Source organism: Nuphar pumila, chromosome 11 (assembly GCF_984573655.1).
Source record: "Nuphar pumila chromosome 11, dmNupPumi1.hap1.1, whole genome shotgun sequence".
Lineage (NCBI taxonomy): Eukaryota > Viridiplantae > Streptophyta > Magnoliopsida > Nymphaeales > Nymphaeaceae > Nuphar > Nuphar pumila.
In genome coordinates this window covers 4,298,820-4,370,688 of record NC_143259.1, presented here as the reverse complement: position 1 = coordinate 4,370,688, position 71,869 = coordinate 4,298,820, and the positions used below count along the sequence as shown (strand labels likewise).

Here is a 71,869-nt window from a genome sequence, read left to right as displayed (position 1 = left end):
AGGTATAAGAAACAACCAACCCCTAAGCAAAAGCAATCAAGCCCTTCACATGTAAATTGCATTACGTGCAGCTTATCAATATCTAACTTGTGTAATTTTCAATATTCAACAATACCCTACATATATGCACTATAACGTTAGAACCTTCAATCCTCCCGACTAGTTTGAGTGGAACGATAGCATCAGTTTTACAAGTCTTTTGGTATGTAATCAATATTGGAAGAATGTTTGCATTTCTTGTGAAACTTAATGTAGTGTCTTATATTATTTTGTTTCATGACAGGCTCAGTTCAATTCGAAAGTGAGCTATGAAATACAAAAATCCCATGTAAATTTTGTTTAATAATGTATCCATCATATGTGGTGAAGTATATCAAAGTTTACGCATAATATAATAATGACAAATATGATGCAGTCGTGCGGTTCAATCTTCTCTACCTGAAGAAATATATCGATGAAGTTGCCTTGATTTGTATCGTTGATGTTACGTCGATGAAGTTACCTCAATTTGTATCATTGATGTTAACTCGATTTGTAGTTGACTAAGTCTAAACATCATGTCGATTTATTTATTGTTTTTCTTTTCCACCTTTTATGAATCAATCATTATGCAAATCGCGATAGGACATATCGTTCATACAGACAAAGCCCATAACAGCAAATTGTGATAAGACAAATATTGTTGTTCTATGAAACTTAAAGAATTGTGATTGTAAGTTGATTTGTATTTATCAAGTTACCTAGATTTATAATTTACCAATAAATATTATGTCGATTTATTTTTTCTTTCTCATTTTTACCAGATGGTGTCCAATAGAAATTTATATAATAACGTCTATGTCACGTGACAACAATTTCCGTTTGCTACAAATAATAGTCTAACCTATTGACGTGTTTGGTCAAATTGGGGTAATTGTTGAATTTTTATTTCAACCTAGAGAGATTTACATAATTTGTATACACAGTCTTACAAAATTTATATACAGTCTTACAAAATTTATATACACAAACTACAAAATCTGTTACAAATCTCTGTACATCATATTACTCCTGGGGGTCGCGTCATTCGTTGCTTTCTAGGTATTCTTTCTGTTTAAGATTTTTTCTTTTTCGCAATTAGAAACTCCGCCAATTTTTTGCATAGTTTTGTGTGGAATCCTGGTATATCATCCTGCAACAAAAAGGTAATGTGAGACCAATATATAAATTGAGTCCCCAATAATATAGGATAATAAAACATGTTTAAGTGTAGAGCATATATCGTCAAAATCCGATTGTTGTCTATTGTATATTGCTTTAATATACTTCATTATAAATACGTCATAATCGACGTCATTATTTTATAAAGGAGCATCGTGTGCTTAGTGAAACCTCCAATCGCTAATGTCGACACCCAAGACTTCTTTGATGAATCCCTCCTATGGTTAATGCAAAAGCAAGTAAATTTCGGGCCACTGTATAAGATACAATACACTTATAGATAGAAACTTACCACATGAATAATGTCGTGTTGTATACTAATGTGAAAATCCAATGAGTTATAGCACCATATTTGTTTTTTTTGTAAATCCATCACGTATAAGACCCAATGCTCATAAGAATGCCACAATGTAAGAATCAATATCTGCAAATCGATAATAAAATATCTTACAAATCAATATAAAAATTTATATTGATAGCTTAGAATTAGCATACAAATCGATATTAAGATTCAAAACAATGTCTTAAATCGATATAATATCTTGGACAACCGGTTTCTTCACTTACCTTTTTACTAGACCAAAAGTCTCTGCAATGATCATTGTTACCCCAACATTGTAGTTCATCTTGAAATCTAATGTCGTATGGCAGTCGGTGGACAAAACTTTGTTAAACAAAACAGTGATAATAGTAAGGTTAAAACACGAAGCAACAAGAGTAAATCAAAAAAGAAAATAAATTGTTATGAGAACCGATATACCATGAAATAAGGGGTGATGACGCATCTAGTATTGGTTGTTGCGTTGCTTTGAATATACATGACAAAATCGTATATAGTCTGTTTGCAACAAATATGCACGTATTAACATACATACTCATGGCATAAGTAAATATATAACTGATAGTGGTTTCATACGTACAAAATTATTTAGAGTGTTTCCTTCTGCAAATTCATCTTGCAGTCGGTTGATGTTATCTTGGAGCCCTTTGTTGAGTTTTTGAACACCTTTTTTTTATGTTTCACTGACATTAGCAGAATATTCAATAAATGATATTGTAATTATTTTCCACTATACACAACACAAATCGAATATACGCCATAAAAGATATAAATTTTGAAGAAACTCGTCACAAGGTTTAGAAAATATACGCCGGATTCGTCATCGTTGGCCGTGTAGTTGTTGTCGTCTCCTTGCTCGCCATCACTAGCCATGTAGTTGCCATCGTCATCGCTACCTCCTTTGCGATGAAGCAGGTTATATGTTCGACCCACGAACACGTCGTTTATGAAGGAAATGTTGGTTTGTATGTTCCTTACTTACGAAGCAAAGCGAAGTGACACCCTCTTAAACTTGTGTGACATGTCATTCATTTATAAAAGAAATATTGTTTCGCATACCGCTCATTTTCAAAAATCACCCGCAAATAAATTGTATTGCGCATTAATTAAATTAAAAAACATTGTTTCATCTGCTTTTTACAAAAAGAAACTATAGCTGGTTGCAAGCCACTAGGTATCAATTTGTGTAAATCGCGATAGGACATATCGTTTACATAGACAAAGCTCGTCCCAAAACAACAACAACTACTACTACTACGCGATAGGAGCATACCTGCATTTAACAGGTCATGGGTTCCATTTTCACTATACAACAACAACAACTACTACTACTACGCCTTCATCCCAAAACAATTGGGGTCGGTGATATGAACTAAAAAAGAAAATCATTCTGGGTCTTCCATATGAATCCTTCTCCTCTAATCATTTCTATCCAATGACATGTCCTCGATGAGGTTCAAAGCATTCATATCCTTTCCTATCATCGTCATCCAAGTCTTGTTAGGCCTACCCCGACCTCTTTTAACTAATATATTTTCCCATTTCTTCATCCTTCTAACTGGAGCATCATTTGGCCTTCGCCGAATATGTCCAAACCATCGTAAATGACTCTCTCTCATCTTATTTTCAATGGATGCAATGCCTACCTTCTTACGTATCTCCTTGTTTTGAATTTTATCTTTTATTATACTTTCACACATCCATCTAAGCATACGCATCTCAGCTACACTCATTTTTTGAATATGATGTCTCTTGGCAGCCCAACATTCCGTACCATATAGTAAAGCGGGCCTAATTATCGTCCTATAAAACTTTTCCTTCAACCGCAATGGCATTCTACGATCGCAGAACACTTCGGTTGCACTTTTCCATTTCATTCACCCAACCTTTATCCTATGATTTACATCTCCATCAATTTCTCCATACTTTTGAATGATAGATCACAAATATTTGAAACAGTCATCCACCGGTATTTCTTGCTCACCAAGCTTCACTACACTCCCATCACTACTTCGTTGCTTACTAAACCGACATTCCATATATTATGTCTTACTTTTACTAAACTTAAAACCTCTTGCTTCTAATGTTTGTCTTCATAATTCTAACTTAGCATTAACCTCAGCTCTAGACTCATCAATCAAAACAATATCATCAGCAAACAACATACACCACATCACATTTTCTTGAATTGATCTCGTAAGCTCATCCATCACTATAGCAAATAGGAAAGGGCTTAATGCAAATCCTTGATGTAACCCAACCGTTATAGAAAAATTGGTTGTCACCCCTCCACAAGTGCGGACATTGGTTATTACTCCTTCGTACATATCTTTAATTTTACTAATGTACTTGAGAGAAACACCTTTCTTCATCATTGTCCACCAGAGAACATCCCTAGGTACTCTATCGTATGCCTTCTCCAAATCAATAAAAACCATATGCAAATCTAATTTATCATGCATTCATGGTGGATGTAATGAGTTGATATATATATATCACACACATACATACACATATATATATATGATGTCATTCAATCACAAGAACTATGATGCATGCAATGATAACTTAATATTTTTATATGCAAAACTATTCATTTGAAACATGTTTGAAGCATTGATAACTTATCATTCATTTTCATGTGCAAACTCATTCATAATACAATACATTCATTTGAAGCATATTTTCATGATACAATTTCACATAGAAGGCATAATCAAATTGAAAATCACTTCATATAAGCATGAATACAGTCATATCAAATATTGCAATACATTCAAATCATTCATATCAAAACAATGTCAAATATGTACATGCAGCAAACACACTACAATATCTCGCTAACTACTACCATGACTAGCATGAAATCCGATCTCTAAAAATAAGAGCATTTCTATTTTCATATATTTAAATCATGTTCAGCATGATCTCCGAACTCCATCAAAACAGTCCTAGATATTCACAACTAAGTGAGTGTGTGAACAGAAAAGTGTTGCATCCAAAAAATTAAATAACTTGTGATGTGCTTGGATCACTTACTCACCACGTGTATTTACCCGATTTACATACAAAATACATAAAATTAATTGGTGGAAATGGAACGATCTCCGTGGTTTTGTGTTGTGTACAAAAAATCTTTAAAAGTGATTAAGAGAAAACCAGCTTTGTTAAATGAAATTGATTATCTAAATTCACAATTCATACTTTATTACCATGTTAAAAGTGATTAAAGAAAACCAGCTATAAAGTAAATCATTGAGGCGTAGTAATTTTTTATGTAAAAAATAAAAAAACATACTCCATGTGAAACGGAAAATTAAAGCGAATTTCACCACGTGAAAACGAAACATACAAAAAAGATAATGCAGTCCATTTCGTGCTGCCACGTGTTCACAAGGTGCAAGTCTTCAAGATTCCATTGCATCTCATTTTGCAAACTACAAAAACGATTCTCGTGCCACTACGTAGAAATCCAAAAAAAATACAGCATAATTACGAATTTGTGCGAGACATCAAGTCATTGAATCACGTTTCGCCACGTTGCAACCAGGAGCAGGTGCTGTGCTTCCATTGGAAGCTGTAATTTGAAGACGAATCCAGTTTTCACGAGTACAGTTCGTAGCACTCGAGATATGAAAACGATCTTACGAAGCCGTTAAGTGACGCCAGCAAACTTCTTGGTTGGTTTATTTAAACCCTATACCCCCAACGACTCTCTCTCTCACTCGTCTTGCATGCATGCAACAAGAAGTGCAAGAAGAAGAGCAAGAAGAAAGAAGACATTGCCAAGCCAAGCTTGAACCCGTAATCGAAACCAATCCTTCAATGACAACCGGAATCCGGCGTTTCTTCAGTGTCCCATACTGCCTCAGACTCCCCAAGATAGTCACCATCTTCATCGTTGCTTTGGGCAGTTCTATCTCTATCATCTGCATCAGCGCCACCATAAACCACCAGCAAAACCATTTCTACCTCTCTGCAGGCTCCGTAGAGGTCCTTCCCTCGAGCTCTACCGTTGATGCTTCTTTCTGGATCGGCCGTGCCCACCCTTTCATCCTCCGGCTCGTCATCATACTGGGGGTTGCCGGCGTCCCCCTGGCCGTCACGCTCCTCTGTCGCTGCATCCCAAGGAAACGTGATCTGCCGCAGCTCGACGTTAGCCGAGACCAAGATTCACCGTCCGGACACTCTCTTTTCGTCTCCGATTTGGACGGGTGGAACAGCAGCGACGTATCGTCATCGTCTGGATCTAGCGACAATCCGAACCAGCAGATACATGAAGAGCTGGAGATCCGAGAAGAAGAACCATCCGGAGTAGGGCTTGAACCGAGACGAGACGTTCAGAGCATGCGGATCGAGGAGGACCCGGTAGACAGAGAGAACCGGATCCGACGGCAGCGCAGCCTCCCGTTGGTGATACGTGAATCGGTGGAGGCAGAGAAAGGGCCGTGGCCCGAACCCATTTGGGTGAGTGGACCACCAGGACCAGGACCAGGTCCCGGTCCAGAGGGTTTCAAGCGTCGCCGGTACGATCCTCGGTTCGAGGGTGTGAGCAATCCTAGCCCTTTCGTTCACCAGGGCGGCAGTAGTGGAACCAAGGAGCAGACCCGAAATCCAGATCCACAACCACAGGGTCCCGTACATCCCAAGGACAAGGGCAGGGAAGTTGTAGGTGGCTCGGCTCCAGCAGGACCGATTGGCACTCTGGACCAGACTGGTGTCATGGATCCAACTCCACAGACGTCAGCTACCCTGGACCGCAATGACAACGGTGAGCTATCCTTCCGTTACTTACTTTCAGTGGAACCAACCAGTGATGACGAGACCCGACCCGAACCATGTTATGCTGTTGAGGTAGGACCTTTAGACCCGACTGATGCTCCAGCTTCTTCTGCGGATGACCCGGTTCCCGCACATATGATTGTTAATCCGGACCAGATCCCTCCCTCGGATCCATCTACATCCAGTCCTATCAGCAGTGAGGAGACGGGCAAGGAATCCATCAGTGGTCCGGTTCCACTCGGATCGGAACCTTTGACTGACCAGCAGGGCACCATGGAGGGGATCCTAGCTCCGACTCCACCAACATCAAGTCCCATGGGCCCCAAGGATAACGAAGAGGAGCCATTGGATGACCCGGTTACGGAGGATCCGGTTACCAGTCTAGACCAGACCCCTCCCTGTGCTCCACCCACAGAGGACAACCCGGTTGCTGGGGAACCTTCTACCACTTATATCGATGGATCCAGTGCATGTTTTCCGGATGATACTTGGACTGATATTGCTTTATGATGATTTTGATTTTGTTATATGCTATAGAAAATCGAGAAGGGGTTGGAAGTCGAACAAACATGAAAAATATAGAACATGAACAAGAAATTGAAAGGAATAAAGGGAAAGTGTTTTCATTAGTTTTATCCAAGAACATGGACATGAACATGAAAGCCACATTTTCCTAGGAAAGGGGTATTCTTTAGTTTTATGTATGAAAAGCCTTCATTTATCGTGAAATTTGTGGTTCAATGGCCAGATCTAAGTTCTCAACCATGGAATAGATTTTCAGTTCTGAGACAAACGGGCTCTTAATTCGTTCCATTTGCGTCCTATGTTTTAAGTATTTAATGATACAGGCTTCTCATATATATACCCATACAGGGAAATGAAAACCTATCCAATGGAAAAACCCTCCCAAACCTCTTCAATTGACGTTTTGTTGGAGTTTTGATGTTTTTTTCCAAAATTTTGACGGTCAAGATGTAATCTATATGATTGTTTTTATAGGAATCAGTTCTTGGAGCATTTTATTCCTATACATGTTAGGTTTTTATAAGTTTCAAAATCAATGGTCTACAATTTTCATAAATTTTAAAGGCTTCAAATACCATTGTTTCTATCCAAAATTTATTATCCAAGTATCTTTTATAGTAAATCAATCATCCTAAACACATCAGTATGGTCAGAGTTTTGAAAAACAAAAATACCAAAAAAATTCTATTGAGAGGGTTTCCATTGGAGAGGTTTTCATTTCCCATATATATATATATATAAATCATGGTTCCCTTTTCACATGAACTTTAAAAGATCTCACTTTTGGTTTCCATTTTCCTATTTCACATGTTTCTGGGTTATGTTTTCCTTCCTTTCCCTTCCTGTCAACCTAGGTTGGCACTCTATTCCAGTCTATGCCAAGTCCTTCTCTTTTGCTTCTCTTCTTCTCTGTAATGCTCTTGCCTCTCTTCTAATTGCAGCTTTTTGGCCAAGCTCTTTGATTACTTCTTCCCCTTCTCTCGATCCTTTAGTTTATGCTTCTTCAAAGTGATTTGTGACTTATTTCCTCTATTTTCAAAAGCAAACGAAGCAATGAACCTGTAACGCCCCAAAATCTTGGACTTGAAACCTTTTATGAAAAAGGTTGAAAGCTTTAAAATCAATTATTTATCAGAGTTTGAAATAAGAGTTTAGCGAAAAAATCATGTTTGAAATAGCAAGTCCCTAGACCTTGGATGCATTACAACGCAAACTTTTCTTTACAAACTGATTTGCAACTCAAATCTATTTATTGAAATAAATATAAGAAATGGAGTTTTGGTAATACAGTTTTAATAATTCAGAGTTTTAATCAAAAGAGAGGCTTTCAAAGAAACTCTATATCATATTTACCAAAGTATCCTTAGGAGTGAAACGTCAAGGAAAGGGTCTCACCTTGAACGCATCTCGTCCTTGTGGCATAGCAAGTTGTCTCAACCTGTCCACCACTTGCACATAAAATAGGTCAGTTTCGCGAAAACTAGTAGAGGTGCAAAATACAAGGAGGAACAAAAACTCCAATAAGCAAGATAATTTCTCAACTAAACAGGAGAAGCAAAACTAGTAGAGCTATCTATACACGTTGTCGAGTATGGCAAGCAAAACTCCAGTAAAGCAAAGTAGTAACGGACAAAGCGCTAAATATGCAAAGTAAGCAACTGTAGCAGTCTTACTAACTCTATAGGTAGGGAGTAACTAACTCCACCAAGCAGTCAAGCATTGAAAGCCGAATAATAGAATAAGATAGGCAATCATAGTCAAGTTTATGATGCATACAATAACCGTTGAATTCTTTAGTTCACCGACAAGTAACTACATTAATCATAAAGTGAAACCTATTGCACCACAAACAGTTTATAAGCTACATGTGATAAGCAATCACACGGCAACAATTGTATATAAACCACAAGGTGTAGGCAGCTTGTAAGACAAGCAGCTACATTGGTCCGAGATGTAGACAGTTCATAGATTACGAGTTGTGAGCAATTACATTCATCATATAAACAATTCATAGATTATGAGTTGTAAGTCGTCATATTCGTCATAGGAGATGCAAGCCAACAAGTGCTATATTACAACAAGCACAAACAATTCAACCAAGTAGCAAGTCACATGCTAATATATTGCAACTAGCATAATGCTATTATCATAACTATTTAACTAGTACGAGCAGCTAGTTATTACTGGCAAGGAACTGCGTAAGCAATTCAACCAACAAGAACAACGCCACAACAGGCGTGCATAGTTCCACGAGTGGTATACGTTGAACTACAGAGTAACCAAGCAAGTAAGTCATGTCACAACACACACATCTCATAAAAAGGTGAGCATGTTATATTTTGTTCTCATTATTAGCGAGCTATTGTGAGTACGCACAGGCAAAACATAGAAACAGTCGAGAACAATCCGAGGGTGTATTATGTCATATGTTTTATGATACCCCGAATGACTGACTGAGTCCGCGCCTAAGGGGATGGTCAGTGACTAAGAGAGTAAATCCTCAAAGGCATTCGTAGCCCATGGATGCATCCAAACTTTTGCAGAAGTGGCCTGAAGGCTATCTTTATAGCATTTTTCCTAACTCTGATGACTAGGAAAGTTGAGTCATTTGCCCAAAATAGTCATTAATGGCTTGTCCATCAGAGTTTTATACCATCCATCATCTCTCTTGATGAACCATTTTGAATGAGCATGACGGGGGTTTCTTAATCGTCATCGCATTCTATATGCTCTGGTCTTTTGACCCATTCGTGCATCTTGCCTGTGAAGGTGCATAGTCACTATTTAGTGAATTATAGCTGTCAATGCACATTTGAGGCAACCACGCACCTCTCATCCTACTCATCACAGTATGTAATATACATATTCAAAATACAACTAGGATGAGAGGGGTCAACTCATAGTAAGGGTGAAGATGTCATCATTTTGATAATCTCAAAACACGTGTCATTGCACGTTTGAGGTAGACATAGACCTCTCATCCTACTCATCGTAGTATGCAACATACATGTTCAAAACTACAACTACGGTGATAGGGGCATGGATTTCTCAAAAGAAAATCTCCACAAAAATGCTTTGCTGATAAGATATGGTGTAACCATTCAAGTTCAAACTTGTCATGCTCAGGTCCCTTTAGACCATCACGAGCCTCTTGCCTGTTAGGCTAACATTGATATTACATTATTATTATAAAGTACCAAAAGATGCCTCAAGGTTACTACAGACCTCTCATCCTGCTCCCCATAGACTAAAGATATCGTACATGACTAAGGGAACAACTATGAGGAGAAGGGCATGGATTTCTCATAAGAAATCCATCATCAATAATCTCGTGAAGGAAGGAAAAGCATCAACTATCTTAGTTTGGCCAGAAAATCCAATAGTTAGTTCTCGCATCAAGGGTGATGCAGTATTGGTCTAGCGATGGCGCAGGTTCTTTAGTAGAACCTTCGCCCATCCCGTGCCCTTAAACAGGGTTATTCGAGTTATATCGGATACGTGAACTGAAGTTGTAAACACTTCCCCCAACTATATTGATTTGAAAGATCCAGCCGCTATCTCACAAAAGGCTTTTGAAATATGCTTTACAAAACTATACGTTTCGAAAATAGGTTGGTGCTTAAAAGTCACATTTTTTCGAGAACCAAGTGCATAAGTGTGCATCGTGACTTTTAAAATAAATGAACAAGTTGAAATACGCTTGAAGTTGTGCTTAGTGAGTGCAAGCTAAACAAGAGCAAGCCCGTGCACGATACAGTGCGATGGTAAAGTATGATCGATCCACAAAGTGCAAAACGGTGTGTTGAGTACCAAAACCTCATAAACAGTGTATAAAGTACGAAATTGTACCTCAACTAATCGACTAGGCAAGTGCGTGAATACTCAAAGCAATGCACAAGATACGAAACTATTTCTCAGCCTAATAACCACACAAGCAAGTGAAGGCACAAAGCAGCGCACGAGGTACAAAACAGTACCTTGGCTAACCAGACACGCAAGAAAGTGAAGACACAAAGCAATGCACAAGGTATGAAACCGTACCTCGATGAGAAAGGTATGCAAGCAAGTAACATGCAAAGAGCATACAAAAAGGAAAGCCTTGGCGCATAAAACGCGATGCAACAGAAATAAAAGTGCAGAAAGTAAATATGAAATAGAAGCCTGGGCACATAAAGCGCAATGGCAAAGTAAAGACAAGTAAAAAGCCATGACGCATAAAGCGCAGGGCAGCAAGAAAGTAAAGTGCAGAAAAGTAAAGAGGGCAAGGATCGTGAAACTGCATCTTTAAATTAAAAGACATAAAATGTAAAGACAGGAATTTAAAAGCCTGGGCACATATAGCGTGACAGCAACAGAAAATGAAAGTGTAAGGAAAGTAAAGAGGACAAGGATCACGAAACCGCGTCATTGAGTTAAAAGACATACGTATATATTTTATACGTATACATATATCATCATCCTCTTTCATTTTTAATTGTTTTTTCTTATTTTAGCATTTATCCATTCATTGTCCTTTTATGCAAGAATCTCCTACCTTGAGGGGTTGCAATTCAACATACGCTTACGAGTGTAGGTAAGTACAGACTTGAGCCATGAAAAGGGAAAATCGGATTCGTCGTTCAACCTGCGAACGTAAAAGCGTTAGCATGCCAAAATTCAATGAAAAGTGGGTCTGGTAAGACCTGCAACAGTACCAGACCCCGATCAAAAAGCTCAGCTCCCTGCAGAAGGACAACAAAGGCAGCAAAGCAGGGTGTCCTGAGTTCCCTGCTTGCTTGAACAACAAAGGCCCCTTGATAGGGTCGTGCTGACCGCCAACAGCAAGCAGCGGCAGAGGCAGGGAGCCTTGCTCCCTGCATGCTCGAACAACAAAGAGGGCTAGGGGGCTCAGAGGTGTAGAGGCAGGGACTTTCTCTGCATGCCAACCCTATGGAAGGGCACATAGGTAAGGGTTTTGCCCCCTGCTTGCTGGAAGGGAGCAGAGACAGGGGTCAGGCCCCTGTCTGCCAGACAAAAGCAGGGAGAGGGAAAAGGGGAACAAGGAGGGATCGACCACTCCCCGCCAACCAGAATGCAAGGAGACGGCAGGGGCTGGCCCGTGCCGACCCATCCAAACATAGGGAGGTGGCAGGGGCTCGACCCTTGCCCACCTAACAAAAAAAAAGAGAGGGAGACAGCGACAGGGCTCGGCCCCTGCCGTCGTTCCCGAACTCAGGGAGGTGACAAGGGCTCGACCCTTGCCAACCTACTGAGAACTAGAAGAAAGGAGGTGGCAGGGGTTCAGTTCCTGCCACCCTGCCGACCAAGGCACAAGGGCCACCCGAAAGCCCTCCTTCGGGAGCCCTCTGCCAGAGAGGAGGTGACGCACCTGTCGAAAAGGGAAAAGGGGGAGACGACCGAGGGGAGGTTCTCAGCACCTCCCTCCCTGGTAGACCCAGAGCCATCACGATGGTGGCTCTGGTCCACCAACCCTTGAACGGGAGGGTTGGGGGAGACAAAGAAGAGAGAAGGCAGCGAAGAGGGGTGCACGGCACCACCCTCCTAGTAGACCCAGAGCCACCCACGATGGTGGCTCTGGTCCACCGACAACAAACAGAGAAAAAGGGGAGAAAAGGAGAGGCAGGAGGTCAGCGACCTCCTGCCAGCGTCTCCAATGAAAAAAACAACGAGAGAGAGAGTTACCTCAGAAGACGGCAACAATGGGAGAGTCCAAGGAAGACTCAGGAAATGGCGGCAGCAGCGAGACCTCATTCGATCGGAGAAAAGGGACAAAGGAAGGAGAAGCCGCACTCGGGGTTACCAGTGTCAGGCTCCGACGAGCAGAGGGAGCTGCGACATCGGGGGCTCCTCTACGAAACCGAAGAGGCACGAGGGAGAGGGTAACGGGGTCATCGGGACTCGCAGGGAGAAAGGCTGCGATGGAGTAGGGCGAGCACGCAGAGAGGGGAGCAAACGACGAAGAAGATACTCTCGGGTTCGTCGGCGTCAGGTGGCCGAAGAAGAGAGGAGTTGGGGGTCGCTCGCATGGGGTTGTCAGACTGGGGTGGTTGCTGACGATGGTGATCATCGAGCATGGGCGGCGATGACAGGGATGCATCGCAGAGAGGGAGGAGAGCAGTGGTGGTGGCATCAACCGGACACATGGAGGAAGACGACGCCGAGGACAAGGGGGGTTGTCGATGCTTGGAGGTCGGCGGCAACGAGGATGCCAACGAACGTGGTCGGAGAGAGATGGTGTCAGGGAAGGGTGGTTCACCATAGCTAGGAGGTCATCGGCAACTCCGATCGCCGGCATCCGCAAGGAAGGGGTCGGAGACGGGAGGCAGAGCAGAGGAGAGAGAAGGGGCGAGGGTTTTGCCCCTCATCTGTCGAGCCTACGTCTTTTAAAGATGCAGGCTCTCAAACATTCGAGAGCCCAGGTCCGGGTCAGGCTCGGGTCCTAGTCAGACTCGGATCCGGGCCCGACACGGCGGACCAACCTCGACACGTGTCTGACACATGTTAGACACGGATTTTTTTTTATAGACTTTACGGAACCAGCCCCAAAGGGGTTTGGCATAGTGGGACGAGGCCTAGGCTGCTAGGCAGGCGGTCTAGGTTCAAATCCCATAGGCATCAGGTAGGGCGACTCCCTGAAGCAAGTGTAAGCTCACTAAATTTTAAGCTGCCAGGACAGTGATCATAACTACGGCAGGTAGAGCCAACACTGCTAGGTCTATAATTTTGGGGTCGGTTTCTCCATGTAAATATCAAAAAAAGAAGCAATGCTCCTTGCAGGAGCCTTTGTTTGCCGCGGAATAAGCGTCCTCCCACACTAACAAAATTGGACCACCCCCACCTTTACGCTGAAAGCCGTGATTTGCTTGCTATGCTTCAACTATTTAATTTGGATATGGAAACATGCCGTTGGTGGGTCAAGTAAAGAATCTTTGCCAGTTAGCTTATTGAGTTGAGTTCGGTTTATATAAAATTTAAAAAGTAGAACAGTATGAGAGATTTAAACGGTTTTAATTTATCCTCAAGTAACAACTTTATCATGAATTTATTGTAGCAATTTCGCTATAGATCAAAAAATAAGGGTTCCATTTGCAATCAGTGTTGTTAAAAGCGCACCTCGAGACACAAAAGGCACCAGCCCAAGGCATGATATCATTATTTTTTTATTATTATATGATTAATAATAATAATAATAGAAAGAAGAAGCATTTTTTATTTATTTATAATTTTAGATATTTTTTATAGTTTTCAAAAAAAAAATGAGCCTTACTCTTTACGTCTCCACTCAATTTTTGGTGGAACGCCTCGCTTTGTCTCAACGCTCTTCACAACATTGTTTGCAATCAACAACACATGCATTCAATGCATTATCGTGATAAACAAAATTCATTTTTCTGCTTCTCATATTTGTTTATTTTCATAATTTTCACCTTGTTTCTATTTGTTGTTCTCTTTGTCCTCCTCAATGCTTCAAAGAAACATATTTCCCAAGCTCCATAGTTCACATTGGTTGACAGAAGCTCTAGGTCGAGGCAGCAAGTTAGCTTCTATTCATAGGAATCATGATATACCTCGGCGTTCAGGTCCACTCACCCCCCTATGCCATCCCCCATCTTCATATATATATATATATATATATATATATATATATATCTTATGATGCACTATAGATGGATTAAGCATGGACGATTTTAATAAGAATCAAACCTTGGATCATATTTTTTGATGAAAATATGATTTTTAAATATTTTTGTGTTTTGTCGATCCTTGATTTTTTAATCAACAAAAAGATCCTGTCAGATTCAGAGAATTTAAATATCAATTTTGACTAATGAATGATGTAGATCACATCTACTGAGTCTGATTTGATCAAAACAACTTGCGTAGGGATGACATATGGTAAGAAGAAGCCTATTAGCATATGGCATGAGATCGGCTACAAATTGGGTCCACTCATCCGCTAATACCCCTCTTTGAGATTTCATTGATGAAGGTTGTTTGATCAAATTAGACTCCAAAGAATGTAATCTACATCATTCATTTAGTAAAGATCGACATTTAACTCATTAAAATCTGACTTGTGTGTAAGATTTTTTGGTGATTCAAAAATCAACCGTTAACAAAACATAATATTTTATAATTTAAATTGTATGTTTTTTTCATTGTAAAAATACTATTCCAAGGGTTGATTCCTACTGAGTGGATAATGTTGAATCCATCTATAGAGCCATATTTGATCGATGAGTGAAACCAAACACGATCAGCTATGTGTTCTCGCCGGTGATCCAGCGCATGAAGCCATCTCTGACGCCAAAAGATCAGGAGCAATATGATTGCGCAAGTATTTGTTCATTAAGCATCTAATCACCCTACATCTTGGGGACAGGGCTTGTCAGTTGTGGGGCTCAAAGCCTGATTGAGGGCGATCAGTTGCTTAATGCACAAATTTTGTGGCAGGTGATTGCACCCGATCCAGGCTCATCTCTGAGTGGGAACCATGGCCTTGGCTAGAGCACATAGCCAATTATATTGATTTCATCCTAGAGATTGCAGCCAACAATTTAAGCCGGCCAGTATCAAATCTTGTTCAACTGCAAACCGTTAAAATTAGGGGTGGCAATCGTGTCAGGTTGGCGGGTCAGCATACCTCAACCTGAACCTAAACAGGTCGGCTGTGGCAAACACGAACTCGACCCGTTTAATAAATGGGTAACTCGACACGACCCGCCAACCCATTTAATAAATGGGTCGGGTTGGCGGGTTGACGGGTCGGGTTGGCGGGTCGACCCACCAGCACGCCTAACCCGTTTATTAAACGGGTCAGCCGGGTTGGCATACCCCCAACCCGAACCCGACCTGTTTAATAAACGGGTTACGCGGGTCGACCCGTTTATTAAACGGGTTGGCTTAAGCCCAACCCGAACCGGCCTAAGAGGCGGGTTGGCGGGTCGTGTCAGGTTTTTCCACCCCTAGTTAAAATCATAGGAGGATTTCTTGAACAAAAGAAGATGATATAAAACAATGTTATCAGTATCGGTGCGTATCGTCCTGTATCGGCCCATATGCATCATATCGGTAGAAATTTGATACGCTTCACCCCTGAATAGGGTATTTTTTACTAAATGTAAAAAACTAAAAAATAATGCTTTATTATTATTTTCATGGTTTTAACAAGTGTCACATTATGATTTCCATGTAGTAATTTTTTTATTTTTTAGCCCATACCGAACGATTCACTTGAGTACCCGTATATGCCCGATACAGCTCAAACGGTAACCAAACGATTCAGTGCCGATACCGATACTAAGAACATTGATATAAATACCAAAGTTATAAACCAAAACCGTATAAAGTTCGAGCAGCAAATCAAGCTCCAAGCCACGTGTTCACAATGTGAAGGTGGCAAGATTTGACTGAAGCTCATTTAGCGAACGACTACGAATCTCTACGAAAAATCAAGTCATTGAATCACATTTCGCCACATTTCCACAAGGAGCAGGTGCTGAGCTTCCATTGGAGAGTTTGATTTGAAGATGAAACAAGCTTTCACGCCAACAGTATGTAGCACTCGAGATATGAACACTATTTTATGAACGAAGCCGTTAAGTGACGTCATCCAAAGTTTTTGGTTGGTTTAAACCCCTACGGGCGATCTTCTTCTTCTTCTTCTTCTTCTTCTTCTTCTTCTTCTTCTTCTTCTTCTTTCTTTCATGCAACAAGAAAAAGCAAGATAGCCACCATCCGTCAATGGCGACCGGAATCCGGCGTCTCTTCACAGTTCCTCGCTGCCTCTGCCACCCCAAGATAGCCACCATCTTCATCGTTTCTTTGGTCATCTCTCTCTCTATCATCTGCATCAGCGCCACCAAGAACCACCACCAAACCCATTTCTACGTCTCCGGATTTCACACCGTGGCCCCTTCCCCGAACTCCAGTACCACCGATCGTTCTACCTCGACGAGTCGTGTGCCACCTTTCACCCTCACAGTCTTCATCATACTCGGGCTCGCAAGCATCACCCTGGCCATCCCATTAGTCATCCTGCTCGTCCGTCTCTGCATCGCAAGGAAACGTAAACCGTCTCAGCTCGATGTTAGCCGAGACCAAGAATCGCCTCCTTTCTTCTTCGGTTTGGGCTCGTCGACCACCAGCAGCGTATCGTCATCCTCCGGATTGGGCGCCGGTCCGAGCCAGCAGATACATGAAGACCCGGAGATCCAAGAAGAAGAACCAGCCAGACCCGAGGCTGTACCGAGACGAGACGAAGAGCTAGGCCAATACCGGGCGCGAGATGTTCAGGGTGCGCAGATCGAAGAGGACCCGCTAGAAAGAGAGAACCGGATCCGACGGCAGGTCGGCCTCCCGCCGCTAAGACGTGAAGCAGTGGAGGCGGCGAGAAGGTCGCAGCCCAGACCCTTTTGGCGGACTGGAACACGAAGATCCGGATCCGGTCCGGAGATGTTCAAGCTTCTCGGGTTGGACGGAGCGAGCAGTGGAACCAGGGAGCAGACCTGCAATCCAGATCCACAAACTGATCCAGGTCGACAACCACAGGGTCCGGTACATCCCCAGGACAAGGGCAAGGCTGCTGTAGGTGGCTCGGCTCCAGCCAACCCGATTGGCCGTCTGGACCTGATTGTTGTCACGCTTCCACCCATTGGTACCGATGCAGTTGCCGGGGAACCGGGGAGCAGTCGCGGCACCGGATCCGACCCGGGTACTATGGGCAATACCGGAGAAGACCCTGTTGTTGACAACGGTCATGGCAGTGACACCGAGGTCCCGAACCCACCTCCAACTCCACGGACAACAGGTAGCTCGGACCCGGAGGACATCGGTGAGGTACCCATTGGTTACTGGGTTTCAGGTGGACCAACCAGAGAAGAGGAGATCAGACCCGAACCTTGTCATGCTGGTACAGTAAGACCTTTAGCTAACCGTGATGCTGGGATTGGCACCGAGGACCCGATTAATACTCCAGTTTCTGTTGTTGATGACCCGGTTCCTGCACATATGATTGTTAATCTGGACCAGATCCCTCCCTTAGCTCCAACTGCATCCAGTCCTATTGCCACCGAAGAGACAGGCAAGGGACCCATCACTGAACCGGTTCCACGTGGACCGAGTAGCGAAATGGGCAGTGGTTCCGAACCTTTGGCTGGCCATCAGGGCACCATGGAGCAGACCCTAGCTCCGACTCCACCAACATCAAGTCCCATGGGCCCCAAGGATGAGGAAAAAGAGCCATTGGATGACTCGGTTACAGAGGATCCAATTACCAGTCTGGACCAGACCCCTCCCAGTGCTCCACCCACAGAGGATGACCCGGTTGCTGAGGGACCAACTAGAACTTGCAGCGATGGATCCAGTGCATGCACTACGGATGATACCCAAGATGACCCATCCCCTGTCCAGGATGGGAGCCGTGGCACCGAGGACCAGACCCGAGATCCATCTCTGCTCACATCGGATAGGATGGGTTCACATGGGTCAGGAAGTCCGTGAAAAATGCTCTCTCTCTCTCTCTCTCTCTCTCTCTCTCTCTCTCTCTCTCTCTCTCTCTCATATGGTGTTTTTGGATTATGGAATACCCTTCTCTTTTCCTTCTTATATGGCTTTTTGATATTTTTTATTTTGTTAAATCGAGAATGGATTATTAGAAGTGGAACAAACATGAAAACATAAAACATGAACAAGAAATTGAAGGAATAAGGGAAAGTTTATTCTTTAGTTTTACCAATGAACACGAAGATGAAAACCGGATTTTCCAATTCTGTTTTACCTAAGAAAACCCTTCATTTATCGTGGAATCTGTAGTTCATTGGCCAAATCTAAGTTCTCAGCCATGGAAAAGATTTTCATTTTGTTTTTCATAAGAGGAAAACATGAACGGGGCAAATACCCAAGCACGGTCGAATCACTAATGGCTAACCTATATATATATATATATTTGAAGTATTTTATGATACATTTGAACCGTTAGATGTGTTTAGCATGCTCGATTTAGGGAGAATCAACTCTTTGATTATGTTTTTTCCATGAAAATTTGTATTTTTATGAGACAAAAAAATTTGATGCTTTCATAGTCATTGATTTTGGATTATTGAAAAAATCTGTATACTGGTCAGATTTCGGTGATCCAAAAGCCGATTCTCACTAAACAAAAACCTATAAAACACATCTATGATGTTAGATGTGAGAAAAAATACCAAAAAACTGCAATTTTTTAAGGGGCCTAATAGGGCAGAACGAGCAAATTACTATATATATATACATAAACATTACATAAGTTGTTACATAGAGAATATAGGATATATGAATGAGCAAACGATCATCAAAGCAGAAACAATATACCGCAGTTGGCACTTAATTCTTTTTTGACGCACTTAGCACACGCCGTTGATTGTGTGAGCGATCAATGAAGTATGCCTTGTTCGATTAACGTCGGATGTTTTAAGTGTCCGAAATTACCCCCATCTATATATATATATATATATATATATATATATATATATATATACAGAGAGAGAGAGAAACCTACAAAATGGGAGGGGTGCTAAATGAAAAATGTTATTGGATTTTCGGTATTATTTTTTTTTTAATTTTAACACTATAGATGAGTTTAGGGATGGCAATGGACCGGGGGGGAGGGGCGGGGAACAAGGTCTCCACCCCCGCCCCATCTCAAAATTCAAACCTCCACCCCCGCACGGGGATGAATTTCAACCTCCATCCCCGTTTCATGTCCTCCATCCCTGGTCCAAACGGGGATGAGGCGGGGCGGGGGAAACCGTAAGTCCATCCCCGCCTCCATCCCCGCACGGGGATGAATTTTAACCTTCATCCCCGCCTTCATCCCCGGTCCAAACGGGGCGAGGTGGGGCTGAGCCCTGCTTTCCCCCGGTCCACTGCCATCCCTAGAGGCGTTCATCATAAGTGATTTATTATAAGTTGACACTTGGATCATGCATTTTGGATGAAAAAATAGTATTTGGAGTATCAACATTTTATGAAAATTGTAGGTCCTTGAATTTTGAAACCTTATAAAAACCTATCCATGTACTCTAAGAAGTGATTCAAATAAAAACAAGCATATATATCACATATGTATGGACAGAATTTTGAGAAAAACACTGAAAATCTAATAGCATCTTTCATTTAGCACCGGACCCATTTTGTAAGTTCTCTCTCTCTCTCTCTCTCTCTCTCTCTCTCTCTCTCTATATATATATATATATATATATATATATATATATATATATATATATATATATATATATATATATAGGTAGGGGAGGTTGTTCCTTCCCTAACAGTATTCTTTCTTTATCAATCGAAGTCTAAATATAGATCATTTATCATTTATCTAGTAAGCAACATATTTTTTATTTTGAATTATCGATATTTAGATATGTTTTTTAAGCAGCAAAAATTGATGGCCCACAATACTTTGCATTGTAAAATTTTAAATGCACTAAGCCATTTTTTTATGTTTTTTAAAACATGCATAAATGTTATAAAATCTTCATATAAAGAATATTTTTGTATTAAATAAATTATAAAAAACAAATATATAAAGTCTCACCAATGAAACACTCAAACATTGGCCAAGGATAGCTGTTCAATCATTATTAGTTGTAGAATTTGCACCTTCTTTTGGTCGGATGGTCCCCTTCCATATGTGTGTTATATATATTTTTATATGTGCTAATAATTTTTCAAAAAAATGTTTTTCTCCTTATAGTGTGAGCTTTTCCCCTGCTGATCTTTTATCATAAATGTGTTTTGTGAATTTCTCTCGCGAAAAGTCCCTTGCTGACCGCCTCTTATCGGATCAGATCTAATCTTACCGGATCCGGTCGGCTCTGTAGCATTAAATAAAATTGGTCACAACTTGTCACATGCAATATAAATCCGAGAGACCTAGGCACGAATGATGAGCCAACGGAGCAGTCCCACATCAAGACACAAGTGGATGCCTAACTGATCGGGTCCAAGTCGGGGACGACCCGATCCAAGTGAATGCCTAATTAAGATATCTCGAACGGTTAGAGAATCAGAAGGTGAAGATTGCCACGTTGACAGATACACCTGATAAAAAAAAGTTAGATTGTTATGCACATCTTTTAGTAACGGAACTCTCTCTCCTTCTTCTTCTTCTAGGTTGTGACTGTGAGTAAAAGGAAGGAAGAAGGAAGCTGTGAGAATATCACGAGAGAGCGACCAACCTTTCGATGGAGAGCAGAATCGGGCGTTTCTTGGCCATTACTCGGCAGCCGGAGAGCCTCATTGTAGCGAAGATGACCACCCTAGCCACCGTCTCGTTGGGCATCGCCACCGCCATCGTATGGATCATGCCCACTAGGGAATTCGACTCCCCTCACCATCACTTCTTCCTCTCCGCCAGGTACTGCGCTTCTTCTTCCCTCGCCCACCTCCCCACGATGCTCTGCCTCCTAGCCGTCTTCTACGCCGACCGTCTCCTCAAGAAACCCGGCGCCGTCCGTGACTGCGCCGCGGAACCCTCTGCACCGACCATCCATAGCCGACTCGGATGCGAGGTGGGCAACGTACTTCCGAGAGGAGTTGACTCGGGGGAGGTTGCTCCCCCAGGAGACGATACGCCCACCGGACACAAACAGACCGCTAGCTTTCATCCACTGGATGGAAGCATGCATCCCGAGACTTACTCGAGCAGTTGCTATCCGAGACGAGACGAGACGACTCGGAAGGAGGATAGCCCAACAACCTCCACCAGGGCGCAGCAGACAAGCGAATCTCCTGGACGAGAGAAACCAGGAGACTCACTCGAGGTGAGGCCACCGCGCAGCCAGCACTATCCGCCGTCTGGTCCGAGGCCCGGCTCTGCAACGAAGCTGAACGGGCCGGCGACCATTCAGGCCAGATGGCCGAGTCGCAACCCTACAGATTCGCCGCTGGCCTCGCCCCAATTCAGGCGCAGAAGGTACGACCCCCGATTCGTGGGCATCGACCAGGTGGGTCCCGCTAACAGGCGCCAACCGGACCAAAGTCAAACAGGTAGCGAACCGACCCCAGTGAGCCCAAAGGCTCACACTGAGAGGGGCAACGCGCCGGAGGATGGCCCACCTTCGGGGATCATCCAGGCTAGCGAGGACAATAGCGGTGGGACCCAGCATGAAAGTGAGATCATTGCTAGCAAGGAGGCAGGCACGCGAGCAGCTGGTGGTGCGCACGACCTAGAGGCCCAGAGAGGGGCTTGCCATCATGGAAAAAGTGGGTCCCAACGACCACCGCATGGGTGTCACCGGTGGTCCACGCCGTCCCTTGAAACCTAACGGCGAGGATGGTGCCGAGCTCAATGGACGGCCTAGATGAAACACCGCAATCGGCGCCATGACACGCACGTGCCTGTGTGGTCTCTCTCTCTCTCTCTCTCTCTCTCTCTCTCTCTCTCTCTCTCTCTCTCTCTCTCTCTCTCTCTCTCTCTCTCTCTCTATATATATATATATATATATATATATATATATATATATATATATATATATATATATATATATATATATATATATATATATATATATATAAAAGATCGGGAGGATCCATATTTACTTCGTTAAGTGAACTGAATATTTGTGTATATGACTTCACTTCATTCAGTTTTTGACTCGCTAATTCCTCACCATTGTTTACAACATCGACAATTCTACTCCATTGTTTGTATCCTTGGGGTTAAAAAACCCTTTTGATAGACCCAAAGGGTTTGGTGAAGTGGGAGGGGGGGCCTATGCCGTTTGACGGGCAGCCTAGGTTCAAATCTCATTTCTCTGGGGTCGAGCGGCGTTTTATGCTGACAGAACAGCAACCATAAGTACGGCAGACTGAGCCAGAGCAGCTAGGTCTCTGCACCTGGGGTGGTTCCTCCAAATAAAAAAACCGAACTCATAAGAGGAGGTTGTTTTGCCAAATCTGACTCCATGGATGCGTTCAGCATTGTCAACATAGTAAGAATTGCCCTTTGAATTTTTTTTATCAACATAAAAATATTATTTTTTGATGGTTCCAAATTGGGTATACTGTACGCCATTGATTTTTCAAATCCAAAAAACTCCGAAATACGCACCACGAAAACAGGATCCATCAATTGGTTTCTATTAAACCAAATATATCATATCTGAGGGATCAGATGCTCAAGAAAAGACTATAAAAATCACAGTTTTCACTAGGGAGTTCCCCATGCAGGTTGCAAACATCACCCCTAAAAAAGGGTCTTTAGAATATCAATAATTGTCAGATTATTAGTTGCATTTCTCACTTGCAGGTAGAGGTTATTGCCTGATGGAATCAGATTTCATCTCACCCAATTTTTTTTTATTTTTACTCATAAAAACTGCCCAGGGCACAGACCTAACCACGCTGGCTCAGCCTTCCATACTTACAGTCACTGTCCATGTTGGCATAAAACTCTGAGGGCTTAACCGTCGACTCCAGGGAGTCACCAAGCTTCGGCTTACTCAGGGGGTGACGCCCATGGATTTGAACCTATACTGCTCATCAAACGGTCTAAGCCCCATCCCAGTACGCCAAACGCCTAGAGTTCATCTCACTCAATTTTAAACAGTAACAATTAGACCTAAAATCGAATCACGTTCGATATGGCTTCAGGTTTGGTTCATGGCAAATAGTCTATTTCAGGTGTTCATTAGTTTGGTCCGGCCTGGTTAGGATTGAGTCACAAACAGGAGAATCAATCAATCGTTTTCCTTCCTAACATGGCTGAAGGGTATTGAAACACATCTCATTACGGGCACGTTGATACATGTGGACACTTGAAATAGCAACATTATATATACCAACTACATACCACTATTTTTTAACGAATAATTAACGTTTTTTATAATACAAACCAATACAAAATTTTTTAAAAATAAATTTCATGAATTAATTTATTACCCACTGTGGACATTATTCCAGTCTCTGCCGGGTCCTTCTCTTTTGCTTCTCTTCTTCTCTGTAACGCTCTCGCCGCTCCTCACGCTTCCGCTTTTTGGCCAAGTTATCTGCTTTAGCCTTCTCCGCTTCATACTTCTTCCTCTTCTCCGCATCCTTGAGCTTCTGCTTCTTCATCTGCAAAAGAACAAGATGATTTGTTACTTATTTCCTCTATTTTTCAAAGGCAAAGGAAACAGTGAACCTTAGATCTGTCCAAATGAGAGAATTCTCGAAACATGCTTTAGCAACCTCCAGAAAATGAGGATTGAAGATTCACACTAGAAGTGTGGGGAACAAGGAAGCAGGCATACCTTCTCATTTCTGATTAAACGAAGGTGTTGGATGAGTGCATGAGCTTTCCTCTCATGCGGTTCCATGACAACAGCCCGTCTGCGCTCAAGAGATGGACGATTTTGTTTATGCTGAAGCTTTGGCTTAGAAGCGAAAGGAAGGGCTTCTTGTAGTCCCTTGGAGATCCTCAAGGGATTAAACTTCTTTGTCTTGCGTTCGACAGGCTGACAAATAAAACCAAGAAAAGATTAAGATGATCAAACAGCTATAACGGCATGACCACTTTATGGATTTCTAGATTAAATGATTAAGCAGCAGATACAAAGAGAAATTGTAGATTTGTGAAAAATAATAGAATCAAGAATAGTAAAGATGGAATAATAATTGGTCGCCACCATTGAAAGGGAAAAGCCATCAGCTACAACAGTACCAACGCAAGCCATCAGCCATGACATGTCAGGCCCACATAAAGAACCTCTAGCCACCAAAACATCTTGTCCCAAAGAAATTTACCAGTGCAAAAGAGAAAATACCTTGTAGACAGAATCCTTATTCAATGGAACCGGGAGATTGTGCTCTCTCCGAAGCTCCGCCACAGTTTTCATGCCTTTCCAAGTCTCATCACGTGGCTGCAGAGCTGTTGTCACCGGATTGAAAAAGCATGGGACATCCACTTGAGTCCATGCACGCAAGAAAACAATGTCGCTCATAAGGATTTTGTCCTCAAATGTGCACCTTGCACACCCTTCAGGTGCTGGTATTGTTTGCTTTTTGTTGCTCCCTTGTTTGGGTACTAATTTTACAGCCTGAATAGAGCAGAAAAACGAAAACTGACGTTAAAAATTGAATAGAACTGCTGGACCTTGAGGCACTACAATGTTTATATCAATTAAGGAAGAGACTAAGATACAACTTCAGCTATTGTACGTGAAGTGTGTCCAAGAAACTTTGAAAAGGATCCAAAGATACAGAATGTGAGGAACAATCTACAACCAAGTCATAATTTCACTTGCAAGTGTAAAGATATGTATATATATATTCTCAAGTCAACTATTGGTTGACTTGGGGACTAGCTGTTGGTCCAACGACTAGAAAACTAGTCGTTGGACTAGGTCTAACAGCTAGACAAACTAACCATTGGACCTAGTCCAACGGCTAGATTGGTTCCCTTTTTTTTTCTCTTCTTGAATCTCTCTCTTTTCCCTCTTGTTCTCTATATAATGGGTGGGTGTGTGCTTTTGTAAGTGAGAGTGATGGGTACTTTTTAGGTTTTTGAATGTTTGAGTGTTTGTAGTGAGGTTGTTTGTAGTTTTGCATTTCTTTTTGTATTATTTAAATCTCATAATTAAATTATTCATTTTATAATTCTTGTGTTCCATTGTTTCTTTTATGGTGAGTATGTATTCAACTACATTGTATTTTTTGTTTTTGGTATTCATTCCAGAGCGAGGCATTGTGGTTTTGGTAAAGATTTGTATGGTATAGATTCATTCCGACATGTATCTTTAGGCCTTTTGGTTTCATATGTATGTTAGGTATTTTTAAAAGATTATATTAAAATGTCCTTTTTGAAATTAGGATTTGTTGTCTTTTGATATATAAAGTATATGTTTTTAGATTATAGATATGTACGTTGAAAAATTATATTTTATAAAAGTATGTGCTTTCTTATATTCTTATGTGTCAAAATACTAAATTTTTATGTTGTATTTGTCCCTTGAATATCTCTTAACGCATGTGTATGCTTATTCTTATGCTCATATGTGTATATATGGCTTATCTTTGAGATTTTAGTGTATCATGATGTTTTCTTAATAATTTTAATTATGTAACCAAGCATGAATTTTTTTTATGAACTTAAAGATTATGAGTCTTAAAAACTTTTCGCATAGTATTGTCTTTAGTGATAACATGGATATTTTTCATGTGTTTATAAGGTCCTTCTATCATTATGTGAATGTATTATTCCATGTATGTTTAAGTAATATTGCCTTTTTTTTGAAAAATGTCTTATTGATTAAAAATTATTCTCAAGTTGATGGCATGTGTATAATTCTTGCATTATATTCTTAGGTATATGCCACAAGCAGTCATATGATTACTATTGGATGGAATAATTATGATTTGTCATCATGCATGCATAAAATAATTTTGAACATATTATGCATTTTTGGGTGCATTTGTTAGTGAATAAAGATTATATGTTTTTCATGTTGTGAGTGTTCTTCTAAACCCCTAAGTGAATAATGTGCTTATGCCCTGTTTATGGGTTTGTTTTCGCCTCTTGTTTGACGTGTGAGAGTGCTTATGCACTTTTGCAACTCTTAGAAGATTCTTGTGCATTATGGTATTTTATCACATGATCCTTAGAAATCTTATATTTGTTGCATTGTGATAAAATTTCTTGTGTGACATGCGTGGGTTCATGATTGGTGTTAGTTATGAATGCTATTGAATCTCTAAATATATGGTGATTTATTTATTCTTTGAGAATCTCTATATATATTTTTGCCCTCTTTAATGTTGTATGTTTTTGTTGACACATAAGTAGACTTGGTTGTATTGACCATGCATATAATTGCATCAATTGATATCTTATTGTGCATATGATTGCACTATATTCATTTTAAGATTTCATTTACCTTTATTGTATTTGATTTGAAATTTTTTTTTTCAAATCGATTCCTATATATGAACTCACTTTTTGGAAAATGATTTTCGTATGTATTGCCTTTTTATGGCATATGAATTGTCCATCAGTGAATTTTATATAATGCATCATTTGCTTTTTACCTTATTGTTATTACGTCAGAGTTAGTCGTTGAGGTGTGTTATGTGTGCACCTCAAGTCATCTTATCAATTTAGATTCTCAAGTTTTTGAGTGACGGGTTGTCATTTACTTTGGGATTGATAGATGGTTGATTGGCCTCCGAACTCATTGTTAGAAATCTGAGTTTGTTGGTCGGGTGAGTTGTATGTGCACCTCATGTCATCTTGTCAGTATAGGTATGTGATTAACTGACAGGTGATTGACCTCGGTTTCTATGAGTGTCTTTTACTATTCATTTGTTTTTGTGGCCATTGTTACAGTATTGGATGCTTGATATCTTGTTTTTCTTGTGATGGTTGTTATGTTTTTTAAACCATATAGTTTCAAAGATTGATATTCTTAATCTTCTTCATGTCATTTGTTTGGTTTCATTACAAGCTCTTTTACCTATTTTGTTCCCTCCTGTTATGTATCTAAGTGTCATTATATATAGACAAGAGATGTTTGTTTACACTTTTGTATGTTTGTTTAGCCCATAAGTGGCATTGAGATAATAATTTTGTTCTAGTAACTGATACACTTATTTTAAGTGTCATTATCTATAGATAAGAGAGGTTTATTCACACTTTTGTATGTTTGTTTTGCCCATAAGTGGCATTGCGATTATACTCTTGTTGTAATAACTGATACACTTATTTAAGTATCATTATATGTAAACAAGAGATGTTTATTCACACTTTTGTATGTCTGTGTTGCCCATAAGTGGCATTGAGATTATATTGTTGTTCTACTAGCTTATACACTTATTTTGAGTGTCATTATATGTAGACAAGAGATGTTTATTCACATTTTTGTGTATTTGTTTTGCCCACAAGTGGCATTCAGATTATACTCTTGTTCTAATCGCTGATACACTTGTTTCAAGTGTTATTTTATATAGACAAGAGATGTTTTCAAATGTGATGAGTTATGTGCACCCATTGGTTATGTTTTTGTTCTAGTCGCTGATACACTTGTTTTAAGTGTCATTTTATGCAAACAAAAGATCTTAGTTATTCACACTTTTTGTGTGTTTTTTAGCGCTTTAGTGGCATTGTGGTTATGCACTTGTTCTAGTAGATGATACACTTGATTTTTTTGAGGTTCAGAGGCCTAGTGAGGTAATTGCTTGTGATGGATAAACTGTTGTTGTGTTATATGGGATTTTTAAATCTCTTCGTAACTTTTCTAAACTCGTTTGCTCTTATATGAGAAATGGTTATTGAAATATTTTCATGCATTTTGCATTGAACATGCTTTAGTTGCATGATCAAGGATATTTTAAATTTTTTTCATGATTGATTGTCTTGCATGTTTTACATAAGTTTAATTAAAGCTTTTTAAGCATTTGTTAACGAAGGATATATTAGTTTTACCTTGTGAGTTGTTTCTGTGTTTTCCCGTGGTCCACAAGTGACCACTATCGTATTGATATCTCATTGTTATCTTTGTGGTATTTCTTTGAGATATTTTTGGTTTCATTAGTTAGTTTTTTAAGCATGTGTTCTTGAAAGATTTTCATTATTATCTCTTAAAATTGGTCTATAAGTGACCCTTTTTAGTTGTATGGCTAATGTTCTAAAATGAAATTGATCTCTGTGTGTTTGATTTTCTTAAATCTTTATTGAGTTGTAAAAATGATTTGTTATTTATACTTCTTTGTGAGTTATTTATTGATAATGCTGAAAATCCATGTATGTTATGCATTAATTCGCCTTTTGTGATAGATATATGTGTGCATGATTTTCTTGAATGAATAAAGTGATTAATGACTATAGTATTTAAAATTGATGATTTTTCAAAATTAATTCTTACTTTAAAGATATTGAAAATTATTAAATTGACTTATTTAAACATTTTTCTATATATTGTATTTTTGTGTGTTTAGCCATCCTCTCTCAATATATATATATAGAGAGAGAGAGAGAGATAGTTATTTCTAGTTAGATTGCTTTTGTTTTGCGCTCTTTACAGATTCTGAAAATAATGGCGTTATTGATGATTCTAGAGACATTTTGAGCATTTCAAGGAAGATCTAGAAGCTCCTTCAAGAATTTGTATCATGAAGAACATATTGATATCTTGTGTAATGGGATTCTTTTTGTAATTGCAAACTTACGGTAAGTCACCATAAGTTTGAGGGGGTGTTAAGATATATATTGTATAAGTATGTATGTATCAAGGTTGCTAGACTAGGAAGCAAAAGCAGAAAACGATACGGGAAGCGGAAGCGGAAGCGAGAAGCGATGCATTTTAAAATGTATAGGAAAAAGAAAGCAAGAAAAAAAAACAATATAAAAATTGAATGGGAATCAAAATGGAATGCAAATAAAAACTAAAATAAGAATGGTCATTCTTAAATTTCAGAATTAAATTATTAACAAAATCTAAAAATGATGATTGCCAATTTAGAAAGCACATGGAAGTGAGGGAGAAGCGTGAAAGGAAACACATAAAAACATGAAAAGTAGAGTGAGAAAATATATAATAAGAATAGATGAAACGTATGGAAAGCATAGGAGAAGCGTGGAAGAATCGAGATTTTCATCAAGTTTCGGAAGCGAGGAATATCGCGCTTCCAAAGCGAGTTTCCGATAAGCGGGCTTCCCACCTATCTAAGAAGTTTTCCATAACTTTGGTATGTATTATATAGATGTATAAATAAATAAATATATATATATATATATATATTCTCAAGTCAACTATTGGTCGACTTGGGGGCTAGCTATTGGACTAGCTAGATTGGTTCCCTTTTTTCTCTTTAATCTCTTTCTTCTCCCTCTTGTATTCTATATCATGGTTTGTCAGTTGAGGAAGCGGGAGCAGGAAGCGAAACGGGAAACAGGAGCGAAAAGCGAGGCACTTTCAAAATTTTAGGAAGTATGGGACCACTTATGAGCGAATTAGGAATCTTCTCGAAAGCGACCCAAAAGCGACCTAGGAAGTGAACCGAAAGCGACCTAGGAAGCGAGGGGGAAGCGAAAAAAATAAAAAAAAATGGGAGAAGCGAGGGGGAAGTGCGGGTAAGCGTGCTTCCCATAAAAGGGAAGTGTGCTTCCCCGCACGTTTCGGAAGGGCGATGTTTCGTGCTTCCGAAGCACGCTTCCTTGAAGCGTGCTTCCGAAGCACGCTTCCTTGAAGCGTGCTTCCCCACTTACCTAGGTGCTTCCAGTAACTCTGCTCTATATAATGGGTGGGTGTGTACCTTTGTAAGTGAGAAAGTGATGGGTAGTTTTTAGGCTTTTGAGTGTTTGAGTGTTTGTAGGGAGATTGTTTGTAACTTTGCATTTTTGTTTGTATTATATAAATTTCATACTTAATAAAATTATTCATTTTATAATTATTGTGTTCTATTGTTTTTTCTATAAGTATGTATTCAAATACATTGTATTTTTTGTTCTTGGTATCCATTTCAGAGTGCATCGAGATTCATGCCATTTTCATGACAGCAGCAAGCAAAATTGGTTAAGAAGACCGACATAGATGGGATAAAGCTTGAATTAAAGAAAGACCAAAACTGTCCATTTTTGAAAAAACAAATTACTTGCTCCCCAAGTTAAAGGGAGAAAACCATATGAAAGCATAACCATGTCAAGGTCAAATCTTCATCATAGGCTTCCGACAGTAACAAACAGGAAACAGAAACAAGGCTTTTTTGACTGAATTCCAAAAGGATACGTAAGGATACTTCAAACAATAAATGACTAAAAGGAAAAACAAGGGCACTTAAAATCGAGCAAATATATACATCACCTAACCAACAACTTATAGGACAAATTCTTAATTTACCTTTTTAACCTGTCCCCGGATGCCACTCACAGTTCGGATGGCTGCACCTTCAAACCTGGCCACCTCAAGTGCAGATGTGAACATATCTTTGATTAATGCTGTCTTCTTAAAAATTTTGAAAGGATAACCAACCAGCTTGATTTTCTTCATTATGTGCACTGCATGATTGAACTCCAACACCACTGCTGTTGCTGTAATGCGAAATGATGCCTGCTTATGACAAAAAGATCAGACCCATATAAGCATAATCTGCATAACAATCATGTGACTAAATAGTGAGAACGGAAGACATCTACATTCTCAAATGATTTGTTTACCGATTACCATACTTATAACTACCTAATTTGGAAATGGAAACAGGACATTGGTGGGTCAGGCACGAGACCTTTCCCATTACTGTTACACCAGATATTGACAGTGTAAATGAAGGTCATTTAGCTTATTAAAGTGAGCTTGATCAAGTGCAATGGTGGCAAGATCCAGGTCCAATTCTTGATTGGCTTACTTTATCTGCAATTTACTTTGCTTTCACTAAAAAGAGTTGAATTCGAAATTTATTAGTTACCACTTGGGTCTTGCATGTTTCTAATTGGACCTGGACCAGACCCAACAAAGAGTCCAACAAAACAAGGAAAAGGACATCAACGTCTTACTTCAAATTGGTTTTCGGCCAGAACCATACCTCACATACAACTAAATGGTGTATTTCATCTGGACACTAAACGGTTTAACCAAGCTATAGCATTATGCACGGAAGCAGCAATTATTTTCATGAGGTTATGCCTATACACCATGGTTCATTGCTGCAAGGCATAATTTAAGACAAGAAAATGTTTATCGTGCAAGAGAACACCACTCACACTATTAAGGTTAAGAAGAAGGTTCAGCCAGAGTTAAATTCAGAACAAAGTTGGACCTAAAAAAATAGCACTCAAGGTTCTTTACCTCAAGGAAAGACTTAAAGAACACGGGGAGACTTTCAATATTTTTAAAGGAATTATAGAAGTCTTTTCTTGGGATGACCTGATCAAACTACGACAGATGATCAGCATAAACTTCAATTAGAGTGGAAGCAAATGTATACATATTGGGATGTTCTTCAGATGTAAGTAGATAGGAACTAGTAACAACAAGTCTTGAAAGAGTGCTCAAAGCATAGCGCAGGAACGAAACAAGTGAATCTAGTAAACATCACTAACAAGGTTCAACGAAACTTTTGCAAATCAAGTTGACTTCCCAAACCATAGAACCACCAACCCACTCAGTATCAGTACTGGCAGCACAGTGCAGACCAGATTCTCCATGTCAGCTATACGCCATGACCAAGCATCCAATAGGACCAATACAATTCACTCGGTGGTGATCATGAACTATAGATCACCACTTTATTGAAGATGTACCTTAAAATTTTCTACGGGATTCATTACTAAAAAATAAGATAAAGAAACTGGAAGGATCATCATATACCATCGGACCTGATTGTTTGATACATTCTGGACAGCCAGTACTCCAGTATTTGGTGGAGCCAGAGGTCCCCAAAACATGGCCAGGCAGTGCATATGTTCTGGAGTGTATTTTAGCATACGATGCCGACCATTTTGGTCTTCAATGGCATACACAGGCATTGTCTGAAAACGTCTCCAACCGATCGAAACAATGATTGGGTCTCTCGTTTTCAACACTTTCCTGTGCCACCTATGACGTTTTAGTCGGACCTGGAAGAAGGAAAAACTAACCAAGTCAGCCAATGAACTATCATAAGAAATTTATTTCAAATTAATTGATCGACTAGTCCATAAAAGAACAGATAATAATTCATTAAAATTGCTTCAACATTAAACAGGCAGAACTGAATAAGTAAACTATGACAAATTTGCAATGTGAATTTGCTACATATTCCAAATAGACCCTTTTGCTGTTCTGCTCTGACCAAAACGCATTCCAAATTTCAGTTAAAGATTAATCAAGTTATAGGAGGACCATGGAAAAACTGAGGGAGAACATATACTACTACCAGTTTAGAATAATAGGCACGATTATTTCAATGGAATGCCTTAGTAGTTCATCATGTATCTTCCTGTTTTTTTTTTGTTCATCATATAGTACCCAACCATTTTCAAAAGCAAAGACTAATACATCAGCTATTGAAAGCTAGCACTTTATGCTTGTGTTGCCACAGCATCTTGGAGATTAGAAACAACTGGAACTCTTCAAAGAGGATTAAGAAAAAGGAAGAATGAAAAACGAAAATCTTTGGCAATCTCCCAAAATGCCAGGTAGGACTACAGAAGAGGGTCTTTCAACTGCTCAAGAGTAGCTGTGAACAACATCCTGGCTTTTTAGTTCACAAAAAAAACATTTCCATGCCAAAAAGTCCTGTCCATGTTTATTTTTCGATGAGAAAATCACTCAAATGTATGTTCAGGGATTTTCAAAAACTTACATGTATTTATATACTATATGTTAGGTGAGCTTACCATTACCATTTTTTGTAGTGACATCTTCAACGTATTCCTACTAAGAAAAGGAATGTGCCCATTTTTTGAGGTCTCAAAAACAAAAGGGGAATGAAATATATAAGAACTCTTGAATAGAAATATGAAAAGAGATATAGCTCCAGTTTCTTTGGAAATGGTAAGATCAGGCACAAAAAGAATCATTTGTTCATACCATCTTGACTTGGTTTTGCTGCCTCCCTTCTTTTTCTATTTTCTTTTTTCCCTTTTTTTCTTTTAGTTCTAGAACATCAGATATGGAAATTCACAAACAATTAAGTTAATAGGATCCTCTAATTCAAAAAGGAAAGCAGTAGCACAAGGCCATTTGAAGCTACTTATTGATAGAAAGTTAGAAACAAATAAAATTTTCTATCATGACAGCGACATTCTTAAGATATATTGGTCAATTATGGATAACATCTGGGAGCAAGTATTCTGTCAAGGATTCGTTGTCAAAATAAAAGATAAACCCAAAATAAGGTAAAATGAGACAATCAAGGAGGAGAAAAACTACAAAATGATAGTAAAGATGAAAGCAAGATCATTAAGAATAGAACCAACCTGCATGTATCCAACACTTTCTTCGCCAAGACCAAGCCCTCCAACCAGTATCGGGTGCCGTGGATCAAAATGTTCAACCATCTCAAACGGAACATCATGGATCTCCAACCTCATGTATGATCCTGTCCTGAAACCCTCAATCTCAACACGAGTCAACTCATCCAGATCTTTGAGCTCCGCCAGATTCATGTGTTTCCGAAGTTCTATCTCCTCTTTCAACTGCCAAATCACAGCCTCAAAAGTTATGGATCACTTAAACGACAAATAGTAACAGTCTCAATTTTGGATAGGAAAAAAGTCACCTTGTCAAAGTATCCACCATCATGGACTTGACTCTGATAGTATTTTGACTTCGTTTTATCATTTTCATCCTCCGATATCTCAGAATCATCACATGTGAGCAGAAGTTAAGGTCCCAAATGAGAAATAAATTCTACAACCCAAAAGAATGAAAAAAAAAACTGCAGTTTCAAAGTCAAACAGAAAGAACATACAAGTTGAAGGATTTATTATCAGATAACTGATATATGTATATATATAAAGATATAGATATATATATAGGGTATTTCTATGGTGGTACTGTACCAGCATAGCTTATGGTGGTACATACTTGATTTACATAGATTTAGGCTCTAAAAGCAAAATCTAACCGTTGGATCATGTTTAACATATTCTATGTATTATTTTCATATGTTACAGTTGACTTAAATATGATGCTTTATACCATTTTTAAACCACCTTTATTTTCATGAATTGTGAGCTGTCGATTTTCAACATCTCAAAAATGGAATCCAATGGTGTTTTAAACATGATAAAACCTTTTAATATGGTAAATGAATCATGCTAAACACATATGTATAGTTAGATTTACCATTTGGTGGCTACATCTATGCAGACAAGAGTGTGTACGCTATATGTGTGTGTGTGTATTTATGTATGTACGTATGTATATCATGAACATCAAAAATAGCAAAAGAAGAAGCGTTGATGAGCTTCCTAAACGTAGATATTTTTTGAATTACCATTTAGATGAGAACATGAAGAGAGGCATATAGTCTTCAAAACCAGCATGAATTATCCAAATTCTCTGCTGGTCAAATAGTCCACAAAGGAATTCTAGTTGTTCGTTTCATACCAATAGTCCAACAACTAGTAAAGTATCACCACCTTAAAAGTTAAAACAAGAACCACACTTTCTGACCAATATGCTTCCAACTTTGAAACACTAGATCTTTTACAAATAACAAGTGGGGATGCAATATTCCATTCTGGCCATCACCAAAAGGCCTGGGATATCTAATACAAAAGTTACACCTACTATGGAAATGTGTGAATTATAACACAACATGAAATCACCGTCAAATACAAGCACAGCAGAAATGAAAAACAGCTCATCTGTTGTTTTCCACACAGTGTTGGTGTGCTGTCCTTCCAACAAAAATGTGCTGTCAGAGGAGAAAACACAATAAACTCTACTACAAGTCTACAAGGATATTTGGCATCAAATTGTGCACGAAGTGCAAGCTTTTTAAGACGACGCTCCTCTGCCAGAGGGTCTACTTGGTTTGAACCATCTAGATCTTTATCATCATTGTGGGGTTCTTCGCCTTTATACTGCTCTCCAGTTTCTAAATCCTCAAAGTCTCCATAAACAGAGTCCTCACTGCCTTCATCATTCTCCAACTCCTGACCTCTGCGAGAAGACTTTGACCAGTCACCCGTAACAAAACGATCACGAATGCTTTTAATAGCCTCTTCATTTGACCAATCCTTCAATTGCATATGAACTGCGCCCAATTTGGAGCAATCTTCACCATTAATATTATCAATATTCAACTGCTCACTCATTTTCTGTAAATCAAAAAAGGTAACATCTAATTCTCAACTGTTTCATAAATAATGTTGCCAAAAAAAAAAATCAGTCGCACATTCAGCTTTTCCAGGAAATAAAAAGATGTGGAGTCCAACTAGAAAGAATAACATGAAATCTATTTTACCTTCATCTTTTCATCTTTCGGCTTGAAGAAATCTTCATCATCTTCACTTCCTTCACTTTCGCTACTGCCAAGTGATTCCTTGATAGACGACCTCGATTTTGAGAGGGATTGTCCATAGACAAGTTGCATTAGACTAGCATTTTTGTTTAAGATAGATTTTGACATAAATAAGTCTTGATGGCTGGAGTTGTTCTCTTCATCTGCTAAATATAACAAGGAAAGGCTCAAGAGCCTTGTCAAGCAAAAAACGAGCAAAAGGAGAACAGTGTATCAGAAGTGGAAAATTTTTACATTGTGACTGGAAATCAGCATTGTGAATCACAAACAGAAAAACATTGAAACATGCTTTGACTCCAGTGTAATCAGATTCACAAAACACACCTCAACTTTCATAACCTATTGTAGCATCATCCAAATCTAACCCCGTAAAAGAATTGTGCTAATCAGGTATGTTGTTCATAGTATTGAAAAACTGGTTGGCCCTGTTAAAATACATTTGTATAGCGTTGCGGGTAATCTGCACTCTAGGACAGTATTCTTTTATAGGCTATGTGTACACTAGGTTAGTGTTGTGTCATAGACAATGTGCACTCCAAGTTAGAGTTGTATCATAGACAATGTGTTTATGCCATGCACAATGTCCATATTTTACTTTCTTTGAATTTCCTTTTGACTGGCCGTTAGTTGAAAAGAGAGTTCTAACTAACGTGTTTATGCCATGCACAATGTCCATATTTTACTTTCTTTGAATTTCCTTTTGACTGGCCGTTAGTTGAAAAGAGAGTTCTAACTAACGCAAGCTTTAACTAGCCGTCTGTTAGAACTCTCTCACGGCTAGTCATTTGATATGTATATATATATATATGTGTGTGTGTGTGTGTGTGTGTGTGTGTGTGTGTGTGTTGTAAATATGCGCTTTTTGTGCATTTTACCAATTAAGAAATTAATTGTTTTTTAGGTGTGTGAGCCTTCTCTTTGCACTGGGTGGCTTATGGGAGTGTACCCTTAGTGGCTTATGAGTGTTGTCTCATTTGAGGACCATTGTTTGTACACCTTGTGCATTTGGACTATCATACTGATACATGGTACAAATTAATCTTAGAATGAATGATGCACCTTCTGAATTTACGTCTTCATTGCTTTCTCCAGAAACATCAGCGTCCGTTGATGACAGATCATCCATGCTTTCTTCCTCAGAATCCTGTCACCAAGAAAATGCATGAAGCTTGTTTCAAGGATATAATTAATGAAAGATAAAGTTTGATAAACATATAGCAAAGGAAAAAGAGAAAGCCTAGACCACGGGAAGGATTATGTACATTCAAGAAAGGATATGTGACCTGGAGAATCCTACCCACCACCTATCTATGCCCAACACATGGCTATACCAAACAGACACCCCCTGGATGATTATAGACATACTGTTTATTCAGTTCAAGAAATATTCAACACTTTTAGACACTTCATGCAGGTTTCCAACATTTGCAGGCACCTAAAAAAGCCTACATGTATTTTAGCTTTAAGCTGTCTTTATCTTTAGAATTTGGAATGAAGTGCTTTTTAAGGTTACTAATGTTAATTATTTAATTTTCACATCATATCTTCATTCTTTTCCATAAAAATCAAACAGAAGAGACCATTGGGAGGGGCAATGAGATGGGTGACAAAATCAGTGAATTTTGTAACAACATCCTCCAGTGGATGTTGTTGAAATCCACCCACTTTATAATGCATCGCCCCTCCCAACTACACTCTGATTACCATCGACCCTCCCAAAACAGACAAACCAAGTGATGGAGACAGATGGGGAGTCAGTGAATCCCCATCTCTGCTCACATAACAGGCTCCCAAACAGAGCCTTAGTGAATTTGAGTTTCCCATACATCATTTTACCGGTTTGATAGCTTATATGATTATATCTTACATGGTTCAAATAGACGAACATATAATCAATTACTCATATCACCCAAGTTAAACCTTTTCATTTATAAGTTAGGCCTGTTCAACTGGCTAAAAATACCAAAACAGTGTGAATTAGTGGAATGTTTCAACATTTATTGTTACATTTTAGAGGCAAAAAGTCACTTTTGTAAACTAAAATTACTAACCCTTAGTTACGTTCAAAATCTTGGATTTGTATTTTTTCCTCAAAGAAAAAGGCCTAACCTACCATTAAAAGTGATACCATAAACGTCACCAATGACACCACCTTAAGGATACTTTGATCAATTATGTGTATCCATTTTATAAAGCCTTGGTATAACCAACACTTGGAAAGCCATGTCCGACTCTGATGTTCATGCAAGATGATGTTACATAGTGCCTGTGCATGTGTTTTGTATACTCTAGTCTTCAAACCTCCTGTGCGACACCATACCTGTGTCCGACACTAACACCCGTATCCATCTCTACCATAAGATGTTTAGTACAAGCACTACATATCAAAAGATATTCATGCATCCTTAACTTTCTGGTAAAAGATAAAAAAATATAGCCTCTAGGTGTATGCTTGATTTTCAGACCGCAATATCTCATGTTTGATTTTCTGATACACTCAAACCTTTCAACGATTTTCTAGTATCTTCATGTACCTTCCCTTTTTCTTTTATTTATTTGCTGAGCTTCTCTTATATCTTCACATCCCACTTTATGATCTTGATTATATAATGACAATTTGTTCACAATTTCACTGTGTTTAGGAGTTTTAACATAAAACAGGATTCCCTGAGACATTAAGATGATGAGAAACACAATAGGAACTTTAGAACCCCTCATTACCTTAGCATCATTTGCAAATACCACTCTTCTTCTTAATCTTCCATCTTGGAACTCAGCTTCCTCTTGCAAATCAGACAATGGAGGCACATGGATCCCGTTTTCTTCTCCTTCAGATGCACCTTCACTCTCCTCATCAGAATCATAAAGGGTTCCTTCAGTATGACTTTCCATTTCAATAGCCTTTCCCTGATCAAAGGTTTTTGAGGCATCCACCTTACTTTCCCCTTCATGGTCAGCAAAAGTTTTTGAATCACTTGACAAATTTGTACTTTCTTTTGATGCCTTCTCAGCATCAGCATTGGAACCAAAATTTGGTTTAGACGCTGAAGGCCTTCTTCTGCTGAAAAGATTAATGAAGCTCTGCTCCAACTTCTCATTAACCGAGTATTTTGTATTTTGAAGTGTCCTCACCATCAACTTACCAACATCGCGATCCCTTGCTGGACATGGAGGCCAAGAAGAAAACAGTAGGAAAGCTACATTAAAAAAGCCAAGTAAACAAATGCCAGGTCACTATAGACACTAAGACACGTAGAAAAGTTATGCATATATTTACCAAGGTCACAACTTAGGAATCATAAAACCTAGGAGAAGTGAATGGCAGCTTACAGGATATCAGCTCCTTGAACACACACACACACACACACGAGAGAGAGAGAGAGAGAGAGAAGTGGGGTGACTTTCAATATTTATCAAGTACAACAGTAATACAAAGGGCTCATCTAATGCTTTTTTCAAAGAAATTTTCTGCTACCTTTTTTCACTGCTGAGCTATTCTGTTCATCTACTTTAGAAAACTGAACCATGTGATCATTGATGTTTATGTAAACAGCATCCTTGTCATAAAGAAGATCTCCAAGATCAGACATAGGTGCATAAAAGAGTTTTTCCTTGTCCCGTAATCCCTTCTTTTTGGCAGCAGAAGGTAAAGGACAGGGATCAGCCAAGCATGTCACACTGGCCAAATGGTAATCACCTACACCAGCAACGTGGACCTGTATTAAACTACCAATCAGCTCATCATATCATAAATAATGATGCAAAGAACAATTATAATAAGGTATCTTAGAGAACCAATATACATCAAAGACAAAGTCACTCAACTAAAAAAGAAAGCAGGAAACAAAACCCAGATACACCTAAAAATGAAACTACACTACCATCTAGAGGAACATTGTTCTCAGCAAGATCCAAGAAACAGAATGCCCTATGGGAAAAACATGAGTGAACTTGGAAACTTTACTAACATGCACAGTGTGGGAGACACGACATGATGAAAGTCTCACTAGCCTACAATTGAAAGGAACGACATTCTCAAGAAGAACCAGCATGCAGAATGCCATATCCGGAAGTTTCACTAACATGTACAGTCTCAGAAATAAAACATGATGGAAGTATCATACATAACATGAGTTAAATGTTCACTTTTACCTCCCTATACTTTACCTACTTTTCAATCCTCCCTCATTTTTTTCCCTCAGGTACTTAGAAGTGATACAAGGAGACATGAACAAACAAATTCCACCACACTTAAACTTAGGCATGTATGAAGAAAAGGTGAAGATATTTTACCTTCGTGACTTTCTTCATGTTGCAACCACGCAAGTATCCATATAATGTGACATTCCTATCACATTTTATATTTGATTGTACTTTTTCTGGGGGAGTCACATCTTCAAAACGATCCGCTAATATGTAAGGATGTGAAGCTCTCCAAGACAAAGGAGGAAACTTCATCACAGAAATGAATCTTGCAAGGTTGTGAATTTCCCGTTTCGAGTACCTGATGGCACCATTGAAGAATAGAACTATTATCTCATGCAAACGGTCAGGTTGTAGGGTTGTAGGACATTGCAATCATAAATATACAGAAAAATGAAATTTTAAAATTCCAGTGACACATGAACTCTAACCCAAAAATATATATATAACCCAAGAAAAATGCAAGAAAGTAAAAGTAACATACTGTCCGTGAATGAGCCCAGATAAATAGAATAGCTTTGCTCCATCATATATTTCAGTCCAAAAACGATGTTTTAACCGTTGCTTAGTTCTCCTTAGTTTCTTTACATCTTTGAATTTATCAAGGTGAGTAAGCACTCCCATAACTCTTGGAAAACCATGAACTTGCAATATGTTAAGAAACTCAAAAGTTTCCTGCAAAAGATGGTTGTCAGAACAATGTAAGATCAATCATTTTGACTTCTTCCCAAATAATAACTAAATATTATTTCAAAATAGAAGGGCATAAAGAACTTGTTGGAAACAAGCAAGATTTTTCTGATATTTGAAAATGTAGAAACTTAACCCCTTTCTTCCACATTTTTTGGGCGGGTTGGTTGGAGTGTGTTTTGTTGAAGCAGCAGAAGTAGATGAAGAAGAAAAGGCAACAAAATGGTGATGTTCTTATTCCATCTATGCATCCATGTTTTTGAAGTTCATTGAATATGGAAAAAAGATCCATATCTAATGCTGACCTGTAGGACCCTTCAATAGAAAAGGTTAAAATGGGCCAACCCTAGCTAGGTCGATACCCAGCAGAATCTGGTTTGATGATCTCATAAAAAACAAACAACACTAGAATGGGCGCAGGTTGGCTGTATTCACCAGTAAACTATTTTTGTGGCCTGTAGAGGGGGAAAATGTTGCATCAACAAGGAATCACTAAACATAAAACAGAGCTACTATTTTCCCATCATAAGTAGAAAGAAGATGGAGAAATTGATGGAGATGTAAATCATAGGACAAAGGTTGGGTGGATGACTTGGAAAAGTGCAACTGGAGTGTTGTGCGATCGTAGAATGCCATTGCGGTTGAAGGGAAAGTTTTATAGGACGACTATTAGGCCCGCTTTACTATATGGTACGGAATGTTGGGCTGCCAAGAGACATCATATTCAAAAAATGAGTGTAGCTGAGATGCGTATGCTTAGATGGATGTGTGGAAATACAATAAAAGATAAGATTTGGAACAAGGAGATACGTAAGAAGGTAGGCGTTGCACCCATTGAAAATAAGATGAGAGAGAATCGTTTACGGTGGTTTGGACATATTCGGCGAAGGCCTAATGATGCTCCAGTTAGAAGGATGGAGAAATGGGAAAATATATTAGTTAAAAGAGGTTGGGGTAGGCCTAGGAAGACTTGGAGGGAAATGATAGGAAAGGATATGAATGCTTTGAACCTCACCGAGGACATGGCGTTGGATAGAAATGATTGGAGGAGAAGGATTCATGTGGAAGACCCAAAATGATTTTCTTTGTTGGTTCATATCGCCGACCCCAATTGTTCTGGGATGAAGGCGTAGTTGTTGTTGTTGTTGTTGTTGTAAGTAGAAAGAAGATGTCATGTCCATATGAGCACCAGGGCCTGAAAAAATCATATAAAGAAAATGGTTGTTCACGTCATTCTGCCAGTGCAAGCATCGAAGTGATAAAGCACTTGGCTGCCTACATATCTAAGGTAGCTAGAGTTCCTGTAATAGCAAAAACAGGTACCCTCAATCCACCATCTTTACACCATTTACAGGGTTCTAAGATCCATCCCTTAATTAGCATAGCAAAATCTCTAACTTCCCAAGCAAGCAATAGAGAATAGGAACTTAAAGCGGGAGAAAGATTGGATATGAATATGGAGGGATCCTAAGCAACAAACCCAGAATTATTTGAACAACTGGATGACATGGCATAATGGGGAAAATATCTAAACAAACAAAAGCATGTGCTAGAACAATCTAGTTTGAGGTAAAAGCTTCAAAATCATTTGCAACTAGATAGACAGGTTTTCATGAAAAAACAAAGTAAAAATCCCAACTGGAAGCTACAGCAAAATCATTCACATCATTTACAAGGTCAATCTCTTTTCCTTTATGAATGATGCAAAAGAACTCTACATTTATCATCCTAATCAACATTCAATATATCTATCTTGATACAAGATTTTTTTTTAATAAAAAAAAAGCTAAAGCTTCCATTGGGTTATCAAAGTTCATTGGTGATCAAATGTGTACCATCTGATGGTTTCGATCATCAACTCCATTAATCAAAAGTTTTAAGAATAAAATCTCATCAAGGATATCTCCATGATGCTTGATAGAGCCTCTGGTGTGTGGAAAAGATGGAGGAGAAGATGGAGTATACAACTGCTAGCAATATCAAGTATAGTAGCCTGTGCTGTTCCTTTCACATTTCTTTGGCATGTGAAATCTTATGATCCTATAATACCTAAAAATGAACAGGAAAAATGCCCCCAGCATGTAACTATAAAGAATCTAAAATATGTATCAATCATATAAGTTCATTTTCATATGGCATGTGAAATCTTATGATCCTATAATACCTAAAAATGAACAGGAAAAATGCCCCCAGCATGTAACTATAAAGAATCTAAAATATGTATCAATCATATAAGTTCATTTTCATATGGCTAATTAAATATATAAGTCACCTAAGATCATTTACATACAGCTAATTGGTCTCACCATTTCAAATCCATAACTTCCATCAATCAGAAGCAATGCAACATCAGCAAACTTTGCAGCATCAATCATGCCATTAATGTCATTTGGGCACTCCACAAACTGCAACCGCCTTTGTTTACCTAAGAGGTGAAAAAGTTAATTAAGCGTAATGGCTACTGTAATAGAACTGTAGAACATCACAACATATGAGAATCAATAGATATTAGCAAGAACCAGTTCCCAACTTCATAAAAATGCTATTAGAGATGATCAACAACAATAAAAGAATGTGAGTCCTCAAAAAGAAAGATTTAAAGAATGGGAAGCTAAAGCACCTGAGACAATAGTGATTGGACCACGAACATCAGATAAGTTATGCTTTGTGTAATGCTTTACAAGTGATTTTATCAACAATGACTTCCCCACCTGCAATCAAGCATGTGCAATGTGTTTAGAAGTCCAAATTGTTTAAAGATATATGGAGGCAAAAGAACAACTAATTGGTACAAATTCATGCCTACTCAAGGTTAAAATATACCTTTGGAGGACCATGCACTACAACAACAAATGGAGCTGGTTCGCCTGTTGAACGGTCGATTATGGGAACATGGAGCCTGCGTTGTTCCTTTTCAGATGCACGAGACTGCAAACGTCTAGCTTTCACTGATGACCTAAATGCAAATGCCTTTTGAAACAAAAGGACAAACAGAAATCTTAGTAACATTTCCAGTATCAAGCACTTACTCCATAAACCAATTCAAAGAAAAAAGCCTCGTAAGAATCTACACTCTACAGTGAAGCACCATTTCTACAAGATATGATAGACATAATATAATAAATATGTCTTCCACTCTATCTTGACATGGGAAAGCAGTGTTTGGAGCAGTAAACAAAAACTTCAACCTAACCCGATATTTTTCTTTAACTGCTAACTCAATTCATGACTCGCCTCAAAATTTTGTTTTATATTCACATCCGGTTTTCCAGTCAATTAAAATATTGTGCATAAGAGTGCATCCAATATTCAATGCTTGATTGTATGGGATTTCTAGCTTTTCAATTATGTAGTTTATACTTGTTAACATTGTATGTTTATCCAAATTAAATTTTAATGAGGATAGTTTTAAATAACAAATTGTCAACCTTGTTGTTCTTGGGGAATTTGAAGTTTTTGAATTTATCATCAGATTAGATATATTAAATAAACAAAAGTAAACCTAAAACTACATTTTCAAAATCAAGCCAAAAGTTTTGCAATAAATAGCCTTTAGAAAATGTAAATATCATGCCCTATAAATATTTTTTTTATTGGCCTCTATAATATATTTGTTTAAGCAGTAAAAGCGTGATATATTGGTAAACATCTAACATGTCTGCCAAAATGGTTTTTCCACTATATTCTGAAAATATCACTGATATTTGTCATATAAGTTACAATCTTATGCTTACTTGCATAGCTTTAAAATGGTTAGATTTAGTGACATGCTGGGTTTTTTAGGTTTTTCAGGCCTTTTATATTTTTAAGTTTTGACTGTAGTCACGGTACAGGTATGATCTACGTGCTTGATTTTATTGGGATCAGCTCTTGGAACGTTTGGTTCCAACTTCCAACACATAGGCAGGTATTCATAAGGTTTGAAAAACCAACAGCCCAAAATCTAGTATATTTTCAAGTCTCCAGACATCATTTTTTTCATCAAAAAAACATGATCCAAGTGCACACTCCTAGTAAACTGACCATGCCAAACATATCCGTGGGGTCATAATGCAAAAAAAAAAGCACCGGAACACACGATAAAACCCATTTAGTATATTTTCATCAATATATATAATTCACAGTCACAAATATCGGCAATATTTTGAAAATATCACGATATTATCACTGTATTTTCAGCAAACGATATTATAGATAAAATATCATGATATTTTGAAAATATTTCCAATTTGATAATATCACAATATTATCACGAGAATATCATGAAATTCTCCTGATAATATCACAATATTATCAATTATTGTTATTGTTTTTATTTATTTTCTACATCTTAAATGTGTTTTTCTTCTTTATTTTGCATTTTGTACTTATTTCTTTTATTATATATGTATTTTATTATCTAAACATGTTATTTTCTTGTTTTTGTTATTTATATACCTAGTTGTCATAGGTGCTAGGCAGAGCCTAGGCGGTGATCCCCTAAAAAGGCTTAGGTGGTACCCAAAATAAAATAAAAAATTTAAAAAACATAACAAGAAACATGTATACAACATAAAATCAATCAATAATAAGCAATAGACAAATAATATGTCATTGAACACTGTAAAACAATTATATTACATAACCTTAACCTTCTCAAACAAATTAAGAATAAATTAACAATTGAATAAACAAATCATACAACTAACAATGTGAATGAACAATACACAAAAAATAAAATCATGTATACAAAAAAAATAACAATAACAATAGACATACTACAAACAATAGACAAATAATATGTCTTCTTCTTATTCTTCTCAACAATAGACATAATACAAGTAATAAACAAATAACATGTTTTCTCCTTCTTCTTCTTCTCCTCCTCGAAGAAGAAAACAAATGATATGTCTTCGAAAAAAAACTCCAAAAAAAAAAGCCTAGGCGGCAAAATAGGGCCCCACCGCCGAAACCTGATCGCCCGGGCGGTGGGGGTGCGCCTAAGTCACCTAGGCGCCACCTTTGACAACTAAGTTTATATATATATATATATATATATATATATATATATATATTTATTTATTTTTTTTAAATTTTTTTAAGCCCCGAGATTTTTTTGAGATTTATCACCAAACCTATAATATTGCGAGAAATAACCTCGCCGAGATATAGCCAATACGATATTTGTGACTATGATATATATATGCTACAGTCTTTTGTACATACAATAGTAGAAAACATTTTTTCTACTCTTTTGCAATTTTTTTGTGGATCTAACTGTATGGATGTGATCTACATAGTTTGTTTGGTAGAAAATAGGTTCTAGAACATGTATTTCCAACCTGCAAGCAGGTTTTACAAGGGCTTCAAAAATCAATGGTCCACAATGTCCCAAATTTTCCAGAATCAAAATATCAAATTTTTCATGTCGAGAAAAATATGATCCAAGATGTGTTTCCTAACAAAAAAAATATGTCAAACATATTTGTGAGGTCAGGTTGAGTGGACACAACTTACATCTATGATTCCCAACTACATCGTACATACTGTAGACAGTAGCAAATGTTTATCCACACACACACACACACACCTGTTACAAGACCCAACCCTCTTACTTTGCCAATATGTGTTTAATATGTGTTTCAAGCAGTATAATTAGATGCATTCCTTTTAGTAAGAAAACAACCCAAAATCTTTTGTTAGCATTTTCATCTTGAAATTGTAACAAAAGAATGCTCGGTTTGCAGGATATCAACCCTCCAGGAAGACCCAGTTATCTAATCCAAACAAAAAGAAAATGATCTCAAATGAAACTAACAGTGGAATAAACCCAAACATCATGAATACAACGTGCAGTGTTGGAAATCAACAAGTGACCAACTAATATCTATATATTCCCATGGTCATACAAAAATAAACAAATTCTTGCACACATTGGGGTTGTAATCACCAACACTCCATACTTCTAACAAAAAAATGAAATGCAAGAAAAACTCAAACTAAAACCAAAAAAGATTCGCAATAAAACTCAAATTCAATAAGCATCCCAAGCAAGCCTGCAGCAGTCTTCTTTAACACATGGCATAAGCCAAGCAATCATGATCGGCCACACCAACTCCTATCAGAAAACAAAAAAGTAACACCAACACAATAAGAAATGCAATAGAATGCACAAACCTTAGGGTTTTGCTTCTCATTGGAAATGCCACGCTTAATTTTGTCTGTTTTCTCCTTCTTCTTGGCAGATGGACCTGATTGCCTGGTCCTGTGAGCCCTATGAGTCTGATCAGCATTCACCGCCATGACCCTGCAGAAAACCATATCCATCACCACCATCTAACCCATTAAACCAACAATGTGGATAGGCATAAATCCTTAAAACAATCATGAATACTTTTATGCACAAACATAACATGCAACTGAAGAAGCATACATATCTAACATCACATTTAAACATGACCTCCACCTACACAAATGCACAAAAACACCCACTGGTTTTGTTTCTAACCTAGTGAGTGGATTCAGAATGGCAGGTGTTCTTGTTCTCCGGCAATTGATAGCAGGATTTTCAGCTACATTTTTGCTCGTGACAAATATCAGACACTTAATTTTCCACTTTAGTATTTTTGTAGGGTTTTTAAACCTCAGTTTTCTTTTCTTAGTTTTTGGATGTCTATAATCGCCCATTCAACAGTGCAGTGCAACCATATTGCACCACTTAAAACCACAATTAATATAATAATAGCAGAACTCTAAGATTGAATCAGATACTAGCATAGCAAATGTGCTAGACATTTTTTTCATTTGATGTATGCAAATGACTTAAACGTGCTGGACCTCCACCTACACAAATGCCCCAAAGAAATAACTAACAAAACAAGCACGCAAAACAAAATTGTGCTAATCCATGAGATGCCATCACTTTCAAGAATTTCATCAAACAGTTCACATGAACCTTCACATTTTTCAAAAGCCCCATCAAGAAGAATCACATCATTCATCAAATGATACATCCCCCATATTCCCAACTTCAATCCATCCACCATCAATAGCAATAGGACATACAACTTTTGTTGTGATCATTTTAACAAACACATCATTCAAACAAACTGTTTCTTTTCAAATAATAACTTCTAGTATCACTCAAATTACCCACTTTTGTTCAAGTTTTTATGACAAAAGACCATGACACTAATAAAAACCGAGGAGAAAAAAGATGGAGATAGAGAATCTGGTAGTTGTGGGCCAAAATGGATACGGGATGAAGCAAAAAAAAAGGTAAGGAATCAAAGATAGAGTTACAGAAGCAAACCACATCGTTTGACAGGCTGACTGAAAGCCTCAAGATAGGAAACCGAAGATCGATGACCAAGGCCGAAGAGGGCACACCGTCAGTTGAGAATAAGAGTGTTTTTCAAGGCAGCTTCGAGGTTTGGGTTGCTGGTTTTTTGGGAGAAGGGGAAGAGAGGTGGCAGCTGCTGAAGCAAAGGAGCATGAAGAGGTTGAGCTAGATCGGCGGAAACAACCCATCCAAAACCTTCACTCCAAGAAGGAAAGTAGAAAAACCTTATAAGCCCTGTTTGGATGACAGGCTCAGAAAACCTAGTTTACTTAAAACTTGGTTTAACACCTGGCTTCTGAAACACCCTGAAAACCTGGTTTTGTTGTTTGGATGACAACTCCTAACCTAGTTTTAAACCTCGTTTTAAATATGGTTATCTCAAAGGTGTTTTTTGGATGACAGTGAACCTGTTTTCACTAGAAAACCGTATAATAAGTAATTTTTTAGTAAAAATCGATATTTTCGTGAGTAAGAAAGGACCCTTTACTCAAGAAAACCCAATTCATCATGTCATTCACATAAGCAATTAATGTTTCCTCTATCGAGCATTAAAACAACCATGGTTTATGAGTGTTTAAACACTCAATCTATCATGATATCCAACTACATAAGACATTCATAACAATGCAAAGATAGCAAACTTTCTACTACTTTCTATCTAATCCATGTGAATGGTCTTCCCATGTTAGATTAGCAAAAGAATCCCGAAAGGGCTTAGCAGCTTCGCATTGTGATCGCTAGAAAAGTGCTTCTCTTAGACGTCCTTTCCCAGCTTGTTGGCCATTGGATCTTTCAGGCGGAATCCAATCTTCTCCAATAGTTTCTCAATTCATCAACATTGTTCATGTGAATATAACTGTGAAACATGCAAGCTACAATTACTATGTCCCTTTGTGTTTCAACTGCGTACGACACTTGGTAATATTTGTGTTTCAACCGCGTACTGGACTTGGTAATATCTATCAAGTTATCGTTGTAGGGCAGCATCACTACATAAAGGAATTTCCCTTTGGGGAACGATAAAGTGTCCCTTGTCCAAAGTCCCTCTCTTTCCCCCTCTTTCCATATGCAACATTAAGATCGTATTGTGTCTATTTGCAAGAAAGGAATTCGTGTAGAGAGAGAGAGAAGAACGACTGCCAGAGAAGGGCCAGCCAGAGGCCCTTCTCCGGCTAGGCATAGCCGGCTGAAAAGGGTCATTCTGAGGCCCTTTTCCTGCCAGAGAGAGAGGGGAACGACGGCCAGAGAAGGGCCAAGCACAGGCCCTTCTACCTCGGAACTAGAGAGAATCGTACCTGCGCTTATGCCGGAAAACCACGTCGGCGATGGGGGGGATATGCCGAAGGAGGACACTGGTGATCGGAGGAAAGCCCAAAAGGAAGGAGGAGGGAGGAGAACGAAGGCGGGGGTTGGCGCGTGGAGGAGCGGGGTAGCAAAAAAACTGGGCTAGGGTGGAATTGCATAGTGACAAAAGTTTAAAACGGCAATTTCTCGGCCATTAATTTCTCGTGAGATTTTCAGAATGTTTTATTTTTTTCAAGTTTTTATCGGTAAAATCTCGAGAAAATATAAAAAATCAAATAATTTCTCAAAAAAAAAAACTCTAAAAAAATAATAAAAAGAAACAAATTATACAACTAAATTTTACATGAAAATTATATAAAATCTACTTTAAAAATGGTCACTTCCTTTCGTACAATAATCATGCAACACATTTGAACTCGTAAAATGCTTATGAAAACTTAGACATGCTTAATGGCTTAATCACCCACCTAAATACCACATGTCTTACAATCCGCTTGTTTGGTAGTAGCTGTTAGTGTAAGTCACCATGTGTTGGGACGTTGCAAGTTCAAAACCCAATGGTATGTTATGTAACTGGTGGGGTCTGCCTAACCCCAACTTGCCTTTCAAAAAAAAAACACAATTTCTTAGCATAACGCAAAAAAACAACTTCACAATGAAAAGAGAACATAATTTAAACAAGGCTCATCAATGACTCGTTGTCATGCCCCCTTCACCGTCAATCCAACCTCCAATGGGGTCAGGCTGAGAGAGGCAAGTAGTAGGCTATGAAATGGAAAAGGGCAACAGGGGAGATAGATTTTTGGGGCTTTGGGTGCCTTTTGTTAAAAAAAAAAATAAGGAAAAGGCAACAAATATCTCACGATTTTTTGCGAGATCTTAGCGATATTTTGTCACAAACAACACTTTTGCAAGAAATTTAATTTCTCACAAAATTAAGAAATGTTTTTATTATTTAGTGAATTTATCACAAAATTTTCACGAGAAATTCATATTACGTTAAGAATGTCTCAGCAACGTAAAAAACTTGTCCCTAAAAAGTCGTCACGCTTCAACTTGGGCAGAGGGTGAAACTCATGGTATTTGAAATATTACGTTAAGAAAATGATTTGACATCTTCACCGTTCATTGATTCATCTTACAGGGACCTCATGATCTTTGTGCATATTGTAGACCCATTGATGAGTGATGACCCTACCATTTAAGGGTGTCAATGGGTCGGGTTTTACCTAGATCTCACCTGTACCAAACCCTATAGTGTTAGGGTTTGGTGATAAAAAAGGATGTCCGATTTAAAACTCAGTGGGACCCTTTTGGTCCGATTAGTATATGGAGCCTGGTATGGCTTGTGAATTTTCACGTTGTCATGGGTATCCGAGTTCCGATTAAAACCCATGAATTTTAATATAAAAAAAGATAAAAATATTATCTTATCAGGTATGAACTGGTCTGGTTCATGTAATTCTTATAGGACCTGGGTATGACGTCTCTTATAGCAGACCCGTAGCAGCCCTCAATAACAGATTGAGGTTTGAACTCACTTGGGTCTGAACCAGATCCGACCCTTTGACACCCCTGCTATCATTCCCCTACTAACCAAGACGGCATGCAACACTGCCAGTCTGCCACCATTTGCAACCACGTGGAATCTTACCCTGCATCATTCATGATACTCATGGTCATGGATAAAACATTATGGATATGAATGGGGAGAAATCAAGACCCGACCCATATCCAACCCATATGTATGTGTACTAATACAACATGAATGTTTGGCTAGAGAAGGATATAGGTGTCGTAGTCCGTCCGATTCACAGTATGAGTTTCTCGAATATGGTGTCATTTGGTCTTTATATATAATTTCTTTTTGTAGTTTTACTTATTATATTTTCAAGAGAAAACTACTTTTATATATATATTATTTCTATTGAATACACTTTTCCTTTTATTTCATATACTTTTCCTTTTTCACGTTATCATGGTCCTTTCATACTTATACACTTTAGTTTTTAGTTTCGTTGATCATATTTTCAAAAGAAATGGTGCCTAATTTTTTTGTACATTTGTTTTTCCATTGTTTCACTTATCCATGTGATGTTGATGGCCTTTTGCCCTCATAATATGAATTTTTTTAGTAGTGTTATTTGTCCTTTATACTTTTTTCTAAACTTGTTTTTCATATATTTAAGAAAAATGCTTATTATCATATTATATAATTGGGTTTCCTTGCATTTTTTCTTTTTTCTCTTATTCCAATTATTACGTTCTTAAGTTTTATGCCATTTGGTCTTTAGATACATTTTTTTTGACAATTTTGTTTACCATATTTTTGAGGGAATACCTTTTTTTTACCATATTTTTAAGTGAAAACTTCTTTTCCTAGTTGGCGAACAAAATCTATTATATATATATATATGGTTTTTCTTCTATTTTTTCATTTTCTTCATATACTTCTCGCATTTTGGCACTAGCTAAAATATTACCCGGACCAAACCCTATAGGGTCTAGGTATGGTGACAAATAAGAAGACCAAATTAAGACCAGGGTTCAGACCTGAAAGTCCTATTAATACTTGGACCTGGGTATAGTTTGTGAAATTTTATACTAGACTCGGGCCTGACCCAAGTTCCGATTAAGACCCACAAATTTTCAATGTAAAAATGATAAAAAATTATTATACCGGTCCGGTTCATGTAGTTTTTATTGGTTCCGGATATGGTTTCTCTTGTAGTATACCCAATCAGACCCGGGTCTAAACCTGATACCATACCCAAAAAATTGGTCCAAGTATGGTTCCACTTGGGTCTGAGCCAAATCCGACCCGTTGACACCCCTACCTTTTTTTCCCTTTGTGACTCATAAACCCTTCTTGCACACCGCTTTTAACTGTTTGGAGGGATACTAAAACCTCAACTCTTGTCAAGGTACATGATTGTTGGATAGATGTTTCATATTTGTACATCCAAAATCTGTTGGCGATACTTGTTTATCATGTGATGATGCAAGTTGCTTTGATCATATCTGACCCTGTAGATGAATTCAGCATTGTCAATTTAATAGGAATCAACCCTTAGACCGTATTTTTTCTATGAAAACTATGATTTTTTCAATCATAAAATTGTGTTTTGTCAACCGTTGATTCTTGAATCACCAAAAATCCTACACTTGTCGGATTTCCGGGATTTACATGTTGATTTTCACTAAACTAATGACATATGGAGTCCGATTTGGTGGAAAACAATTGTTTTTTAGGTAATCAATGAAATCTCAAGTAGGGGTGGCAATCGGGTCGGGTTGGCGGGTTGGCGTGTCAGCATACCTCAACCCGAACCCGACCCGTTTATTAAACGGGTCGGTTGTGGCAAACACGAACCTGACCCGTTTAATAAACGGGTAACCCGACACGACCCGCCAACCCATTTAATAAATGGGTTGGGTCGGGTAAACGGGTTTTCAGGTTCGCTGGTCAGGTTGGCAGGTCGGGTTGACGGATTGGGTAGGCAGGTTGGCGGGTCGGGTTGACGGGTTGACGGGTCGGGTTGGCGGGTTGACCCACCCGCCTAACCCGTTTATTAAACGGGTCAGCCGGGTTGGCGGGTTGGCATACCCCCAACCCGAACCCGACCTGTTTAATAAACGGGTTACGCGGGTCGACCCGTTTATTAAACGGTTTGGCTTAAGCCCAACCCGAACCCGCCTAAGAGGCGGGTTGGTGGGTCGTGTCAGAAATTGCCACCCCTAATCTCAAGGAAAGGTATGATGATAGAGATGGTTTTGGGGATGAGCAAAACGGAATTGGGTCCTACGGAGTTGTGTAGACATACAGGATGTGTACGGGGGGATCTAGATGCAAATGTAAATGTCACCTGACAATGGACCCAGGTGCATTACATGTCCATTTTTAGGACCCTTAAAAAAGACACAGAGACGAGCTTGAGGTATTCAAGCATGGCTCGTTCTTGTGACGAGCCAAGCTGACGAAGCTCAAGCCGGTTCCTTTTTCCCTAAAAATTTTTACATTTCAAAGCTGAAAGTAATAGTTGAACTCGGATCAGCTCAATTACCTAATAAAGTAAAATTGGCAATGAATATACAAAATAAACTTTAAAAAAAAAGTACCTGTCCAAGTGACTTTACTGATAAACATAACCGTCGGTAATCTTACCAAAAAAAACTTGATTGAGGGACGCCGATAAAATCATTGCCGATGAGTTTACCAAAATATTTTTGTAGAAGATTCATCGGAAGAATCGCCAAAGGGAGCTAGAATTTGAGGCTTTTTTACCACCGGTGAATAGCGGGCGATGAGAGATTTTTTCAAAGTCACTGCCCACCGAAATATTTACCATAATGTTATCAAAAGATCTCCAAAAAGATTGAGAACCACTAGTTAAGGATTACAAGAATCTTAGTGCAAAAATAGAAAATCTGGATGCAAAAAAAGAGATTGAGAAATGAAGCAACATTTATATGGGACACAATTTCGTAAGAAAAAAGAATTTTACCTGTGCGATACGAGTAAGAAATTTTGCAATATCAACTTTTTTCAAATTTTTCATAATTTTGTGATACATCGTGCAATACTCGTTTCAAAATTTTGCAAATTACGAACTTCCACAATACTTAAAGGTGTTTTTGCAACCCAAGATGTCATACTCATCGCAATTTCGCAATATCTGACTTTTGCAAAAAAATCAAAATTTTGCAATACTTCATGCGATACTCAATCAAAATTTCGCAAAGTACGGACTTCTGCAATACTTAAATGAATTTTTGCAACGTGTCTTGCGATACTCATATGCAATTTCGCGATTATCAAACTTTTGTAAATTATATGATTTTTGCACGTGATCGCGTGAAACTCGTCATGAATTTTGCAATTATTTTTGAAAATTTACAATATTTTTTTAATATCGCAACCACTAATGCAACTTTGTCGACGAGTTTCGTGGGTGTATTATTTTAGCATTATGATGTATGTCGCATTTGCGAGATATAAAATCATCTAAAAAAAATTGAGAACTTACATTATTGTCCATTCCATAAATTTGGTAAATTGTAAGGCATTTTTGAAAATACATCATTTTTTCATAATGTCATTTTTGGATGAAAAAACAACATAACAGAAGAAGTTGCAAAATAATCAGCAATGAGTATTATGGGTTTAATTGGTTTTAATTTCATAGAATGTGGTTAAAAAGATGAACATATATATTTATCTTTGAACATTAAAGTTAAGGTATGCAGGTCAAGAAGCTTCACCCTTCCTGGTTAGGGGCGACCATGGTTTGTCATCTGACATGCGATGACCACGGTTCGAAAACTATGGATGTGTGCTTGCCACATGGTCAAAACTGAGTTACTTTTAATTGGAGGGGGGAACTCCAAGGCATTTTATCAATTAGAAGTCTCCCAATATGCAGTTAAAGATTTTTGGGAAGATAATGGAGGGGTTGGGTTCTCTTGGCTAAGAGAAAAAAGTTATAAGAATAAGAACTATGTGATTTAAGACTGAACATGATATGAACCTGACTTCCAATAAAAAATGGTCCATACTTGAGCTTTTTTGAAAAATATTCAAAGTATAGTTTTTCATGTTTTAAATGCTTATATAAAAAAACATTGTTTTTTTTTCAATCTTTTGGAAAACAGGAGTTCTATTTATTTTTGGTTTTGAAAGCTTTATTTAGAAAGACTTGTTATAAACTGAGTTTTTCAAACTATGGTCCTGATGCTACATAGTCGAGAACCTGCCATCTGACTCAAGGGGCAAAATGTCTAGCCGGCTTTGTTTTTCATGTTGAAAGAAGAACACTTTTTTAAACCGGCCCACGAACTACCCCAAACCTGACCTCTTTGCACCATGATCATTTTTTCTTACTGGACCATGGTCATACACAGTGTGTTTATTTCACTACAACATTGTTTGTGTTTCGTACAGCATGTTTTTATCATTTTGTTGTGACTACCCGAAGCTACGTCGCGGGGGCCTTCGCTTCTAAGCCGGTGACAGTTTGATTGATTTTAAGAAACTTTATTTTTTCAAGAAGATGATCAAATAACCACCTAAGTTATTTTTACATCACTTAATGCTAGTTAACTCTTTAAAACAGGGATTTTCAACCTTCTCGTTGTTAAAGTATTTAATGTCATTTTTGTGGGCTTTATTTTTGAAGCTACAATTAAGGGCAAATAAATAATTTCATATTTTAAACAATAACACAGGTAGCTATCTGAGAAATTATTTTAAAATGTACCAACAAATGGTACTCACTTTTGGTACCATTCCTCATTTTGGCCAACACTAGAGAAATATATTAAACATGGCCAATTCACTACTCAAATATGTCGACCTGGTTTTTTGTTGATGGTTTTACCTTTTTGTCGCCTAAAAAATTAGACACTCTTGTTCTAACCACTTGTCTAAGTTGCCGCCTGAAAAAATCATTCACCATGTAAGTGGAGCCTAAAAAAACCAGGCACCATGTAAGTAAGTTGTTGCCTGAAAATATCAGGTGCCATATATATAAGTTGTTGCCTGAAAATATCAGGTGCCATATATATAAGTTGTCTCCTGAAAAATCAGATGCCTAAATTTTCAGGCGACAAAGGACAAAAGTATCAAGTAAATAGTAAATTGGCTATGTTTGTTACATTTTCTCGCTTAGTAATGGTATTTACAATGAAAGCCACAACAATCTATGTAATTGACTGAAAAAAATGTAAGAATTTATCTTAAATATTTGAAAAAATGAGGCAGTTAAACTAAATCCATGATAAGTTAAAAGGCTTGTAAATTATCCAGTCATAGAACTTGTGAAGATCACAGATATGGCTAGTCTAGAAGAGTTAATGAATCTGATCACCACAATGACATTATTGGTGGTAACTTTCACTTAACATGATGATCATCATCATCTTGTTGGTCAATTTGACATCTACATTAATAGCTTGAATAATAGTACTTTTTATGAACAGGTCCAAGAACGCAGTCTAAGAGCTCAGCTCATTCAAGTGTTCAAGGAGAACCAATTCATCTAATACAACGTGCAACCGACTCGCCAATTTTCTCGAGCTATTTGAGTTTTGTAACTAAAGAATGTCAGTAGTCTGATGAGTCAACTTGATAATATTCTAAATGGCAATGCCTTCTAGGGGAAGATGGAACTGAAAATTTGCCAAAAGCAAGTTGCAGATGGAAAACTCAGGGTGGCATTCCCTCTTAAAGTAGGGTACGATTGCTTGCATTTCATGTGATTTGGAATCACATGAGACTTAGGAAGTGAATCTCATTTGAATAGTGCCTCAAAAGCCATAAGCATAAAAAAAAAAAAATTTGAAACAAAACTCAAAAAGCAAACCTCATACAAAATTGAGTTGGCATAAAACCCCAAAAGTAAGATTTAAAAAATAAAATATCTTTTGAACAGTATTTTTACTTTTCATAATCACAATCAAACCTACCTTAGATTATAGATTACAAACAATATATTGTTGGGTTTTGGATTTGATCAAATCCAAACTAAAAGTGACTCATATTGGCATAAGCACATCAAAGGACATACATGAGTGTGGCTTTTGGGTTTTGAGGGGTTACATTTCATGCTCATTAGGGACCTCTACTAGTGCCCAGACTCATTATGGACCTCCACCAAATCTCCCTATAAAGAAGATACTCCACATACGTGAGAGAATCATTTCTTTCCCCATATTCAAGAGTCCTGCTCACTTCTCAACATTCTAGTTTGGGCTTATTGAGGTCATCGATTGGTCGAGAAGAACACCGACCACCAACATCCACCGAAGTGCTATTTGGATCATCCAAGGCTACATCCTGACTCTTTCGAAATCCATTTTATGCTAACATATATCACATGAATTTAAAAAAAAAAAAAATTATCTTAAGACAAATAAAAACCTTGCTTATGCTAAAAATATCTTTTGATTTTTGAGCATCATAAATATTTTGTTTTCATTAAAGTAGAAAAACTATAGATTGAGCATAGTGAAAACTTATAAACTTTTAAACCAATGGGTGATAGAAAAATGGGGGTGTTAAATTGCATAAAGGTTATCAAATGTTCCAAAAGTAATTGACAGGAAAGCTTTAGTAGATTTATTAATGAAAAATGTTCGTACTCTATGGCAAAAATAACGTATTTTAAAAAAATACCCTGCAATTTATCAAATCCATTGAATGGGCATATCATAAGTTCTTGATTTTTTCTAGACACTTTTAACTCTCACAAATGCAAATTTCTAATTTTTAACATCATGACGCTAAAATAATACACCTACAAAACTCATCATCAAAATCGTATCAGTGGTTGCAATATTTCAAAAAGCGATTGCAAAATTCCTAAAATTTGTGAATTTTTAAATGAGTTTCAAATGAAGTATTATGAAATTCTAAATTATGAGTGAAAGCTGTATATTGTGAAATTACAACTAGTGTTGCACATTTTGTTGCAAAAATACCTTTAAGTGTTGCGAAAGTATCACACATCATATTCATAAATTATGAATTTTTTGTGAATTTTATTCACATCGTACCGGTATTGCAATTTTTTTTTCTTGCAAATTTTTGTCCCATGTAAATGCACGTGTGTGTGTATATATATATATATATATAAAAAAAATCTAAAAAAAGGTGGCTAATGACTAATGTGAAAAAATGAGGGTTTACTTTCTTGCTGCAATGAAAGCTGGTGAAAAATCTTGCGCTTATGAAGTGCCTACAATACATAAAATGAATCAAGATTTTACACAGAAAGAGAAAGAAACACACAAGGTAACCAAAATTTTACTGAAAAGAGAGGAGAGAACATTTTTTTGTTGAAGAGACCTGATTGAAAATATGCAAAACACACACAAAAGGCACCAAAATAGCTACGTCACTCAAATGAATTTTTCACTCCAACTTAATGTAAAGAAAGATACATGATACACAGGTATTTATAAGGCTTGCGTTAAGTCTAAGATTAATTGACTTAAATGAAGAGGGGGAGACTCCAATTCTCATTCATCTCAGGACACCCTTTCAAATTCTAAAGTGCTATATGCTGATATTCATCTAAAACCCCATGACCGACTCATATGGGAACATAAATTAAATAGACCAGATCATAGAGATAAAAAAGTCTAGTACATGTCCCCATTCACCTCCCAACATAGCCGACTTACTTGGGAGTAAATATAAATTAATTTAACAGAAGTAATTACAATATTTTTTAGGATTTTTAAGGTGAAAATTTTTAGAGTGTTACAGCTTTGGTATCACAGTATGTTACAAAATGGTTCAAGGCCCGTCCAAATAATTTCAAACAAAATTCTAGTACACTACACAGGTGCATTACAAGTTGAAATCCCCTATTATTCAAAAAATAAAAAGAATGTGGTTTTTAGTTTACATATCGTTTATCACAGTGTGCGGTAAACAAGATTCAGGTGAGGTGCGTGATCCTAAGGTGTATGAACAATGGATGACCCACATGCATTTGCACCCAAAATTGTCCGTCCATTGGCCATGCAACTCGGGCCTCAGACGTTGCTACTGATGACATGAGCAATGCTACCAGGCATCGTCGCCTTATCCTTGAAAATCCTGCTATTCCTTTCCTCAGGTACTTGCCACCACGCAACATAGATCCACCATCTCCAAATCATCAGCCTCTTTTTTGAGTGTTGAAGCACAGGTGAGCCGAGTAGCAGAACCATGAAGTTGAATTCCTTATTGAATGTGATGCCAGGACAAGTTATCGAATATATATATATATATATTTTATATTTTTGGAAAAAATGGCATTGCCATAGCAAATGGATGGGTTCTTCTAAGTTGTGGTAACATAATGGGCATCGATTTGCAAGGTGATGACCCATTTTTTGTAGGTGAGCCTAGGTGTTGATGTTTCCCGTGAGTAGCAGCCAGTTAAAAGAACATTGTCCTAGGGGAGTGTCCTTTCGATCAAAGGACCTTCTGTGGAAGCCAGTCGACACCATCCTCTAGTATGGGTGGCAAAACCTGACACTACCCGCCTAAGAGAGGTGGGTTCGGGTTTGGCTTAAACTAACCCGTTTAATAAACGGGTCGACCCACCTAACCCGTTTATTAAACGGGTCGGGTTCGTGTTAGGGGTATGCCAACCCGGCTGACACGTTTAATAAACGGGTTAGGCAGGCGGGTCAACCTGTTTACCCAAACCCGACACACCAACCCGCTCGCCAACCTAACCCACCAACCCATTTACCCGACCCAACCCGTTTATTAAACGGGTCAACCGGGTCGTGTCGGGTTACCCATTTAATAAATGGGTCGGGTTCATGTTTGCCACAGCCGACCCGTTTAATAAATGGGTCGGGTTCGTGTTGAGGTATGGTAACCTGCCAACCCGACCCGATTGCCACCCCTATCCTCCAGACAGGCTAGGTAGTAAATTTACCGTCCTTGCATAGGGCCCACGACACCTCAAAGCCATGAATAGGCATGTTAGTGCACTGTTTGAAGAATTGAAATGTTTTAAGTAGGTTTTGGATCCAAATGGAAGACCCCTTTTACCAAGGTGAAACGATCAAGTGCAATATGATTGCACAAATATTTGTGCATTAAGCACTTGATCAACATCCATCATGGGGACGGGGCCTGTCAGTTGTGGGGCCCAAGGCCTGATAGAGGGCGATCAGGTGCTTAATGCACAAATTTTATGCCATGTGATTGCACCGATCCTCTCTCTCTCTTCCAAGAGGCATGGGGTTGCCAAGACCCCACATTACCTCTGATTGGTATTTTTGTTTGAAGATTTCAACATTTTCACCCACATGAATCACCAGTTCATGACAGTGCATGTCAATGAGTACAATTGCCAAAGATGAGCAAGGGTATCACGGATTAAGACATGCATGGGAGGGTGGTGTATGTTCTCCCTTGATGATTCACTGAATCCCACGTCTGTGTTCGGGGGTCTGAATGAGCACCACGTATACAAGCACACAGGGCTTGTATTCTTATGTATGTTGACATCACTTAGCATTGAAGTCTGGTGTGTTTGCAAAGACTTAAGTACCCTTTCTTGCTATTCTTCTCATAAAATGACGGTTTGAGAAAATAACAAAAATGCCCTTCATTCAAAAAAGAAAAAACAAACGGTTCAAGAAAAGGACAAACGTGTCATCCATCCAGAAAGTCGAGGATGATGTTGACTCTTCAAAGTCTACACAGCGAAATGAACCTTAATCGTTTCGTCGATGGTGATCCGGCGAAATGATGGTGAGCTGACGATCCGATGGTGAGCCGGTGATCCGATGGTCATCCGGCGAAACGGACCTGAGACAACAAAAATGTTGGTTTGAACTTTTCATCATCATTTTCTTCTTCTTCATTCTCCGTAAAACACTGTAAAACTCTATCTCTCTCTAGAGAAGAAATCAAGGGAGGAAAAGAGTTCCCCCTGAAGAAGTCCATGAACATCAACCCTCTCACTCTCTCTCCCTTCTCTTTCTACTTTTGTGCACATCCAGCAGACGATCATACATTACTCCATCAAACACCAACTGACATGCACACTGACTGTAGCATCGTTCAACTTGATGAGTTGTGGAGCCTGATTCATAGTTTTTGCCCTTACAGGAAGGGGTTTGGGGGCTTCTCTCAGCCTAGGTAGCATCATTCAACTTGATGAGCTGTAGAGCCCGATTTAGAGTTTTTGTCCTTACAGAAGGGGGGCTCGGGAGCTCCCCCCCGGAAGCGGTCAACGGACGGGGGTTCGAGGAGGAGGCCGCCACTGGCGAGAGGCTCGGGGGGCAGCGCCCCCCGGACCAAATTTTTTTGGGGCCTTGTATAATTTTTTTATTTTCTTTCCCTCTTTTAACTATCGAAAAAGAGCAATAAAGCGTTTTGTTTAATCGTGGGGCTCATGTTTCCTTTGGTTGTTTCTTGCTCGAGGTTTTCGTAACACCCCTTCCCACGATTTTTTTATTTTTCTTTTTCTGTTTCTTTCCCACGATTTTTTCAATGACTCCCCTACAACGATTTTTAGTGTTGTCGGGTCTTCAACGAGCCTCACAACGACTTATAGTGTTGTCTGGTCTTCCAACAGCAATTTGTAGTATTATCGGGCCTTCCTACAGCGATTTATAGTGTTTTCGGGTCTTCAACGAGCCCAACAACGATTTATAGTGTTATCCGGCCTTCCAACAACGATTTGTAGTATTGTCGGGTCTTTCTACTGCGATTTGTAATGTTTTCGAGTCTCCAACATGCCTCACAACGATTTATAGTGTTATCCGGTTAACAACAATTTTTAGTGTCTTCCACAAATCACTATAGTGATTTGTAGTATTTTTAGGTCTTCATCGAGCCCCACAGCGATTTATAGTGTTGTTGGATCTCACTATAGCGATTTGTAGTGTCTTTCGCAAATCACTATAGCAATTTGTAGTGTTATTCAGTAAGCAAATCGCTGTAAATCGCTACTCGAATTAGGACCAACTTGTCAGAGTCATATCTCTCTAACCGGAGGTCATATTTCAAATCTGTAAAAAGTGGTGTCTTCGTTATTGAGTCTAGTTTATTCCTGTAATTTTTCAGCGATTACTATGGTCATTTTTTTTCCCATTTTAACTAAAAACCAGACCCCTATTATTCTATATTATGCAACCCAAAAACACTACAAATCGCTATACTGATTTACAGAAGACACTACAAATCATTGTTGGCAGACCAAATAACACTATAAATCGTTGTGGGGCTTGTTGGAGACCCGAAAACACTATAAATCGTTGTAGGAGGCCCATCAATACTGCAAATTATTGTTGGAAGACCAAATAATACTGTAAATCGTTGTTGGGCTCGTTGGAGACCCGAAAACACTACAAATCGCTGTAGGAAGACCCGACAATACTACAAATCGTTGTTGAAAGACCGGATAACACTATAAATCGTTGTGGGGTTTGTTGGAGACCTAAAAAAACTACAAATCATTATAGGAAGGCCCGACAATACTACAAATCGTTGTTGGAAGGCCGGATAACACTATAAATCGTTGTGGGGCTCGTTGGAGACCCGAAAGCACTACAAATTGTTGTAGAAAGATTTGACAATACTACAAATCGATGTTAAAAGACCGGTCAACACTATAAATCATTGTGGGGCTCGTTGGAGACCCGACAACACTAACAATCGTTGTAGAGGAGTCATTGAAAAAATCGTGGGAAAGAAATCGAAAAAGAAAAATAGAAAAATCGTGGGAAGGGGTTTTACGAAAACCTCGAGCAAGAAACAACCGAAGGAAACATGAGCCCCACGATTAAACAAAATGCTTTATTGCTCTTTTCGATAGTTAAAAGACGGAAAAAAATAAAATAATTATATAAGGCCCCAAAAAAATTTGGTCCATGGGGCGCTGCCCCCTGAGCCCCTTCATCAGGGGCACCCTCCTCTGGACCCCTGCCCGCTGCCCGCACCGCGGGGTAGGGGGGGGGAGCCCCCAAACCCCCCTTCTGTAAGGGCAAAAACTCTAAATCAGGCTCCACAACTCAACAAGTTGAATGATGCTACACACGCTGGGAGGAGCCTTGAAACCCCCTCCTATAAGGGCAAAAACTATGAATCATGCTCCACAACTCATCAAGTTAAACGATGCTACCCACGCTGAGAGGAGCCTCCAACCCCCCCCCCCCCTGTAAGAGCAAAAACTATGAATCAGGCTCCATAACTCATCAAGTTGAATGATGCTAGCCACGCTGAGAGGAGCCCCCAAATCCCCCTCCTGTAAGGGCAAAAACTCTGAATCAGGCTCCACAACTCATCAAGTTGAATGATGCTATCCACGTTGGGAGGAGCCTTCAAACCCACCTCCTATAAGGGCAAAAACTCTTAATCAAGCTCCACAACTCATCAAGTTGAATGATGCTACCCACGCTGGGAGGAGCCCTCAGACCCCTCTTCTGTAAGGGTAAAAACTCTGAATCAGGCTCCACAACTCTTCAAGTTGAATGATGCTACCCACGCTGGCAGGAGCCCCCAAACCGCTCTCTTGTAAGGGTAAAAACTCTGAATCAGGATCAACAACTCATTTAGTTGAATGATGCTATCCACGATGGGAGGAGCTCCCAAACCCTCCTCCTGTAAGGGTGAAAACTCTGAATCAGGCTCCACAACAATCAATGTGCAGGTCAGTCGATGCTTGATGGAGCAATGTAGGATCTTATGTTAGATGCGCACAGAAGCAAAAAGAGAAGGGAGAGAGAGAGTGAGAGGGTTGATGTTCATGGCCTCCTCCAGGGGAGGTTTCTTACTCGGATAATCCTGCAGCGTAGAGACTGGGTCTTACACCACAACAAAGCAGTGGATTAGCGACGACCACAATCCGTCGCTAACTGGCTTAGCGATGGATTAGCGACGACGAGGCGACGGAAAGCTTACGTCGCAAATTTTTCCATGCTAACTGGCGACAGATTTATTTCGTCGCTAGTTCCATCGCTAATTACGACAGAATAACGAACGACGTATTCCGTCGGCAATCCGCCGGTACTAAACAGCGACCTCAGCTTGGCGATGGATTTACATCCGCCGCTAAGCCGTCGCTAGATTTATATGTATAGCGACGGAAAAATCTGTCGCAAACACAAAAAAAATAAAAAAAAATTAATTGAAAATTAAATATCGAGAACGGTACAATTTATATTTCCTGTAAATAAAAAACAAAGTACACATAAAATTTCATATAAAAGGAATCTACAACAATTAATCGTTCCACCTTAAAAGTAACAAGTTTAATAATTTACAATTCAACAATTACAATTTCGAAAAAAAAATAGAACTTCTTCAACACAGTTCTCTAATCATCGCCAAGATTTTGTGCGTCTTCTTGTTCATTGTCTTGATCTGTCCTTTCAGCTCCGCTACGCTGATTATCGCTAGCAGCCTATACAAGAAAAAAACAGTCAGTATTGATAAATAAAATATAATGAAATAAATTATACACTATATGTGATTCTATCATGTGCTCATATGTGTTCTAAGGCAGCTAGAAGAACTCTATATGTGATTCTATCGTGCTCATATGTGCTCTAAGGCAGACAAAAAGCTATATATGTGATTTGATCGTGCTCATATATGTGCTAAGGCAATCAAAAAATTGAATATGTGATTATAGCATGCTCATATGTGTTCTAAGGCAGTCAGAAAAACTCTATATGTGATTCTATCATGCTCATATGTGCTCTAAGACAGGCAAAACAAAAAACTTTATATGTGATTCTATCATGAATGATATATGTTCTAAGGCAGTAAAAAAATTTTATATGTGATTTTGGCATGCTCATATGTGTTTTAAGGTAGTCAAAAAATTGCATATGTGATTATAACATGCTCATATGTGTTCTAAGGCAGTCAAAAAATTGAATATGAGATTATAGCATGCTCATATATGTTCTAAGGCAGTCAAAAAAACTTTATATGTGATTCTATCATGCTCATATGTGTTGTAAGGTAGGCAAAAAACTTTATATGTGATTATAGCATGCTCATTTGTGCACTAAGGCAGGCAAAAAACTCTATATGTGATTCTATCATGCTCATATGTGCTCTAAGGCAGGCAAAAAGTTATATATGTGATTCGATTATGCTCATATGTGTTCTAAGGCAGTTAAAAAACTGAATATGTTATTATACCTGAGAGGGACCTACAATCGAAGATCTCCTGTTCAGCAAAAAACTGTTTAACTCATCTCGGAGAACGTCGGCGACGGTTTCATGGAAGTAGTCACGCAGTGTGTCCTTAACGATCTGGCGTACATCTTCACCGGAAAGAATAGTCTGCTGCTTGGAGCTTATGTCGGCGGAAGAAGTCTGTGAGCCGTAACTGGAAGAAGCAATAACAGGTGAAGTGTTCATATTACTCTCAAACCTGAACACGCGACCTTTTTTGGGTTCACCTGCTGCAGTCACCCATGCTGCAGGATCAAATGATGAATGCTGAGTAGCATAATCGCCATACAGCTCTACCATCTGTTGCTCATATACCTCCTACAAAACAATGTTTAAAGTATGCATTAATAATTAATGATAACATTATGATAACTTGCATATTGCAATGATTATTTATAGAAATAAGACATACCATTGTCGTTCTTGCATTTTTTGATACGAAGTCTCTCATGGACATCTGTTTATGTGTTTCAACAAACACATCCTTATATGGTACAATGCCTCATTTTTCTGCTTCCTGCGAAGTTAAATGATAAAAGATTTAGTTAACAAGTTTGCAACAACACTTATAAAATTAATATTATATATTGATGAGTTACCATTTTCTTCAGGTGGCTCCCAAATGTCTTAGATTCATCTGTGTGTAGATGGGCTTCGGGCATTTTTGCTCGATTTTGTGCAGCCTTCGCAGAGTGATTTTGAAATGCATCTCCCGCCCACTTATCGCACATTTCATCCCAATAATCTCTTCTGATAGTAATAGGGTCATGGCCCTTCCACTGTAGTGGATCATCTATTCCGCCAGATGCTTTTTTTGTTGCAGTCTTCATATTGTGCAGCATGTCTGCAAATCGATTAGCAACCACCTTCTGTCACACCTTCCTTGTATCATTTTCTTCCACCGTAGTTGCGAAGCGATTTGAAGCCTATAAATATTTTCAGAAAGTTAGTAGACATGACTAAAAAAATTAAATATGAAACACATTAACTATGAGAAACAACTGTGTACCGTGAATGAGGATCACAATCTGTCTAACACCTCCGTTGGATACTCTTTCCATTGAGCAACCGGTCCTGATAGATGTTGAAGAAATGAATTCTTAATCTCGCGTACTACTTCTTGTGACTCAAACCTCGTGCTGCACATGAATTGGTACACAATAAATATCAATATAAATTATTTATAAGATATACAATAATTCAAAATGAAATACTTACGGTCGATTATCGATATACACTATTCGAATGAGTCTTCTTGTGTCAGACTAAGAAGACCCTGCTTCCTGTGTTGGCTCCTGACTTGTGTGTTCAACTGATGTAGGTGGGTCGTGTACAGACGAAACATCATCTGTAAAAAAATACGTTAGAAATTCTTAGAATGCGCATTTGAACTAATTAAGCATCCAATTAGTTAAATGATATACCTATCACAGGAGCCCGTAAAGATGAAGGTTGGGCCTGGCTACTACTGGATGAGCGAACACTGTAAGCTCCATGAACCATATTCTAACAAATAACATATGTCATACAATACATTCAAATAATTCACATCAAGTATTACAATACATTCAAGTCATTCGCATCAAGTATTACAATAATTCAAATCATTTTCATGAAGTATTGCAATACATTCAAATGATTCACAACAAGTATTACAATACATTCAAATCATTCATATCAGGTACTGCAATGCATTCAAATCATTCACATCAAACATTGCAATGCATTCAAATCATTCGCATCAAGTATTACAATGCATTCAAATAATTCAAATCATTCACATCAAGTATTGCAATACATTAAAATAATTCAAATCATTCACATTAAGCATTGCAATGCATTCAAATCATTCGTATCAAGTATTACAATATATTCAAATAATTTAAATCATTCACATCAAGTATTGCAATACAACTTATTCATTCGCATCAAGTATTACAATGCATTCAAATAATTCAAATCATTCACATCATTCATTGCAATGCATTCAAATCAATCGCATGAAGTATTACAATGCATTCAAATAATTCAAATCATTCACTTCAAGTATTGCAATGCATTAAAATAATTGAAATCATTCACATTAAGTATTGCAATGCATTCAAATCATTCGTATCAAGTATTACAATACATTCAAATAATTAAAATCATTCACATCAAGTATTGCAATACAACTCATTCATTCGCATCAAGTATTACAATGTATTGAAATAATTCAAATCATTCACATCATTCATTGCAATGCATTCAAATCATTAGTATCAAGTATTACAATACATTCAATTAATTCAAATCATTTACATCAAGTATTGCAATGCATTCGAATCATTCGTATCAAGTATTACAATATATTCAAATAATTCAAATCATTCACATCACGTATTGTAATAGAACTCATTCATTCACATCAAGTATTACAATACATTCAAATAATTCAAATCATTCACATCATTCATTGTAATGCATTCAAATCATTCGTATCAAGAATTACAATACATTCAAATAATTCAAATCATTCACATCAAGTATTGCAATACAACTCATTCATTTGCATCAAGTATTACAATACATTCAAATAATTCAAATCATTCACATCAAGTATTGCGATGCATTTAAATAGAGGTTTGTATTACAAGATTTTGCTCATTAGCTTGAGAATTCTTCCTCGTCACTTGTTTGACTTTCTTCTTCTTCTTCTTCTTCTTCTTCATTGTTTACCCATCCACTTGGTATATCATTTGGATCACATTCTTCTATGAATGTTTCATCGGCTAATGGAGATATGACATGCAGATCATGCACAACATCGTGACCATAAGTGAAGTAATAGATATCGTCTGATTGATAGTAATCGTTGTCTTGAGCTAACTTATCTTCATGTAACTGATCATACTCAGGGTATAGTTTGAACTTCATCTTGCAAACTGCCCACCATTCATTTCTATCTGATTTTTTTATACTCGGATATGAAGTATAATAAACTTGTTGAGCTTGCGAGGCTAATATGAATGGTTCATATGTTCCAAACCTGAATTTATGATTCACCTCCACAATGCCTAAAGCTTTGTCGAGTCTTGTTGCAATTTAATCAAACCAATGACACTTAAATAAAGTTACCCTGTTATTTATGCCTAAGTAAGTCAACTCCATTATTTCTTCTATAACACCGTAGTAATCATGTTCATTTTCACCGTAGTTGTTACCCTTGACACACATGCCACTATTCATCATTGATGCATGCATTGATAACTTAATATTTTAATGTGTAAACTATTAATGACAATACAATCATTTGAAGCATGCTTTTATTGTACAATTTCACATGAAAAACACATTAAATTGAAAGTAACTGCATGCAATCATGAATACAATTACATCAAACATTGCAATACATCGTAATCATTCATATCAAACAAATGGCAAACATGTACCTACTGTAAACACACTTCAATATTCCACTAACTAATGTCATGCCTAGCATGGACTCCGTACTCCAAAAATAAGAACACTTCTATATTCATACATTAAAATTATGTTTAGCATGGACTTCAAACTCCAACAAAGCAACCCTAAATATCTACAACTAAGTGAATGTGTGAAAAATAAAGTGTTACATCTAATAAATTAAATAACATGTGATACGCTTGCATCACTTACTCACCACAAGTATTTACCCGATTTGCATTTTTTTTCACTTACTTACCACGGGTGACTGAGTACAAGCGGGTTCCGTTGAGAAATCTGCAAAAAATAATGTTTTAAATTGAAGTCACCACAAAAAAAAAATCGAGGCAAAATAAAACATTTTGCATAGGCCTTGAGAAGCCCAGTACCCAATGACCTACCAAAATCGCAGGGGGTCGACCCCCTACAGGAACACAGGGGGTCGACCCCCTGATGAAAACCGTAGGGGGTTGACCCCTGCGTTTCGGCAGAGGAGTTGACCCCCCGCCGGAATGGCAGGGGGTCGACCCCCTTCCGGAACATAGAGGGTTAACCCCCTGCCTTTCCGGCAGGGGGTCGGGGTCGATCCCTTGCCTGTTCCGACAGGGGGTCGACCCCCTGCCTGTTCCGGCAGGGGGTTAACCCCCGTTCTGTTCCGGCATGGGGGTTAACCCCTGCCTTTCTTCGGGCGAACGTCGGGAGCGGGCGTACCTTTCTCTGGGCGAACTGCGGGAGCGACGACAGCGGGCGAATGTCGGGAGCAGAAGCAAGGAAAGAAGAAAAGGAAAAGAGGTTTGGGAATAGGTTTATCGATAATTAGCGACGGATTATTTCCGTCGCTACTCCATCGTACACGAAATTTATGAACATAGCGACGAAATATATTTCGTCGCCCATTCCACTGCAACATAGCGACGGAAATTTGTCCATCTCAAATCCGTCGCTAATTAGCGACAACTTCTACGAGGGGATACATTCTGTCGCTATTTTTGTAAATTTCATTGATTATAGCGACGAATATATTTCTCTCGTTAATCTGTCGCTAAGTAGCGACAGAATAATGCCGTCGCTTAATTCCGTCGCTAATCACATGTTTTCTTGTAGTGTTAAATAATCATCTTCAGGGCACTTAAGTCTTTACAACCACTCCTTTTCTAGAATCGTCATTTTTTTTTGCACCAATGGAGGAGTGAGTACTTAAGTCTTTGCAATTGCATCAAACTCCAACACTAATTTCTGCATGATACGAGACACACATCCTTAAATACGTGGTACTTTTTGGGACCCCTGAGCATGAGATGCCTTGTTCGGGGGTAACATATAACTTGCTTCGGACATGCACCTTACGATTCCCATCTTCTCTTAATGAAAAAGTAAATGTCAAGCTCAAAATAGTACCTTTTTTTTTCTTTGAAAATGAGTTTTTAACCTAGCGTAGATGAAGCATCCAACCCATTTTTTCAGTACGAAAACATTGGGGTGCCTTTACCTCTAATTTGTGTTAACTTGCAAGATATGCTAAATAATAGCACAATAAAAAAAGGTTTTGCATGTTATTGTTGGGAATTGTATAAAGAAAACAAAAATTGTACCTAACTTCAGTCACAGACTTTAGCAGATAGGGATGGCAGTGGACCCGGGCCACCGCGGAGGACAAGGTTTTCACCCCTGTCCTTCTCAAATTTTTGCCCTCCATTACTGTCTCAAAATGGCTGTCTCCATCCCCGTTCCGGTATTCAAATAACTTAATTCTTATTTTAAGAGAAATAAGAAGAAAATAAAGTGAGCAAGGATTTAGGGTTAGGAATATATATATATATATATATATATATATATATATATATATATTAAAGATTTTATAATATATAAAAGTATATTAATAATTTCATTAACAGGGATTGGGGATCAGGGCGAGGCAGGCCAAGAGTAAGTCCATTCCCGCCTTCATCTCGTACGGGATTTGATTTTCATCTTCATCCGTGGTCCATTCCTCATTTTATGTCCTCCATCCCGGGTCCAAACTGTGCATGTTCGGATGGATTCCCTCCATTTATCTCCTATCCACTACCATCCCTAATAATAATATGTATCATATTAACGTAAACAATGAAAGGGCAGTTATATTTAATTAAACATTTGTTTTCTTATTTATCTATCTTTCATTTTTATGTGTAGGCACGAAGGTTGTGGGTTCCTTGTCATAAAAAAATGATATCATTCCTTTGTAAATGTAAAACTTTTTCTTAACCATTCTGATGCCGTCCGTCCATCCGAAATATGAAAGACATGAAAAAAAAAGAGGGGCTCATCCAAGTGATGGGCATCCCATTCATACAGGTTTGGATGCCGTTCATCTTGAGATCAACGGCAGCACACTCTGACCTGATCCCATCTCGATATTAAAAGGCTGTTGCAGCTCGTGACTGGAAAGTTCACTCCCTATTTTGGAAAAATGCAAGAATTTCCAAATAAGAAATCTCCTTCAAACAACTTGTCGGAATCATGAGCTGACAATTAAAAATACCTGATCTCTTCATGTCATAAGTTAATTGCTAGGCGATTATCTAAAAAAAAAAGTTGATTGATAGCCGCTCACAAGAGCTCCATGGCTAAGTAGGTTGGCTTAAGGCATTCAAGTTGAAGGATGCTGAGAGTTTTGGTACTCGGGAATTGGGCTGTACATTCCTTGGGCGTTTTAAGTAGGGATGGCAGTGGACAGGGGAGAAACGTGGCCCTGACCCGCCTCGCCCCATTTGGACAGGGGATGGAAGACATGAAACGGGGATGGAGGCAGAGATGAAGGTTAAAATCAAAACCCGTGTGGGGATGGACTTATGCTTTCCTCCTCCCGGTCCCTGCCTTGCCTTGCCCTGCCCCGTCCCCATCCCCATCCCCATCCCCATCCTTCTTTAGGGATGACAATGGACCAAGGGAAAACGGGGCCCCGTCCCACCTCGCCCTGTTTGGACCGGGGATGGAGGACATGAAACAGAAATGGAGGTTAAAATCCAAACCCGTGCAGGGATGGAGGTCCGGATTTTGAGATAGAGCGAGGGTGAAGACCTTAGGTGTCGGTGCATATCTGAAAATTGATAGACATCACCCTTGAATCGGCATTTTTTTAATAAATATAAAAATACTAAAACTTAATTATTTTAATGGTTTTAACATGTGTCATGTACTGATTGACAGGTAATATTTATATTATTATTTTTTGGCCGATACAAAACGATTCACTAGAGTATAGGTATCGGCCGATCCAGTTGATAGTTGGTCAAACGATTCAAGACCTATACAGATATTGACAACATTTTAACCACTTTGGGGTTAGGTCATACAGCAGGGATAGATTTCCACCTCAAATAAAATATAATAATGCTTA

The 71,869-nt window shown here is 38.5% G+C and overlaps 1 protein-coding gene across 1 annotated transcript; it reads right to left on the bottom strand.

The window, feature by feature from the left end:
• Window positions 1-23,648: 23,648 nt before the first annotated feature.
• Window positions 23,649-49,474, bottom strand: LOC149821688 (uncharacterized). The gene is made up of 19 exons (XM_089981640.1): window positions 49,328-49,474; window positions 46,868-46,997; window positions 43,535-43,681; window positions 43,332-43,422; window positions 43,018-43,136; window positions 40,506-40,696; window positions 40,112-40,322; window positions 39,294-39,534; window positions 38,540-38,979; window positions 36,878-36,962; window positions 35,762-35,961; window positions 35,260-35,615; window positions 34,067-34,160; window positions 33,765-33,983; window positions 32,181-32,420; window positions 30,706-30,915; window positions 24,640-24,912; window positions 24,127-24,330; window positions 23,649-23,950 (listed from the first exon to the last, which is right to left on the bottom strand). Exons 2-19 carry the CDS (start codon window positions 46,991-46,993, stop codon window positions 23,789-23,791), a joined length of 3,609 nt encoding a protein of 1,202 aa, XP_089837766.1. The 5' UTR covers window positions 46,994-46,997; window positions 49,328-49,474; the 3' UTR covers window positions 23,649-23,788.
• Between the last annotated feature and the right edge of the window lie 22,395 nt (window positions 49,475-71,869).

Coding starts and splice junctions, on each gene's coding strand:
- LOC149821688 (XM_089981640.1), bottom strand. CDS start 46,993: ATGGCGGTGAATGCTGATCAGACTCATAGGGCTCACAGGACCAGGCAA. Junction 40,323..40,505: donor TCTGGGCTCATTCACGGACA/GTATGTTACTTT, acceptor TGGTGCCATCAG/GTACTCGAAACGGGAAATTC. Junction 35,962..36,877: donor TGAAGACGTAAATTCAGAAG/GTGCATCATTCA, acceptor TATATTTAGCAG/ATGAAGAGAACAACTCCAGC.